General features: G+C 41.2%; 1 protein-coding gene across 1 annotated transcript; it reads right to left on the bottom strand.

Moving 5' to 3' along the window:
* Positions 1-14,792: 14,792 nt before the first annotated feature.
* On the bottom strand, positions 14,793-33,900 carry LOC119263161 (polymeric immunoglobulin receptor-like). The gene is made up of 10 exons (XM_037537427.1): positions 33,780-33,900; positions 31,175-31,492; positions 28,715-29,032; positions 27,388-27,471; positions 26,789-27,103; positions 24,703-24,786; positions 24,098-24,412; positions 21,356-21,439; positions 20,748-21,065; positions 14,793-19,730 (listed from the first exon to the last, which is right to left on the bottom strand). Exons 1-10 carry the CDS (start codon positions 33,826-33,828, stop codon positions 19,345-19,347), a joined length of 2,271 nt encoding a protein of 756 aa, XP_037393324.1. The 5' UTR covers positions 33,829-33,900; the 3' UTR covers positions 14,793-19,344.
* Positions 33,901-55,235: the final 21,335 nt, after the last annotated feature.

The following is a 55,235-nucleotide window of genomic DNA, read 5'->3' as shown; positions in this document are numbered from 1 at the left end:
TTTTTTTTTTTTTTTTTTTCATAAATTGGCAAAACATTTAAACTTTTTTCACTTTAGCATTATGGGGCATTGTGTGTAGAATTTTGAGGGAAAATTGAATTTAATCCATTTTGGAATAAGCTGTAACATAACAAAATGTGGAAAAAGTGAAGTGCTGTGAATACTTTCCAGATGCACTGTAGCTACAGTCAGTGTGCCGTGCTTACAATCAGAGACTTGTGGGGAACTTGCAGCTGAAGTGCTGGAAACGGTTTGGCTGTTGTCGACTGCGATAGGTGTTGTAGTTTTAGGTGGGCCTATGACGAGATAGAAGGGTTTCATGGTCAGTGCAGTAACAGAACATCAGTGGACAGATCACTGTAAATACACAGTAACATTAACACCTTTTATTGTAAATAATCAGAACAGCATTCAGTAAATTTTGCAAAGTTAGACTTTGTTTTTATGGACCACTGTAAATCAGGTAGATTTTCAATGCTCAGTCAGTCTTTCAGTAACATTCAAGCATTCAAGTTTATACATAGTATATATATAATCATTTTTTTCTACTGTTTACTTTTATGAACTAGGCCAAAAACAGAAATAATTTAATTAATTAAAAAAACTTTCCTGGGGAGCTAACTGGTTAACAGTGAGCATGCTATCCCTATTTAAACTACTTGGGGACAATTCAGTTCAATAGATTTCCAATCAAGAGACACTAGAGGAATTGTCATCATACAGCTGCAGTGAATTACAATGTTCAGTAGCTCTTTTTTGTTCTTAATATTTTTTGCCTGTTTTTCTTATTTTATACAGGCAGAAAAAGTAAACAGAGTAGAGCATAGACTTTTTTCATCTACCCAGACTCAAGACCTGAAATGTAAAAGTGCAGATTTAAGCAGTGTTTTACCTTCAACAGTGAGCCTGATGTCTATGTGTTCATCTGCTCTAATATCACACCTGTAATCTCCTCCATCCTCTTCAGTCAGGTGTGATATGAGTAGAGAGAGATTTCCTGGAGAGTGACCATTAACCAGCTGAACTCTGTCTCTGTACTGACCACTCTCAGGGGATATCACTTCCCATGTGTTTCTGGTTGTGTTGAGTTTCTGCCAGGTGAATGTCTCAGGTTTCTTGTGTAGGTCAGTGCAGTAACAGGACAGCAGGACTGACTCTCCTGCATGAGCTTTGATAGAGGATCCATGTTCATTTTTTACCAGAGTGCAGTCTGCAGAAACATCAGTAAGATAAGGTTACTCACATACTCTCTTTCTGTGATATTATTAAAGATCAAATAGTGAAAGATAAAATAAAGCAGTAACACATTGAGCTCAGCTGGTGTCAGTGTGCTGTGCTTACAGTCAGACACTTGTGGGGAACTTGCAGCTGAAGTGCTTGAAATGGTTTGCCTGTTGACCATTGCAGTAGGTGTTGTAGTTTTAGGTGGACCCTCTGTAGAGAGAGAGTAGTTTGACAGTTAGTGCATCTTTTAAGCTGCATATCCTTCTGGGTTGCACCCCAGCAGTCTTTGGGTGGAAGGCAGGATACACCCTGGATAGTTCACCAGTCCATTGCAGGGCAGACAGACATTCACACCCACACTCACACCTAAGCAATTTAGCGTGTCCAGTTGGTCTGTCTTGATGTCTTGCAGACATGGGAAGAACATGCAATCTCCACACAGAAAAGTCTGGTCGCCCAGCCCGGGAATCGAACCCAGGCGCTTCTTGTTGTAAGGCAACAGCACTACCCACTACCACCCACTTAATGCAACTAAGTGAAGTTAAATGTTTGTGTTTTACCTTCAACAGCGAGTCTGATGTCTATCAGTTCAATACCCTCAGCCTCACACCTGTAATCTCCTCCATCCTCTTCAGTCAGGTGTGATATGAGTAGAGAGAGATTTCCTGGAGAGTGACCATTAAACAGCTGAACTCTCTCTCTGTACTGACCACTCCCGCTGGTTATCTCTTCCCATGTGTTTCTGGAGGAGTTGTGTTTCTTCCAGGTGAATCTCTTAGGTGCGGTGTGTAGGTCAGTGCAGTAGCAGGGCAGCAGTGCTGACCCTCCTGTATGAGCTTTAATAAAAGTTTCATTTCCATTTTTTACCAAAGTGCAGTCTGCAGACACAGATATGAGTAAAAAAAGGTTAATCATATTCTCTCATTGTATGATGTTGTTAGTAATATAAAGCCAAAGTGGAAAGTTTTCCTCCTGAGCTGGTAAGATCTGTTTGCCAGGAAAGACTTGATCTAAGGAAGTAACTTGATCTAAGGAAGTGTTACAAACATGACCGATATGACCAAAACCCCATTTTGGGAGTATAAGCTCAGACAGAATGTTGTTCCTATTCAGATCCCAAAAACAGTCTGCACTGCTAAAATAGATGGTTCTTCAAAGGTACTTTAGTAGAGGGAATGGCTTTATTTATAATTATGAGTTATATGTAGAAACATTTCATGCTGGACCTCTTCAACTCCTTGAGACCACCAGTGGTTCCAAAACTTTGACTTTGTCATGTTCTTCATAACTTTCATATTTCATAAGCTACATTCAGAAGGTGGGTGTCATATGAGGCTGTAACTGTCTTCTTCTTTCCAGTCAAATAGAATTTAGAACCTTTTACCAACCGTGTGTGTGTGTGTGTGTGTGTGTGTGTATGCAGAGGAATCCCGAATCCAAGCATTAATGATTATAAGGTGCCATGAAAATGCCTACGAGACCCCTGATGTAAGCTAAACTCTCTTTAGTGAGAAACAAACAAATAAATAAATAAATAAATAAACTTTCAGCTGTTGAAAAGTCTTATTATTGCAGCGAATGCAGATTTAAGCATTTACTCCTTAATTATTAAATAAAATGACAGCACAAGAGAGAGATTTATTCTAATGTGAACATGCACCAGAAATAGATATTTGGAAGCTCAGAATTTGAATGGAAGGAAATTTGGAAGACAATAAAGAAGGAAGTAATGAATGAATGAGTGAATGAATGAATGAATGAATTTTAGGCTCCCCCCAGTAAATCAGGGCCATTGTACCCCTGCTTATAAACAAAGCACCAAAGGATGACAAGGTGGCAGGACTAAAAAATCAAACCAAATGATCTCTATCAGTAACACACTCAACATGACTGTGCAGTTACACCACAGGTGGATTTGCATGTCATTTGTAGAAAAAAGAAAGAAAAAAAAAACTGCTGTTTATAATGGAAGCAGTTTTTGACTGAATGATTTAAACATCCAAACTAAAAAGAGGAAATAAAGGACACTGGCCTTCGGTCACATTAAAGCAAAAAGGACATTCCCAGGAGTAAAACAACACACTGGAATAACTGCCCACACACAGCTACTCTACACACACCCTCACTACTGAGCTCTCACTACAACTATGACATAATCCACCACACTCTAATGACCTATTACATTACAACTAAAACATGTTTTAAATAAAACACTGTAGAGTTGATTCACCAACAAACTAAAGTACATTCTGAACTTTGCATTGGATTATGAATACAGATGAATCTATAAATAGTGTTTTACCTTGAATGGTGAGTCTGATGTCTATATGTTGTTCTCCAGACCTGTCATCACACCTGTAATCTCCTCCATCCTCTTCAGTCAGGTTTGATATGAGTAGAGAGAGATTTCCTGGAGAGTGACCATTAAACAGCTGAACTCTCTCTCTGTACTGACCACTCTCACTGGATATCACTTCCCATGTGAATGCGTTTCTGACGTATTTCCACCAGATGAAAGTCTCAGGTTTGGTGTGTAGGTCAGTGCAGTAGCAGGGCAGTAGGACTGACCCTCCTGTATGTGTTGTGATATATGATGTTGTTACAGACTTTTCCAGAATGCAGCCTGGAGAAAAACATACATGGACTCAAGTTACAACTTAGCTTAATAAATGTGTTTCTTTGAAGTAAACAGTGCCAAAGACATACATACATACATACATACATACATCTGCAACTACAACAGTTGTATACACATTGCTTTTTTGTGATAAAATGGTGGGAGTGGACCCTACTATGATGGCAATGTCTCACGCATGATGATCTCATGATGAACAAGAGAAGCTCTGGCACTCACCTTCAGAGACATGAAGCCCAGTGAAGAGAAGATAGAAAGTCAGCAACATCCTCACTAGTAAAAAAACACAGCACACTGACCGCTCCACACCCAGCACTACACTAGGCCTGTATACCACACTGAGTACACAGCACACTGACCGCTCCACACCCAGCACTACACTAGCCCTGTATACCACACTGAGTTCACAGCACACTGACCGCTCCACACCCAGCACTACACTAGCCTTGTATACAACACTGAGTACACAGTACACTGACCGCTCCACAACCAGCACTACACTAGCCCTGTATACCACACTGAGTTCACAGCACACTGACCGCTCCACACCCAGCACTGCACTAGCTCTGTATACCACACTGAATCCACAGCACACTGACCGCTCCACACCCAGCACTACACTAGCCCTGTATACCACACTGAGTACACAGCACACTGACCACTCCACACCCAGCACTACACTAGCCCTGTATACCACACTGAGTACACAGCTCTCTCAGCAGCTCTTCACTGGAGTCTAACCCACTCTAATGTCCGTGCAGCTCACAGGAGCTGTGTTTAAATCAGCTAAACTAAAAGTCGTCTGATTATATCAGCAGTTTGATCAAAACACACCCAGACATGTAGTTTCCTCTGAGTCATGATAACACGTATGGTTTCCTATTTTGTGGTACATTGGTTCCCAGGACACACTGCCCAATTTCCTGTGCTCATCATGGTTTCTTGGGTAAAGTATTCCAGAAAGTACATCTGGAATTTACTCTGGTGCTCATGAGAGCTAAAAGTCTGGTTTCAGTTCAGAGGAGCAGGGAGCTGAAAATGTTGGATCTAAAGTCAAGCTCTATGAATTAGCATGCGATGCATGTCAGCATATCAGATTTTTATCATGTGAGCTCTGTTACTACAGGTCACAGCACAGTCCTACAGGTATTCCAGGAGTGTGATACCACATACACCAGAATGGACTTGAGATCAGGACTCTGCAGCTTTACATCACAACCCCCAACGCTTGACATAGTGCATTTTGATATTAGCCTTGAGTAGCTGCTCAGCCACCTCTCCATGGATCACCACCTTATCGTGGTGGAGAGGTTTGTGTGCTTGAAGGACCCTAGGAGCTATGTTGTCTGGAGCAAAAGCTCCTGGTAGGGTCTCCCATGGCAAACTGGTCCTAGGTGACAGGCCAGACAAAGTGTGATCCATAACCACCCCTATGAGGACAACAAAGCAGGACTGACCCTGCCCGGATCAGGGTTACCGGGGCCCCACCCTGGAGCCAGGCCTGGGGGAGGGGCTCGCCAGCGAGCGTCTGGTGGCCGGGCATTCACTCATGGTGCCCGGCCGGGCCCAGCCCGAAGGAGCTACATGAGTCCCCCCTCCCATCGACCCACCACCGATGGGAGGGGCAGTAGTAGGGGTGCGGTGCATTGTGGATCGGGCAGTGTCCGAAGGCGTGGGCCTTGGCGTTCTGATCCTCGGTTGCTGAAACTGGCTTTTGGAACTTGGAACGTTACCTCACTGGCGGGGAAGGAGCCTGAGTTGGTGCGCGAGGTCGAGAGATCCATCCATCCATCCATTTTCTAAGCCGCTTCTCCGTCAGGGTCGCAGGGGGAGCTGGAGCCTATCCCAGCAGTCTTCGGGCGGAAGGCAGGATACACCCTGGACAGGTCGCCAGTCCATCGCAGGGCAGACACACAGACACAGACACACTCACACCTAGGGACAATTTAACAATTTAACGTCCAATTGGCCTGACTGCATGTCTTTGGACTGTGGGAGGAAACCGGAGAACCCGGAGGAAACCCACGCAGACACGGGGAGAACATGCAAACTCCACACAGAGAGGACTGGACTTTTTTCTTTTCTGGAGTTGCCCATGGTGAGAGGCGGCGGGCAGGTGTGGGCTTTCTCATAGCCCCTCAACTCGGCGCCTGTATGTTGGGGTTTTCCCCGGTGGACGAGAGGGTAGCTTCCCTACGCCTTCGGGTTGGGGAACGGGTCCTGACTGTTGTCTGTGCTTATGCACCAAACAGCAGTTCAGAATACCCAGCCTTCATAGAGTCCTTGGAAGGGGTGCTTGAAAGTGCTGCTCCTGGAGACTCGATTGTCCTACTGGGGGACTTCAACGCTCATGTGGGCAACGACAGTAAGACCTGGAGGGGTGTGATTGGGAGGAATGGCCTCTCTGATCTGAACCCGAGTGGTGTTCAGTTTTTGGACTTCTGTGCAAACTACAGTTTGTCCATAACGAACACCATGTTTGAACACAAGGATGTCCATAAGTACACATGGCACCAGGACACCCTAGGCCGCAGTTCAATGATTGACTTTGTAGTCGTGTCAGCGGACTTGCGGCCATGTGTACTGGACACTCGGGTAAAGAGAGGAGCTGAGCTGTCAACTGATCACCACCTGGTGGTGAGTTGGTTCAGGTGGTGGGGGAAGATGCCAGTCAGACCAGGCAAACCCAAACGTATAGTGAGGGTTTGCTGGGAACGTCTGGCAGAAGAACCTGTCTGATTGATCTTCAACTCACAGCTCCGTCAGAACTTTGACCAGATATCGAGGGAGGTGGGGGACATTGACTCAGAATGGGCCATGTTCCGCTCCTCCATTGTTGAAGCGGCTGACTGTAGCTGTGGTCGCAAGGTAGTTGGTGCCTGTCGGGGCGGTAATCCTCGAACCCGGTGGTGGACACCCCAGGTGAGAGATGCCGTCAAGCTGAAGAAGGAGTCCTACCGGACATGGTTGGCCTGTAGGACACCAGAGGCAGCTGGCAGGTATCGACAGGCCAAGCGCTCTGTGGCTTCAGTCGTTGCCAAGGCAAAAACTCGGGTGTGGGAAGAGTTCGGTGAGGCCTTGGAAAGTGACTTTAAGTCGGCTCCGAAAAGATTCTGGCAAACCGTCAGGCGACTCAGAAGGGGAAAGCAGTTTGCCACTAGCACTGTATATAGTGGAGATGGTGTGCTGCTGACTTCGACTGAAGACGTCATTGGGCGGTGGAAGGAATACTTTGAGGACCTTCTCAATCCCACCAACACGTTCTCCAGTGAGGAGGCAGAGTCTGGGGACACGGGAATAGGCTTGTCCATTACTGAGGCCGAAGTCGTTAAGGTAGTTAAAAAGCTCCTTGGCGGCAGGGCTGCAGGGGTGGATGAGATCCGTCCCGAGTTCCTCAAGGCTCTGGATGTTGTAGGGCTGTCTTGGCTGACACGCCTTTTCAACATTGCGTGGACATCGGGGGTGGTGCCACTTGATTGGCAGACTGGGATGGTGGTGCCTCTTTTTAAAAAGGGGGACCGGAGGGTGTGTTCCAACTACAGCCTCCCTGGTAAGGTCTATGCAAGGGTACTGGAGAAGAGAGTCCGGCTTATAGTCGAACCTCGGATTCAGGAGGAGCAGTGCGGGTTCCGCCCTGGTCGTGGAACACTGGACCAACTCTTTACCCTCTCCAGGATTCTCGAGGGTTCATGGGAGTTTGCCCAACCAGTCCACATGTGCTTTGTGGATTTGGAGAAGGCATTCGACTGTGTTCCCCGGGGTATTCTGTGGGAGGTGCTTCGGGAGTACGGGGTACATGGCTCTTTGCTACGAGCCATTCAGGCCCTGTACAAACAAAGCAGGAGCTTGGTTCGCATGGCCGGCAGTAAGTCAGACTTTTTCCCAGTGAGAGTTGGACTCCGTCAGGGCTGCCCTTTGTCACCGATTCTATTCATAATTTTTATGGATAGAATTTCTAGGCGCAGTCAGGGGATGGAGGGTGTCCGGATTGGTGACCTCAGGGTCACATCGCTGCTGTTTGCAGATGATGTGGTCCTATTGGGGACATCAGGCCGTGAACTTCAGCTTTCACTGGATCGGTTTGCAGCCGAGTGTGAAGCAGCCGGGATGAGGATCAGTACCTCCAAATCCGAGGCCATGGTTCTCACGCGGGAAAGGGTGGAGAGCCCTCTCTGAGTCGGGGATGAGCTCTTGCCTCAAGTGGAGGAGTTTAAGTATCTCGGGGTCTTGTTCACGAGTGATGGTACAAGGGAGCGGGAGATTGACAGGCGGATTGGTGCTGGGTCAGCAGTGATGCGGGCTCTTTACCGGTCTGTTGTGGTAAAGAAAGAGCTGAGCCATAAGGCAAGGCTCTCGATTTACTGGTCGATCTATGTTCCCACCCTCACCTATGGTCATGAGCTTTGGGTAATGACCGAAAGAACGAGATCACGAATACAAGCGGCTGAAATGAGTTTCCTCCGCAGGGTGGCTGGACTCTCCCTTAGAGATAGGGTGAGAAGTTCGGTCATCCGGGAGGGACTCGGAGTAGAGCCGCTGCTTCTTCACGTCGAGAGGAGCCAGTTGAGGTGGTTCGGGCATCTTGTTAGGATGCCTCCTGGACGCCTCCCTTGGGAGGTGTCACAGGCAAGTCCACCAGGGAGGAGACCCCGGGGAAGACCCAGGACACGCTGGCGTGACTATATCGCCCAGCTGGCCTGGGAGCGCCTCGGAATCCCTCCCAGGGAGCTAGTGGAAGTGGCTGGGGAAAGGGAGGTCTGGGCTTCATTGCTCAGAATGCTGCCCCCGCGACCCGAACCCCGGAGAAGCGGAAGATGATGGATGGATGGATGGATGGATAGCTGCTCAGCCATGCTATGGAAACCCATTTCGTGAAGCTCCTATTTTGCAGTTATTTTTCTGATGTTGCTTCCAGAGGCAACTTAGGTTTGTGAGTTTGTGTGGTTGTTACGACCCCACAGGAAAGCCTAGGGGAAAAGGGGGCCAGTAACATATGGTGTAAATGCAATGTCTGCAGTAGGAAGAAGGAGGAAACAAGACACAAATAGTTTAACATCTTTTGTCTCATTTATTATACTCCACTCAGACTGTGACTTGAGTGAGACCCCCCCCCCCCACCCCATAACAACAATCAATAATATGTACAATATTTACAGGCAAAAAGAAAATATGCTTGCTGTCAAAAAAAACGAAAAAAAAGGAGTTCTGGACCCTCTGGACCCGGATGGCACCAAAGGAAAGAAATAATCAAAACAAACAAACAAAAACTCCCCTAGCTCTTTGACTGGATTCCTCACCAGGAAGCACACCAAAAAAAAAAAAAAAAAAACACTACACTAGTCTTCCTATCGCATGACATATATACACGGGTTGGCGCCCAGCCCTTACCTAAGGTGTCTATACTTTGGGCTGCTACGTGATGTGAAATGTATGAGCGTGCCCTTCTACACTGTCCTGAACCCCAAGAAATCACAGCGGCGAGAGAGAGAGAGAGAGAGAGAGAGAGAGAGAGACACACACATAGCGAGAGAGAGAGACAGACAGACACAGAGAGAGAGAGAGACACAGAGAGAGAGAGAGAGAGACACAGAGAGAGAGAGAGAGAGAGAGAGAGAGACAGAGAGAGAGAGAGAGAGAGAGAGAGAGAGAGAGAGAGAGAGCACAGGGGTAACGCCAGCCTCCTCACAAGCTTTGCCGATCTTCTTTTAAAGTTCAAGTCCCTCCTCCAGGGCTGGAACTCTGCTTGGTGATTGGCCATTGTGTGGTGCGTGTCCTCTAATGACAACCGACACCGCAACCAACCTGTAGTGAAGATAGGGAGCGAACGAGGGAGGAGACATACGGGAGCAAGCCAGCAAGAAAGTGAGAGAGAGAGAAAGAAATAGAGAGAGAAAAAAACACCAACCAGAAAGCCCCCTTTTCCAGGCCAGACACGTAACAGTGGTCTGACGCTTTTTGACTCTTGTTCATCCTAGCTGCTTCCATTTCACAATAATAGCACTTACAGTTGACATGGGCAGATCTAGCAGAACAAAAAATTTACAAATCGACTTGAGTTCATCAGTAAAACCCATTCTACGGCCAGTGTTTGTCTATTGAGACTGGCCATTGGCTTAATTTTATCCACCTGTTAGCAATGGGTGTGTGTTTCAACCTGAATTTTGTCCATAAAGTGTACGCTCCACTTGCAGTCCATCTGCTGTCTTCCAGTCCTCTATTCTGTATTCTCTATTGTAGCTGTAGTCTATAATCTAATCTCTTAAAGCACGTCTCTGCATCTTATGTTAAATTTTAAACTATGAGCTCTGCTTTCTGTGGTTTTGCTAGTTGTTCTCTGTGGTCCTTTCATGGTAATGAGATATAATCTCATGACTGTAAAACATCTATTGGGTCTACGTCTCCGTTCTGTGGTAGCTACAGTAGCATTAAGCAGGGCTGTGGATAGGGAGAGAGGCTGAGCCATGTTGACTAGAAACCTGACGAGGTCTCTGAGACACAAACACCAGTGTGAAGGAGCCAAAGTGCTTGAATTACACCTACATGACATAACTAGCAAATGTACATTCAAAGACTTGGTTACTTCAGTGTCACATGCCATCCTTTAGCCATTTTTGTCATGATAGGTTCATTTTATTTTAAAAGTAAGACAAGCAAATACACAGGACACAGCAGAACATAGACAATGACAAAAAATACTTTCAGGAAGGCACAACGAGGAGAAGAAAGACTACACAGAACGTGGGGGCTCAGTTTTTAAAGTACTTAAAGGCGGCAGTTATAGCAATTGCTAAGCAGCCCGAGTTCGACATGTCCCAATGCCACCAAGCGGGAGACAGCAAATCCCCTGTCGCTGAGGGAACATGAGCGTCTCGTTGGTCCCGCAAGAAGGTAAAGGACCTTCCCGCCTTGTGTCTGGACGACGAGAGCTCAGGTAAGTGCCTTGCGTCTGCCCGTCTAGAGCAACACTGCAGGGAGGAGTCCCCTGCAGCGCAAGACGAAGTGAGACGGATGGAACATTCAGATAACCCGTACTGTGGTACTTGGCTCGTTTGCAAGCGCCACTGCGAGCTGCCTATCGCTCGAGTGAGCCTTGGGAACGATTGAGTGGGTCCCGTGTCTGTTTGTTCCTCCAGGTTGGAGCAGCGGTTCCCAGCCCGAGTTTCTGATCCCGTGGCCGCACCCTGCGGCATTCCTGATCCTGTGGCCGCACCCCACGGTGGTCTGTTCTTGTTTTCCTCGTCCTGTTGTTCCTCCAGTCATCTCTCGTTTGGCGTCATTTTGTGTTGTGCCTCCTCATTTTTCGTCCTCGTTCTGTGTCCTCTTCTGTTTCTGTGCCCTTGTCTTCTGTTCCTTGTTCCCACGCTTCTGTTTCTGTCCCCTTGGTTCCTGTTCCATGTTCTCCTGCTCCTGTTCCAGCTTCTGTGTCTGTGCCTGTCCCGTATCCTGTCCTGGCCCCTGTCCCTGTGTAGTTTGGTTCTCTGTTTTTGGTCCCTTGTGTCCATTTTTTTGGCACGCTTCGGAGCCGTGTGCCTTGATGGGGGGAACGGTCACAATCGGCTCCTCCCACTCCATATGCTTTTTGTTTTGGTTTAGTCCAGCTCCCTCGTTTCATGACTCCACCCCTGATTGTCTCCAGCTGTGTTTCCACCTGTCCCTCCTTTACCCTGTGTATTTAAGCCCTGTGTTTGCCCCTTGTGTTTGCTGGTCTTTGTCTGAATTGTTATCTGCTGTGTTGGATGTACTGGTTTATGTACTGTTGTTTGTTCTAGTTTGCCTGTCCCCAGATCAGTCCGTGTTGGCTCTATGACCCTGGACTGTCTCAACACTGATTTTGAATTTGCCCATAATAAATCTCGCTTATCTCTGCATATGCTTCTGCCTCCTCACTCCCCGTTACATGTACATAGTTCTAAGCTTTTTGAAAATGGTTCTATATAGCACCTAAAAGGGTTCTTCTGTGGGCACAAGCTTGACATTGTACTATAGTAGAGCCCTTTTTGATATTAAGAACCCTTTTCAAAAAGCTTCCATATAAAAACCTTATACATGCAGAGAACCGTTTAAACATGAAATGACTCTGTATAGAACTTATGGTTCTAAATAGGAACCTAAATTCATTATTTCATTAATTACATTACAATCACAATACATGTACTGTTTCACCTTCAAATTTTCTTTAAACCTTATGTTGATAGGTGGTCTACTCAAAGAAATAAATATTTATTGATGATTTATGTGTTTGTTGCTGAAAATATGAATTAATGAGCTCAGTGTAAAACATCTACTATTATTTATCATTTTAGTTCATGTGACTTGAATATTAGGCACCATATTTACCTGAACATTTCTGAGAGTAGATCTCATAATGAAAGACGTACTTTAGTATTTCTAATACAGTCATGGTTGTATGGAGGCCTGTATGTTATGTCACAAGTTCATGTTAGTTTCAATAAAAGTTTACTCTTGTTTTTCTGTGGTGGCATGAGTTTAAATCTTAGAGACAATGTATCTATGTCTCAGCAAATTAACAGATTCTGGTGTTTTAAAACATTCAAAAACCCAGATTTTCTTCTATTTTGCAGACTGTTGTAAATAAATGCTCTGGGGTGAAGCCTAGCCAGGAAAACTGTGAAGGCTCCATATATTTATGCTACTTTCAAACACATGAGAAGTGAAAAAGAAAGCTTAGTATAGGTAAAACTGAGCATAGTGCTTTCTATGTAAAAGATTAATAATGATAAGAAAAGATGCTCTTTATGAACAACATACTGAAAACACCTGGGAGAGTTACACCACAGCTGTAATTGTGTATAATTTGTGGAAAAGAGTACACTGGCCTTCAGTCACATGAATGCAAAAAGGATAAAACAACACCCTGGAGTAACTTTCTACACACACCCTAACTACAGAGCTCTCACCACAACTATGATATAACCCAACACATTCTAATGACCTTAGATTATTACATTGTAATGAAAGCACATCTGAAATAAAGCATCGTAGAGCTGGTTCACTAACAAACTAAAGTAAATTCTACAATTTGCATTGGATTGAATACAGAGGAATCTATAAATCATGTTTTACCTTGAAAGGTGAGTTTATATGTTGTGCTCCAGAATCATCACACCTGAAATCTCCTCCATCCTCTACAGTCAGGTGTGATATGAGTAGAGAGAGATTTCCTGGAGAGTGACCATTAACCAGCTGAACTCTCTCTCTGTACTGACCACTCCCACTGGATATCACTTACCCTGTGTTTGTATTTGTGTTGTATTTTCTCCAGATAAATATTTCAGGTGTGGTGTGCAGTAGCAGGGAAGCAGTACAGACCCTTTAGTATGAGCTGTGCGCACGCACAGGAACACACACCTACATACACATATATGCACACACACACATACACATACCTATGTAAAAAACCTACCTACATTTGCTGCTGCTTCTTTAGTGATGCATCATTTATCAATGCCTCAAAGACCCTTTAATCCAGCTGCTCTACATGTTACACATCCATGTTTTTCTGCTCATGCTTAACATTTGATTGTGATTACAGAACTCAAATATTCAGTTTAAACTGGATCTGAAAACGGTGCTATTTCTCAGTTAAGTGGGCAAGTCCAGACACCCTGCAGAGGAAACTCATTTCGGCCACTTGTATTCGCAATCTTATTCTTTCGGTCATTACCCAAAGCTCATGACCACAGGTGAGGGTGGGAACGTAGATCGACCAGTAAATTGAGAGCCTTGCCTTATAGCTCAGCTCTTTCTTTACCACAACAGACCGGTAAAGAGCCCGCATCACTGCTGACCCAGCACCAATCCGCCTGTCAATCTCCCGCTCCCTTGTACCGTCAGTCATGAACAAGACCCCGAGATACTTAAACTCCTCCACTTGAGGCAAGAGCTTATCCCCGACCCAGAGAGGGCTCTCCACCCTTTTCCACCTGAGGACCATGGCCTCAGATTTAGAGGTACTGATTCTCATCCTGTAAGTAGAGGAGGCAATTGATAGGGCAAGATGGAGGCAGATGATCCGCTGTGGCGACCCCTAAAGGGAGCAGCCAAAAGAAGAAGAAGAAGAAGAAGAAGAAGAAGAAGATATACAAGTGCAGCTTATAATTCAGTGCTCATTTGAACAGAATACTATTAATGTCCAGTTTCTGAACTAAACTTTCCTCGATGTCTTGCCAGGGTTAGTTTGATCTACTTGTCCAATGTCTAATGTAAAGCAATTGATGTGATAGAAAGGAGTGGTAGAAATTTGGGGCTCCAAGTCCTTCAAGATATTTCGGTTTCTTGAGGGTAGCTAACTTAATTCGAGGCTTTTGGTGCTTCCAATAGAACTTCGTAACTGCAGTGTCAAGAGAAGAGAACCAGCCTGATGGTGGGGTAACAAGGGTCATAGAGAACAGATAACTGATTTGGGGAAGTATATTAATTTTAACTGCTGATATTCAGCCTATTAAAGTTAATGGTAGTTTATTCCACCTTTCTAGATTATCCTTTATTTCTTGCATTAAAGGTATGTAGTTAAGTTTACACAAATTGTTTATGTTAGAAGAAATATGAATACCAAGATATGTAATAGACTGTGTGATATGTTCAGACGATATATCATAGACCTCATCATCCCAGTTGAATTTACTTAGAGGCAGAAACTCACATTTGGACCAATTAATGGAAAAGCCAGATGCCCTACTATACAATTTATCAGATCATGAAATGATGGAAGGGACAGTGAGGGGTTAGTAATATATAGTAAAACATCATCTGCATAAAGACTGATTTTATGGTGGTGTCGTGGCTCGACACTTGTTTGACCACCAAGCCTAAGTACTATTAATGGTTTGTAAAATAAAACGAATTAAATTGTTTGTTGAAAGAAAATAAAAAGAATTGAACGAACTAAAAAATGCGAGAAGACTCTTGAGAATTCAGAAGTGCAGGTTCTTTATTCCTTTTGAGCATGGAGAATGTATTCCAAAGGCCTTCGGATGACACCCACAAATATACAGAGTTTGTACACATGTTTTATACCCTCGGTGAAGGTGGGCTGACATCGCCCCACCTCTTTTTGTCATCTCCTGATTTCATAAAACCACTATTATATCCAAATTGACCTTCATACGTCTATCATATAGGGTCTTGTGTGAACCATTATCTCCAAGTCTAGTCTGAATCCTTTTTTTAAAAAAACATTATGCCAGGCGCATGCTGGTACTTTTCCATCTCTGCTTTTGACCTTGAATGATTCACAAGTTCACTCACTCCCTAAAAAGTGTCTGTCTTCTCTCTTACGCCCTACTGAGGAAACTTGTTTTAGGGCACTTGCTCCAATGTGCTAGGCCTTTATTTATGATCTATCCTGCATAATTCAAGGCATTTTAATTTTAGGTATCTTTAATTTACATCATTCCCCCCTTTCGCGACAAATAGTCGCGAACCATACATCTTCTTTGTTTCTATATGCTTATAGTAGCTATCAACTGATTAATGGATAAATGTTTCTGTTGATAAAGGTTTCTGTTGATAAAGGTTTCTGTTTCTAAATACTGTTTACTACATCTTACATCATTCCTGCCAAATACATCTACCTTCCCAAGTCAGCAAAAAAGGGAAAGAAATCTATATATTGTATGATATTACAGGAAGCTAGTAGTAATTTGTCAGTACACAATCCAAATAGGATGGCAATGATAAATTTGGAATAGCTGGTAATGGACATCCTGTCCTGGGTGACTTAAAGAGTCAGTCAGGAGGGTGGCTGGCACAGCATGTGCTTTAGCCAAACACTCGTCCCACGCTAGTCCTCACAAGGATAGCGTACACAGAACTCAATCCCCATTCTCAGGGGCAGATGGCATGCTTCAGCCGAATTGTCAGTCACCCGAGCCCACACGCTCATGTCAAACTGCTCAGGCCTGTAGCCTTTTCTTCACACCCGAAACCAGTCTTTTAGTGTTAAACAACAATATGCCAATTAAACCAAAATAGAGCTTCCTATCATCTATCATACGACACAGATCTCTATGAGTATATATGTATATGGTGTAAATATTGCAGCAAAGCTTAACAACCCTTGTTTCTAAAAAACAAACATGGTACTTTTACATACATCATTACATACATGGATGAAAATGAGTAGATTTGGATAACATATTGAAAAAATGAAAATGAATACATGCGGATAACATATGAATAACATGAGAGTAAGATAAGGTTGTGATTAAATGATTGTCCATAAATGATTGTCCAGGCGTTGTCTTCTTCTGCCCATTGTGATATTACACCACATAGAAGGGCACATTGCTGGCACAAGGGAGAGGTTACCAGCACATCACCTTGGTCAGTTAAGATGGGCTGCTATGGATAGGTCGAACGCGACAGGTCAAACGAACAGTCTCAGGTAGTTCAAGAGGCAGTTTGGCACGGATCATAGTGTATTGTCCAGTAAGGTTGGAAAAGATTTTTTCCACCATGCTGCGAATGAATGGTACCACACAACAACCCTACACATACAAAATCACAAGGAAAATCAACAATACCATCCCTAGCCTAATTAAAATAGCTTTCCATTGACCTGAAAATATCCAATTAAATCATCCCTCCCCAGGGGCCTCTCCTTTTGTGTTGGATACATGCTCATCTCTTAAATCTTTTAGTTGTCTCATAATTTTTGTGAAATTACCCTCTTCTGCTGTATGCATTGGAATGTATCGGCAACACTCATCACCAAACGAAACACACACACCATCATCTGGGGCTCTCATGGAATCAATAGCAAACCTGTTTTGCATTGCCATTCTGGACGTAGCATCTAGTTGTTGTCCCAATACTTCCATGGCAGCAATCGTGTAATTCATAAATCTTTGTTGGTTGTACCAAATGTAGTTGATCCACTGAGCATTCTTATAATTTTGAAACCATGGAAGGAATGCAACCCAATTTTCAATACTGCTATGAGACATTGCCAAATGTTCAAGTGGAATATCGGTTGGAACACCGGAATATGTAAGAGCAGGTTTTTCTAAAACTGTGTGCTTGTCCTTGAGCCAATTTGAGGATCATCCCTTTTACCTCGAGCTAAAGGAATGTCCATGGGCACAAGTAAACTTTGCCAGAAAGTGTGATTGGAACACAACATCCCTTCCATGTAGGAGCTAGAAATTGTGACAGTTGTTTACCATCTGCACAAACCCAAAACATGTCAGCTATTGGAACTGTTCCTGCAGTGAGATCTATGTCTAACATGTGTTTGTCATTATTTAATTCCCATCCTGTGGCATTTATCTTACGTGTACATCAATTGGCAATCCCTACATGTGTGTAATCATAATGGTGACAGAAACAATATGGATAATGCAAACCATCATCTTGAACCATCGGGGGAGGAGAAGTAATAGGCTTGTATAACATGGAACAATTATGGGAGCACTTAGAATTAAAATGAACCTCCATGCTCCACAGTAGACAATGCAATGGACATGAAACATTTGTGTTAACGCAATCTGTTAGTCCTCCCAATGGAATGACGGATGGAACTCCTTTCTTTGCATAACATGCTATGCAATCTGTGGCAATGCTTGTTTGAGCAGTGAATTGTAAGTATTGATATAACATGTTTTGAGTAGCATACACAGTAACTACCTCGCTTTTGGCCTCATGATCAATATTGGGTGTCGATGTGTTAGTCATACCCAAGTCATAGAGTTCTCGAGCTTCCCATTTGTGAATGACAGCCCTACGTGAATGATTAAGGTGAATTTTCTCATAACACATGAGTGAGTCACAGTATGTTCTAACTGTAAGTATCATTGGGCCATTGCACTGTGAGTTTTTAGGGAGTCCGGTGGAGTGGAACTTCCCTCTTGTGTCTGTGATGGAAACATCGTTTCCCAAAATTCTGAATCTGACATGATAGTCTTGTGTAGTTTCGGAGCTTCCAAAATGATGTATGTGATGTATGAGTACTACAGCCATAGCACATTCATAGTGAGTCTCTCCTGCAGGTGCTACTAAGGCGGGATTGATACAATTTGGTTCTTGTGTGCAATTGGAAAATCCTGGATAGGCCACAGAATTTTTAGACCGATGAAAGCTTTTAGCGTCATTCCTGGTCAATGTCCACTCATGACGCACCATATATTGACCCTCTGTAAGTGGTAAGCGTATCGACTCACCCCAATGTTGGCTATTTATTGGGCAGTATCACTCACACTCTATGTCATCAGTCAGATTCCAAGTTTGACGAACTAAGGAATAATCTAAAGTCGTGATTGCTCGTTTCTGTCTTTTGTACACTAAGAATTTTGGGTTGGAGACTCGGTCTGTGTTGCATTCGGATGTGTCTTGTGTCATGGGCGTGTCGGTGCAGTTTATTATCTCTTTTGGATTGTCAGTGTATGAAACGGTTGCAGACAAAATTATTGTCACAATGATGACAGACAATAACATTAACACACATGTGGTACCTCTCAGTCCACAGAGTCCTGGATGTCGGAATGGGTGCCAAGCCGACATTTTGTCAGTTTGGTCGGTGTTAGGTCAAAGTCACTTGTTAAATCTGTGATTGTATTCAATAGTGTCAATTCCTGCTCTGTAGAGGCGGCGCTAGGCTCACACCTCAATTGTGAGACAGGAAAATAGTCAGTCTGGAGGGCTGTTTACCAACCGTAGGCCAGACTCTCAACTTACGTTACTCAGAGTCATCATCATCTGGTGGTGTTGCTCTGCTGATTGCTCCTTGTGATGGGCCGAAAACACCACTCGGCCCTGCTACGGCCTGGTCCCCTGCTCCTGAGTCTTCAGTGATGTGTGGCTGCTGCTGATCTGGTCCCGCTGATGTCACAGGTCTCAGCAGATCTGGAGGTCTGGAACAGTGGTTAAGATGTATCCAAACCTTACGACCTTTTACCTTGACAGCTGTGGGCGTAGCTAGGATCACCTCAAATGGTCCTTCACGTCTTGGTTCACTCCAGCCTCTCTTAAAGGTCTTGGTGTACACGCAGTCGCCAGGAAGCACTTCCTTCAGATGTTCGTCATCGTTGGTGGAGGTTCTCCCCTCGGTGGCACCTTTCACCTGGGTGAATATTTCTTTGTGGATTTTTGTCAGACATTTGATATACTCCTGCAGTAACCTCCTTAGGGTTAATGGTAGTGCATCTAGCCAATTGATTTTCTGGCCGCTGTCAACCATGATTTTTGCAATTTTTGCACGTATGATCCCATGACAAAATTTATTTTATTTCCCTCACGATTTTAGTTTATGACTTGGCTGTACCATGACTGCTCTATGGGTGTGAATGTGTTTCTATGATCAGTGTAGCCTGTGTGTGTGTGAGAGCTCACTCCCTATAAAGTGTCTGTCTTCTCTCTTATGCCCTACTGAGGAAGCTTGTTTTAGGGCACTTGCTCCAATGTGCTAGGCCTTTATTTATGATCTATCCTGCATAATACATGGCATTTTAATTTTGAGAATCTTTAATTTACATCAAAGTCCTGAGCTCAAATTCTGAAATGTGGAGTCCTCCCAAGCAGTTTGATTCTACTACACCTTGAATGGTGAGTATAATGTTAATATATTGTGCTCGAGAATTATCACACACATAATGTCCTCCATCCTCTTCAGTCAGGTGTGATATGAGTAGAGAGAGATTTCCTGGAGAGTGACCATTAACCAGCTTAACTCTGTCTCTGTACTGACCACTGTCACTGGATATCACGTCCCATGTGAATGTGTTTCTGTTGTATTTTTTCCAGGTAAATCTCTCAGGTTTGGTCTGTAGGTCAGTGCAGTAGCAGGGCAGCAGGACTGACCCTCCTCTATGTTCTTGCAAACGCACTGGAGGTAATCCGTTCACCAGAGTGCAGCCTGCAGAAACACAAATCAGTAAGAAAAGATTAATTACACACTGTGTTAATCTGACATATATACATGGACTCTGATAAATACATAAACTCGATTTACATCTTACCTTAACAAATGTGTTTCTTTGAAGTAAAAAGTGCTAAAGACATACATACATCTGTATAACAGCTGTATACACATGCTGCTTTTATGGTAAAATGGTTAAAGAGGACCTTACTCTGATGACAATGTATGACACATATACACTCACTGGCCACTTTATTAGGTACACCTGTTCAGTTGCTTGTTAACGCAAATAGCTAATCAGCCAATCACATGGCCGCAACTCAATGCATTTAGGCATGTAGAGGTGATCAAGAAAACTTGCTGAAGTGGAACTACTCTTAGGTTATAAATATTCTTAGGTGTAATAAAAATGGCTTGTTAAGAGGTTACTGTCACTGGCATGATACCCTTAAGGCTAAATCTTCAGGACCTTACAGAACATAACTGTGCTGGATGACACTGAATTGATCTTGATTACCTAGCTTTTGAGATATTTCTAGTCTTATATTATCCGCTCCTTATTGTTTTATGTGCATTAGTGTTGTTGCATTGCACTATTTCTCGACCTGGCAGGATGTTTTGCCTTCCTATGTTCAGCATTTTCTTCACCAGTTTGGCAGGTCTGTTTTTCTGTGTAATCTATTAAAATCTGTAGTTTTTAATCCAGCTGTACGAATTGATCTTTGGAATTGCTTATTCCACCCTTAAATATTGTATTCCAGAATTATCACACCTGTAATCTCCTCCATCCTCCTCAGTCAGGTGTGATATGAGTAGAGAGAGATTTCCTGGAGAGTGACCATTAACCAGCCAAACTGTTTCTGTACTGACCACTCTCACTGGATTTCTCTTCCCACATGCATGTGTTTGTGTTGTATTTCCTCAGGATGAATGTCTCAGTTGGTTCAATAACAAACTAAAGTAAATTCTGAAATGTGCATTAGATTATGAATACAGATGCAAATAGTATTTTACCTGGAAATGTGAGTCTGATGTTTATATATTGTTTTCCAGAATCATCACACCTGTAATCTCCTCCATCCTCTTCAGTGAGGTCTGATATGAGTATAGAGAGATTTCCTGGAGAGTGACCATTAACCAGCTGAACTCTGTCTCTGTACTGACCACTCTCACTGGATATCTCTTCCCATGTGAATGTGTTTCTGTTGTATTTTTTCCAGGTGAATCTCTCAGGTTTGGTCTGGAGGTCAGTGCAGTAGCAGGGCAGCAGTACTAACCCTCCTCTTTTTGCTGTCAAATGCAATAGTTGTGATCTTTTCACCAGAGTGCAATCTGCAGAAATACAGATCAGCAAGACAAGATGAATCACACACTGTGTTTAACTGACATACATACATGAGCTGTGATAAATACATGAACTCAAGTTACATCTTAGCATAAAAAATGTGTTAGTTTGAAGTAAAAAGTGCCAAAAACATTGATAAATCTGTAAGCATAACAGCTGTATACACATGCTGCTTTCATTTTTTTTCTTTTCAAATACATGGATACAAACAAGAAATATCCCACACAAATCAAATGAAGCAGAAACATCTCAGCTGCAGTCAGTGTGCTGTGCTTACAATCAGACGGTTGTGGGTAACTTGCAGTTGAAGTGCTGGAAGTGGTTTGGACTGTAGGTGTTGTAGTTTTAGGTGGGTCTAAAACTAGAGATGAAAGAGTTTCATAGTCAATGCAGTAACAGAACATCAGTGGGCAGATCACTGTATATACACAGTAACATTAACACCTTTTATTGTAAATCATCAGAACAGCATTCAGTAAATTTTGCAGTTAGGCTTTGTTTTTATGGACCACTGTAAATCAGGTAGCTTTTCAATGCTCAGTCAGTCTTTCAATAACATGCAAGCATTCAGGTTTACTAAATACAACAAGTGAAGTGTGATAGATTCTCTTAATGAGAAATTAAACCTAACCCTAACATTGACTTCAACACTAAACAACACCTACTCCTAAACCTAAGCTTAACTACAACAGTAAACCTACACCTATGCCTAAACCTAACCCTAATGTTAAATTTAACACTAAACCTACACCTACTCCTAAACCTAACCCTAATGTTAAATTTAACACTAAACCTACACCTACTCCTAAACCTAACCCTAACCTTAACTTCAACACTAAACCCACACCTACTCCTAAACCAAGCCCTAACTTTAACTTCAACAAAGTTAGTGAATGGTAAAATATCTGAAAAAATCTTTCACTTTCTCTTTTGTGTTATTTGGTATTAAAATACTGCTCCTTCTTCATGAAGAACAAGGCTATGGAAACTCTGAATAGTAAGATGAAAAACATGGATCTACGTTCTTCTTAAGTTCCACATATGTTTTTCAGTGTTTAACAACAACCAGTAAAATCATATCTAGCATCACTTGTACATTTCAGCCGTCAGGAACTACCACAGAAAAAAAATAAAGATATAAAAATAAAAATCCTCCCACGTTTAGCTAACTGGCTAAACATTAGCATGCCATCGCAGATTCATAGTCCAGTTCTAAGGACTTCCAATAAAGAGACAACTAGAGAGCTGCTCATCATACAGTTACAGTGAACTAAAATGTTTTATTCTCTTTACTCTATTAATAAATGCTGACTATAACATCTCTGTAAAAAAAAATTCTTAATATTTTCTGAGCTTATATGCTTTTTTTATCTTGCCTGTCAGGGCTTCCATACAAACCAATCTTAATTTTTTGTGGGCACATTGTTTCATAGGACACACTGCCCAATATACTGTCATGATCATGTGATGATCAGTGGAGCAGCATCCAAAACACAACAGCTGTTTTTTTCTATCAGGGATGATCTTCCCAATCTAAAGCCATATGTCTTAAGCTTTCTATTTTATGTCTTAACTTGCTTTTTTGCTCACTTTTTCTTCATACTTACCAGTCCTGCAGGTATTCCAGGAGAGTGATACCATAAATGTTCTACTGGCAGTTCCTCTGCTCTCTTCTAGTCCTCCATTCTGCCTGGCAAACTACACTCACCCACCACTTTATTAGGTACATCTTGCTAGTAAAAGGTTGGACCCCTTTTTGCCTTCAGAACTGCTTTAATTCTTTGTGGCACACTTTCAACAAGGTGCTGGAAATGTTCCTCAGAGATTCTGGTTGGTTATTTGAGTTCCTGTTGCCTTTCTATCATCTGGAACCAGTCTGCCCATTCTCCTCTGACCTCTCACACCAACAAGGCATTTTCATCCACACAACTGACCGCTCACTGGATATTTCCTCTTTTTCGGACCGTTCTCTGTAAACCCTAGAGATGGTTGTGCGTGAAAATCCCAGTAGATCAGCAGTTTCTGAAATACTCAGACCAGCCCGTCTGGCACCAACAACCACGCCACGTTCAAAGTCCCTTAAATCCCCTTTCTTCCCCATTCTGATGCTCGGTCTGCACTTCAGCAAGTTGTCTTGACCACCTCTACATGCCTAAATGCATTGACTTGCGGCCGTGTGATTGGTTGATTAGATATTTGTGTTAACAAGCAACTGAACCTGTACCTAATAAAGTGGTCGGTGAGAGTATAATGCAGATTGAGCAATAAGCTTCACATCTCATCTGGTTTAAGTGTGTGTATCTGTAGGAGTGTAGTAGGGTAGTGATGGTGTAAACACACACACACACACACACACACACACACACACACACACACACACACACACACACACACACAACGCCCTATGTACAACATTCCAGCTTTGTTTAAAGACTTCAGTGCAAATTAAAGGAACTACTCTTAGGTTATAAATATTCTTAGGTGTAATAAAAATGGCTTGTTAAGAGGTTACTGTCACTGGCATGATACCCTTAAGGCTAAATCTTCAGTACCTTACAGAACATAACTGTGCCATATTACATTGAATTGATCTTGATTACCTAACTCTTGAGATTTTTCTAGTCTTATATTATCCACACCTTATTGTATTATGTGGATTAGTGTTTTTGCATTGCACTACTTCTCAACCTGGCAGGATGTTATGCCTTCCTGTACGAGCTGCTCTTTGGAATTACTTATTCCACCCTTAAATATTGTTTTTCAGAATCATCACACCTGTAATCTCCTCCATCCTCTTCAGTCAGGTGTGATATGAGTAGAGAGAGATTTCCTGGAGAGTTACAATTAACCAGCTAAACTCTGTTTCTGTACTGACCACTCTCACTGGATATCTCTTCCCACATTCATGTGTTTGTGATGTATTTCCTCCAGATGAATGTCTCAGTTGGTTCACTAACACACTAAACTACATTCTGATCTGTGCATTAGATTATGAATACAGATGCAAATAGTGCTTTACCTTCAAATGTGAGTCTGATGTTTATATGTTCTCTTGAAGCATCACACCAGTAATCTCCTCCATCCTCTTCAGTGAGGTGTGATATGAGTAGAGAGAGATTTCCTGGAGAGTGACCATTAAAAAGTTGAACTCTGTATCTGTACTGAAAGCTCTCACTGGATACCTCTTCCCATGTGAATGTGTTTCTGTTGTATTTTTTCCAGGTGAATCTCTCAGGTTTGGTCTGGAGGTCAGTGCAGTAGCAGGGCAGCAGTACTGACCCTCCTCTTTTTGCTGTCAAATACAATAGTTGTGATCTTTTCACCAGAGTGCAATCTGCAGAAATACAGATCAGCAAGACAAGATTAATCACACACTGTGTTTAACTGACATACATACATGAGCTGTGATAAATACATGAACTCAAGTTACATCTTAGCATAAAAAATGTGTTAGTTTGAAGTAAAAAGTGCCAAAAACATTGATAAATCTGTAAGCATAACAGCTGTATACACATGCTGCTTTCATTTTTTTTCTTTTCAAATACATGGATACAAACAAGAAATATCCCACACAAATCAAATGAAGCAGAAACATCTCAGCTGCAGTCAGTGTGCTGTGCTTACAATCAGACGGTTGTGGGTAACTTGCAGTTGAAGTGCTGGAAGTGGTTTGGACTGTAGGTGTTGTAGTTTTAGGTGGGTCTAAAACTAGAGATGAAAGAGTTTCATAGTCAGTGCAGTAACACAACATCAGTGGGCAGATCACTGTACATACACAGTAACATTAGCACCTTTTATTGTAAATGATCAGAACAGCATTCAGTAAATTTTGCAGTTAGGCTTTGTTTTTATGGACCACTGTAAATCAGGTAGATTTTCAATGCTCAGTCAGTCTTTCAATAACATGCAAGCATTCAGGTTTACTAAGTACAACAAGTGAAGTGTGATAGATTCTCTTAATGTGAAATTAAACCTAACCTTAACATTGACTTCAACACTAAACAACACCTACTCCTAAACCTAAGCTTAACTACAACAGTAAACCTACACCTACTCCTTAACCTAGAGCTTATATGCTTTTTTTATCTTGCCTGTCAGGGCTTCCATACAAACCAATCTTAATTTTTTGTGGGCACATTGTTTCATAGGACACACTGCCCAATATACTGTCATGATCATGTGATGATCAGTGGAGCAGCATCCAAAACACAACAGCTGTTTTTTTCTATCAGGGATGATCTTCCCAATCTAAAGCCATATGTCTTAAGCTTTCTATTTTATGTCTTAACTTGCTTTTTTGCTCACTTTTTCTTCATACTTACCAGTCCTGCAGGTATTCCAGGAGAGTGATACCATAAATGTTCTACTGGCAGTTCCTCTGCTCTCTTCTAGTCCTCCATTCTGCCTGGCAAAGTACACTCACCCACCACTTTATTAGGTACATCTTGCTAGTAAAAGGTTGGACCCCTTTTTGCCTTCAGAACTGCTTTAATTCTTTGTGGCACACTTTCAACAAGGTGCTGGAAACGTTCCTCAGAGATTTTGGTTGGTTATTTGAGTTCCTGTTGCCTTTCTATCATCTGGAACCAGTCTGCCCATTCTCCTCTGACCTCTCACACCAACAAGGCATTTTCATCCACACAACTGACCGCTCACTGGATATTTCCTCTTTTTCGGACCGTTCTCTGTAAACCCTAGAGATGGTTGTGCGTGAAAATCCCAGTAGATCAGCAGTTTCTGAAATACTCAGACCAGCCCGTCTGGCACCAACAACCACGCCACGTTCAAAGTCCCTTAAATCCCCTTTCTTCCCCATTCTGATGCTCGGTCTGCACTTCAGCAAGTTGTCTTGACCACCTCTACATGCCTAAATGCATTGACTTGCGGCCGTGTGATTGGTTGATTAGATATTTGTGTTAACAAGCAACTGAACCTGTACCTAATAAAGTGGTCGGTGAGAGTATAATGCAGATTGAGCAATAAGCTTCACATCTCATCTGGTTTAAGAGTGTGTATCTGTAGGAGTGTAGTAGGGTAGTGATGGTGTAAACACACACACACACACACACACACACACACACACACACAACGCCCTATGTACAACATTCCAGCTTTGTTTAAAGACTTCAGTGCAAATTAAAGGAACTACTCTTAGGTTATAAATATTCTTAGGTGTAATAAAAATGGCTTGTTAAGAGGTTACTGTCACTGGCATGATACCCTTAAGGCTAAATCTTCAGTACCTTACAGAACATAACTGTGCCATATTACATTGAATTGATCTTGATTACCTAACTCTTGAGATTTTTCTAGTCTTATATTATCCACACCTTATTGTATTATGTGGATTAGTGTTTTTGCATTGCACTACTTCTCAACCTGGCAGGATGTTATGCCTTCCTGTACGAGCTGCTCTTTGGAATTACTTACTCCACCCTTAAATATTGTTTTTCAGAATCATCACACCTGTAATCTCCTCCATCCTCTTCAGTCAGGTGTGATATGAGTAGAGAGAGATTTCCTGGAGAGTGACCATTAACCAGCTAAACTCTGTTTCTGTACTGACCACTCTCACTGGATATCTCTTCCCATATTCATGTGTTTGTGATGTATTTCCTCCAGATGAATGTCTCAGTTGGTTCACTAACACAATAAACTACATTCTGAACTGTGCATTAGATTATGAATACAGATGCAAATAGTGCTTTACCTTCAAATGTGAGTCTGATGTTTATATGTTCTCCTGAAGCATCACACCAGTAATCTCCTCCATCCTCTTCAGTGAGGTGTGATATGAGTAGAGAGAGATTTCCTGGAGAGTGACCATTAAAAAGTTGAACTCTGTATCTGTACTGAAAGCTCTCACTGGATATCTCTTCCCATGTGAATGTGTTTCTGTTGTATTTTTTCCAGGTGAATCTCTCAGGTTTGGTCTGGAGGTCAGTGCAGTAGCAGGGCAGCAGTACTGACCCTCCTCTTTTTGCTGTCAAATGCAATAGTTGTGATCTTTTCACCAGAGTGCAATCTGCAGAAATACAGATCAGCAAGACAAGATGAATCACACACTGTGTTTAACTGACATACATACATGAGCTGTGATAAATACATGAACTCAAGTTACATCTTAGCATAAAAAATGTGTTAGTTAAAAAGTGCCAAAAACATTGATAAATCTGTAAGCATAACAGCTGTATACACATGCTGCTTTCATTTTTTTTCTTTTCAAATACATGGATACAAACAAGAAATATCCCACACAAATCAAATGAAGCAGAAACATCTCAGCTGCAGTCAGTGTGCTGTGCTTACAATCAGACGGTTGTGGGTAACTTGCAGTTGAAGTGCTGGAAGTGGTTTGGACTGTAGGTGTTGTAGTTTTAGGTGGGTCTAAAACTAGAGATGAAAGAGTTTCATAGTCAGTGCAGTAACACAACATCAGTGGGCAGATCACTGTACATACACAGTAACATTAGCACCTTTTATTGTAAATGATCAGAACAGCATTCAGTAAATTTTGCAGTCAGACTTTGTTTTTATGGACCACTGTAAATCAGGTAGATTTTCAATGCTCAGTCAGTCTTTCAATAACATGCAAGCATTCAGGTTTACTAAGTACAACAAGTGAAGTGTGATAGATTCTCTTAATGTGAAATTAAACCTAACCTTAACATTGACTTCAACACTAAACAACACCTACTCCTAAACCTAAGCTTAACTACAACAGTAAACCTACACCTACTCCTAAACCAAACCCTAACCTTAACTTCAACACTAAACCTACACCTACTCCTAAACCTAACCCTAACCTTAACTTCAACACTAAACCTACACCTACTCCTAAACCAAGCCCTAACTTTAACTTCAACAAAGTTAGTGAATGGTAAAATATCTGAAAAATCTTTCACTTTCTCTTTTGTGTTATTTGGTATTAAAATACTGCTCCTTCTTCATGAAGAACAAGGCTATGGAAACTCTGAATAGTAAGATGAAAAACATGGATCTGCGTTCTTCTTAAGTTCCACATATGTTTTTCAGCGTTTAACAACAACCAGTAAAATCATATCTAGCATCACTTGTACATTTCAGCCATCAGGAACTCCCACAGAAAAAAATAAAGATATAAAAATAAAAATCCTCTGATTACTTTTTTCCACTAACGTATGACAAAATATGGGCTAACACTGGGCAGCTATACAGCAAAAATTAGCATGCTACACCACATTCATTGGTCCAGTTCAAGCATAATATTGTTTTCCTGTTTAAGTTTTAGAAACCAGGCCAAAAAAATGATAATGATAATTACTGGTGAGCTAACTGGCTAAACATTAGCATGCCATCGCAGCTTCACAGACCAGTTCTAAGGACTTCCAATAAAGAGACAACTAGAGAGCTGCTCATCATACAGTTACAGTGAACTAAAATGTTTTATTCTCTTTATTCTATTTATAAATGCTGACTATAACATCTCTGTAATAAAAAAATAAATTCTTAATATTTTCTGAGCTTATATTCTTTTTTTATCTTACCTGTCAGGGCTTCCATACAAACCAATCTTACCACAAGAATTGAACAAGTTAAGCAACAAACTAAAGACTCAAGATCTCAAATGTAAAAATGCAGATTCAAAGTGTTTTACCTTCAACAGTGAGTGTGATGTCTATGTGTTCACCTGCTCCAACATCACACCTGTAATAACCTCCATCCTCCACAGTGAGTTGTGATATGAGCAGAGAGAGATTTCCTGGAGAGTGACCATTAACCAGCTGAATTCTGCCTCTGTACTGACCGCTCTCACTGGATATCTCTTCCCACATTTTTGTCACTGTGTTGAGTTTCTTCCAGATGAATGTCTCAGGTTTCCTGTGTAGGTCAGTGCAGTAGCAGGGCAGCAGGACTGACCCTCCTGCATGAGCTTTGATAGAGGATCCATTTTCATTTTTTACCAAAGTGCAGACTGCAGAAAAAAACAATAAGATAAATTTACCTTCATTGTCTCCTTGTATGATTTTGTTACACTGTGCTCAAATATGCGGATTGAAAGCTAAACCTATACCTACTTGAAAACCTATCCCTATCCTTAACTTCAACACTAAACCCAGACCTACTGATGAACCTAACCCTAACATTAACTTCAACACTAAACCCACACCTAGTCCTAAACCTAGTCTTCACATGAACTTAAAAACAAGACTTGCACATTATTCTAAACCTAACTTTGACATTTAACCTACACCAACTCCTAAACCTTACCCTAACCTTAACTTCAACACTTAACGTACACCTACTCCCAAAACAAACCCTAACTTTTATTTCAATACTACACCCAGACCTACTCTTAAACAAAACCCTAACCTCAACTTCAACACTAAACCCACACCTAGTCCTAAACCTAACCCCAACCTTAACTTCAATATTAAAATTACACCTGCTCTCAAACCTAACCCTGACCTTTTCTTCGACGTTAACCCTACAACTACTCCTAAACTTAACCCTAACCTTAACTTCAACATTAAACATACACCTACTCTTAAACCTAACCCTAACTTTATTTCAAGACTACACCCAGACCTAGTCTTAAACTAAACCCTAACCTTGCCTTCAACACTAAACCCACACCTGGTCCTAAATGTAACCCTTACCTTAAATTCAACATTAAACCTACACCTGCTCCGAAACCTAACCCTTACCTTGACTTCAATGCTAAATCTACACCTACTCCTAAACCTAACCCATACCTTGACTTCAACGCTACACCTTCACCTACTTCTAAACCTAACCCTAACCTCATCTTCAACGATGAACTTACATCTACTCCTAAACAAAACCTTAACCTCAACTTCAACACTAAACCCACAACTACTTCTAAACCTAACCCTAACCTTAACTCCAACACTACACCTACACCTATATCTAAACCAAACCTTAAACTTAACTTCAACACTAAACCTACACCTTCTTCTAAACCAAACCCTAACCTTACACTTAAACACTAGACCCACAACTACTCCTAAACCTAACTCGAACCTTAATTTCAACACTAAACCTACACCTACTCTTAAACCTAATTCAAGCTTTTACTTCAAAACTAAACTCATGCCTAGTCCTAAACCAAATGCTAACCTTAACTTCATCACATTACCTACACCTACTCACAAAACTAACCCTAACCTTAACTTCAACACCAAATCTACACCTACTCTTAAACCTAACCCTAAACTTAACTTCAAGACCAAACCTACACCTACTCCTAAACCAAGCCCTAACATTAACTTCAACACTAAACCTACACCTACTCCTAAACCAAGCCCTAACATTAACTTCAACAAAGTTAGTGAATGGTACAATATCTGAAAAATCTTTCACTTTCTCTTTTGTGTTATTTGGTATTAAAATACTGCTCCTTCTTCATGAAGAACAAGGCTATGGAAACTCTGAATAGTAAGATGAAAAACATGGATCTGCGTTCTTCTTAAGTTCCACATATGTTTTTCAGCGTTTAACAACAACCAGTAAAATCATATCTAGCATCACTTGTACATTTCAGCCATCAGGAACTCCCACAGAAAAAAAATAAAGATATAAAAATAAAAATCCTCTGATTACTTTTTTCCACTAACGTATGACAAAATATGGGCTAACACTGGGCAGCTATACAGCAAAAATTAGCATGCTACACCACATTCATTGGTCCAGTTCAAGCATAATATTGTTTTCCTGTTTAAGTTTTAGAAACCAGGCCAAAAAAAATGATAATAATAATTACTGGTGAGCTAACTGGCTAAACATTAGCATGCCATCGCAGCTTCACAGACCAGTTCTAAGGACTTCCAATAAAGAGACAACTAGAGAGCTGCTCATCATACAGTTACAGTGAACTAAAATGTTTTATTCTCTTTATTCTATTTATAAATGCTGACTATAACATCTCTGTAATAAAAAAATAAATTCTTAATATTTTCTGAGCTTATATTCTTTTTTTATCTTACCTGTCATGTTTTCCATACAAACCAATCTTACCACAAGAATTGAACAAGTTAAGCAACAAACTAAAGACTCAAGATCTCAAATGTAAAAATGCAGATTCAAAGTGTTTTACCTTCAACAGTGAGTGTGATGTCTATGTGTTCACCTGCTCCAACATCACACCTGTAATAACCTCCATCCTCCACAGTGAGGTGTGATATGAGCAGAGAGAGATTTGCTGGAGAGTGACCATTAACCAGCTGAACTCTGCCTCTGTACTGACCACTCTCACTGGATATCTCTTTCCACATTTTTGTCACTGTGTTGAGTTTCTTCCAGATGAATGTCTCAGGTTTCCTGTGTAGGTCAGTGCAGTAGCAGGGCAGCAGGACTGACCCTCCTGCATGAGCTTTGATAGAGGATCCATTTTCATTTTTTACCAAAGTGCAGACTGCAGAAAAAAACAATAAGATAAATTTACCTTCATTGTCTCCTTGTATGATTTTGTTACACTGTGCTCAAATATGCGGATTGAAAGCTAAACCTATACCTACTTGAAAACCTATCCCTATCCTTAACTTCAACACTAAACCCAGACCTACTGATGAACCTAACCCTAACATTAACTTCAACACTAAACCCACACCTAGTCCTAAACCTAGTCTTCACATGAACTTAAAAACAAGACTTGCTCATTATTCTAAACCTAACTTTGACATTTAACCTACACCAACTCCTAAACCTTACCCTAACCTTAACTTCAACACTTAACGTACACCTACTCCCAAAACAAACCCTAACTTTTATTTCAATACTACACCCAGACCTACTCTTAAACAAAACCCTAACCTCAACTTCAACACTAAACCCACACCTAGTCCTAAACCTAACCCCAACCTTAACTTCAATATTAAAATTACACCTGCTCTCAAACCTAACCCTTACCTTTTCTTCGACGTTAACCCTACAACTACTCCTAAACTTAACCCTACCCTTAACTTCAACATTAAACATACACCTACTCTTAAACCTAACCCTAACTTTATTTCAAGACTACACCCAGACCTAGTCTTAAACAAAACCCTAACCTCAACTTCAACACTAAACCCACACCTAGTCCTAAACCTAACCCCAACCTTAACTTCAACATTAAAACTACACCTACTCTTAAACCTAACCCTAACTTTTATTTCAACACTACACCCAGACCAACTCTTAAACTAAACCCTTACCTTGCCTTCAACACTAAACCCACACCTAGTCCTAAATGTACCCCTTACCTTAAATTCAACATTAAACCTACACCTGCTCCGAAACCTAACCCTTACCTTGACTTCAACGCTACACCTTCACCTACTTCTAAACCTAACCCTAACCTCATCTTCAACGATAAACTTACATCTACTCCTAAACAAAACCTTAACCTCAACTTCAACATTAAACCCACACCTACTTCTAAACCTAACCCTAACCTTAACTTCAACACTACACCTACACCTATATCTAAACCAAACCTTAACCCTAACTTCAACATTAAACCTACACCTTCTTCTAAACCAAACCCTAACCTTACACTTAAACACTAGACCCACAACTACTCCTAAACCTAACTCGAAGCTTAATTTCAACACTAAACCTACACCTACTCTTAAGCCTAATTCAAGCTTTTACTTCAAAACTAAACTCATGCCTAGTCCTAAACCAAACGCTAACCTTAACTTCATCACATTACCTACACCTACTCACAAAACTAACCCTAACCTTAACTTCAACACCAAATCTACACCTACTCTTAAACCTAACCCTAACCTTAACTTCAAGACTAAACCTACACCTACTCCTAAACCAAGCCCTAACATTAACTTCAACAAAGTTAGTGAATGGTAAAATATTTGAAAAAATCTTTCACTTTCTCTTTTGTGTTATTTGGTATTAAAATACTGCTCCTTCTTCATGAAGAACAAGGCTATGGAAACTCTGAATAGTAAGATGAAAAACATGGATCTGCGTTCTTCTTAAGTTCCACATATGTTTTTCAGCGTTTAACAACAACCAGTAAAATCATATCTAGCATCACTTGTACATTTCAGCCATCAGGAACTCCCACAGAAAAAAGATAAATGTTTAAAAATAAAAATCCTCTGATTATTTTTTCCATAAATGTATGACAAAATATTGGCTAACACTGGGCAGCTATACGGCAAAAATTAGCATGCTACACCACATTCATTGGTCCAGTGCAAGCATATTTTTTTCCTGTTTAAGTTTTAGAAAGCAGGCCAAAAACAATGATAATGATAATTACTGGTGAGCTAACTGGCTAAACATTAGCATGCCATCGCAGCTTCACAGACCAGTTCTAAGGACTTCCAATAAAGAGACAACTAGAGAGCTGCTCATCATACAGTTACAGTGAATTACAATGTTTTATTCTCTTTATTCTATTTATAAATGCTGACCATAACATCTCTGTAATAGAAAAAATAAATTCTTAATTTCTTAATATTCTTTTCTCTTGAGTTTCTTCCAGCTGAATGTCTCAGGGCAGCAGTACTGACCCTCCTTTGTGTTTTGTGGTATATGATGTTTTTGAGTTTTCGAAAATGCAGCCTGGAGAAAAACATACAAACTGTAGTTACACCTTAGCTTAACATATGTTTCTTTGAAGTAAAGAGTGCCAAAGACATACATACATACATCTGCAACTCATGATGTACAAGTGAAGATCTGGCACTCACCTTCAGAGACATGAAGCCCAATGAAGAGAAGATAGAAAGTCAGCAACATCCTCACTCGTAAAACTCCACAGCACACTGACCGCTCCACACCCAGCACTACACTAGCCCTGTATACCACACTGAGTTCACAGCACACTGACCGCTCCACACCCAGCACTACACTAGCCCTGTATACCACACTGAGTCCACAGCACACTGACCGCTCCACACCCAGCACTACACTAGCCCTGTATACCACACTGAGTTCACAGCACACTGACCGCTCCACACCCAGCACTACACTAGCCCTGTATACCACACTGAGTCCACAGCTCTCTCAGCAGCTCTTCACTGGAGTCTAACCCACTCTAATGTCCATTAGACCGGGACTCTTCTGATTTTATCAGCAGTTTGATCAAAACACACCCAGTAGTGAGTAGGTCTGTTTTCAGTCCTGTTTTAGGTTTTCAAAACAATTTCAGGACATTTTGAACAAGAAACAGCATTAATGGACAAAATTAGCTTCTGTAGTCGCTGCACTTACAGCCATACAAAAGCATTAAGAAGATCTTCTGTATGTAAACAGAATGAGTGATTTTTATTCTGGAAGCTTAGTTTGGGTTAGATTAGTAGTAAAGTTACAGTCTGTAAATCATCAATTATGGAACAAGAGAGAGTGGAACTTTTTAGAAGCAATTATATTAATATATGAAGCAGAAACATTTGTAATATCAATGCAGTTCATATATTTCATGGTAATGGCTTCATTAGCAGTACAACTCATATATTAGTATAACAGTATAATAAATAACGAACAGTTTTGAAAGAAGAAAAGTACTGAAAGTACAAGCATCATTCCATGTTCCAGTCCATGTCTTCTGCTCACTGTTCGTTCTGGTTCAATCTTCCAGTCCATTTATTCACGCTGCATGAGTTTCCTTTTTCCTGCTTCGACTTTCCTGCTTTGCTTGAATAATTTTTGACTGTTTGATCTTCTGACTCTGCTTTGTTATTTATTTAGTCTAGAATGCAACTGTTTGGGTTTCAGGTTTTTGTCCTTTGTTTTATTACTTTGTTTACGGTGATGTTAATTGGTGCACGTTTTGTTTGTTGTTTTGACCTTGGCCAAACGTGAGGTCTAACTAGCATTTACACTGGAGTTTTAATACACACTTCTATAACCTAAGAATAGCTCAATGAGTTTTCATTAAAGTCCCTGTAGTTACAGAATAAGTAATATGTAATAAGCTCAAAATCTTAAGAGGTCATAACACACCTGTATTATCTCACAGCATTAAGTCTTGAAATATCCATTATGTGCACATATACCATAAAAATATGGTTGATGATTTATTTCAGTATTCAACACAATCATGCCACAGCAGCTTATTGGAAAGTTCAGCGTGCTGGACCTGAAGTGAGCCCTCTGCAACTGGATTCTGGACTTCCTGGTTGGAAGAACTCTGCCTGTTAGGATCGGCAAGACCATCTCCAGCACCAGCACACTGAACACCTATCAGCAACAATGATGGGTCAGCAGACAGGGAGGAGGCAGAGCGACTGGCAGACTGATGCAAAGGCAACAATATATTTTAATATCTTTAAATGTTAATAAGATAAAAAAAATTGTCAGCAGGTTTTTTGAGGAAAACAAATTTCAGGGTTTCTAATTTTTAAAGCTGTTCTGTTTTGTAATATTTAATCATCTCAAAGATTTCAAACATAAAATCGTGCAAACATTCCAATTTTTTTATTGGACTAAATTGCACTGTGTGAAGATTTGCTGCATGAAGTGAGAACACTTTGTTTTCTCATGATAGCATCATTCAAAAACAGCTTAAAGAGACTTTAAAACATAATAAGCTGTATGCTAATCTGAAGCAACATTACACATCAGTAAACCTATTCATAGAATATATTGTTAGAGCATACATGATCCCCCTCCTCTAACATAGAGAGACAGGGAGAGAGAGAGAGAGAGAGAGAGAGAGAGAGAGACAGAGAGAGAGAGAGAGAGAGAGAGAGAAATAGTGATAATAAACAGATGAGCTAAGCAATTTCAGGAGAATCTTTATATTTTTTCCATTTTATTTGCAAATTTGCAAGCAAATTCTTCAAATTATTTTATTTTCATTTAAAGTTAAAGGTTACATGTGCTGAAAAAAATTCACAGAAAATGAAATGCATTTTTCCATTTGCCTTGGGTGGGATGGATAATTGATTTTGACGGTAGCATATTCAGTGTTATCGCCAGTGTCAGTCAGGGTGTAGTGGTCATGTTACTGTGGACTACAGTTGAGTACATCACTTGGTCCTGCAGAGAGAACAAATAACACTTAGCCACTTCAGAGTTTGAATAAAACCACTAGAAGTAACCTACTCCCATATATACTATATGGACAAAAGTATTGAGACACCTGCACATCACACCTACAGGAGCTTTTATACAATCCCATTCTAAATCCATAGGCATTCATATGGAGCCAGTCCCCTTTGTAGCTATAACAGCTTCCACTCTTCTGAGATGCTTTCTACAATATTCTGGAGATTGTCTGTGGGAATTTTTGCCCATTCATTCCGAAGAGCATTGGTGAGGTCACTGCATGGCTAGGTGCTTGATTTATACACCTGTGGCAATGGGACTGAATTAAACACATGAATGCAATGATTAAGAGATGTGTACCCATGCTTTTGTCCACATAGTGTAGCCGAAGGACATGAGTATTTACCCCAAGATGTTTCAGCCTGGGTATTATTAGATTTAGCTTCTAATTGCTACACAAAATGATCATTATAGCAAGTCTAGGGGTCACAAAGTCAAGTTAGTATGTAGTAAAAAAATTAGGCATTAGGCAAGATTTTTAGCATTAGTCAGTGTTCAGCTGGGTGTTGGCATGGGCAAAGCAAGTGATTTTAAAGTTTTTATTTTAGTCGCAACCAGTTCTACCCACTAGTTCAGGGTTATTTAATTAAAATTCAGTAAGGTCCAATTAGAGATAATTTTCTCAAGCAAAGGTCCGGAACATCATAATGTTTAAGTTGCATTATGATTCAGTGCCATATACTGTTTACTGAAGTAGCCTAGTAGGAATATCAACTTCTTGTACAGTTGACAACTGGATGTCAAATCAAATAAAGTACAATTCAGTCATATTTCAACAACATTTATTGTTAATTTTCTCTTTTTAGAGCATGTCATGTGAAATATTTTTCTCTGGCTCACTTTTTTCTCCGACTGCTGTGTCTTGCCTTGTCCCTCCCCTGTGTGTGTATCACTCACTTCGGATTGTAGTGCTCATTGTAATGCACAGATCATGTGATATTTACCACACATATGTTTGGTCTGCCTGCCCTGCGATGGACTGGCGACCTGTCCAGGGTGTATCCTGCCTTCCGCCCGAAGACTGCTGGGATAGGCTCCAGCATCCCCCCGCGACCCTGACGGAGAAGCGGCTTAGAAAATGGATGCATGGATGGATGGATGTTTGGTCTGCCTGCCCTGCTATGGACTGGCGACCTGTCCAGGGTGTATCCTGCCTTCTGCCCGAAGACTGCTGGGATAGGCTCCAGCACCCCCCGCGACCCTGACAGAGAAGAGGCTTAGAAAATGGATGGATGGATGGATGTTTGGTCTGCAATTGTCCTGGGCTGCTAAAGCTGTACCGTAATGAGCAAAAATGTTATGCCAATTAAAATGGAACCACTCCCTTGAAATTAAATAATTCTCCATATCAGTTATAGGTCCAGGTCCACATAGGACCTGTCATCTGCACAGATTGTGGTTGTCCCTGTCCTTGAGCAGTGATCATAATCTTAATAAAACGCTGATCTTCACTCCTCCAGATGGCAAGATTCTCTTTTACCGGTAAGAAAACAGCTTCCTCTGCTTTGGCCATCATTTTTCCTATATTCTTCTGCTCATATCCCTCAGACACCAACAAAGTCACATGTGGCACACTCTTCTCAATGTCAAAACTCTTTATGCAAATAATCATCTCTGTTTATCTTCATAGCTGCTCCTTGTAGTTCCAAAATCATGCAACATGAACAAAGTTGAACTTGCTTTGGTTGACGACACAACCATTTCTCTGAGTTTGATTGGGCAGCATTCTTAAAGTACTTGAGCGTACAGTGTAATGGATACTCTGGAAACTTTACGTCAGGCATGTTTGCTACAGTAAACTTCTCCCATAATTTAACTGGCTTCAAAAAATCTGCACTAAGATTCCCAATCCAAAATACTGTAGACGCTTTAGTCTCCATTGCCATCAGTAACTGATGAACAATATCATTTGGCACTTCCACCAGACAGCCATCCAGTGAACATTTTATTGTACAGTTCAGTCTACACAAAGTATCTCTTCCCAAAAGTGCCACAGGCATATGCTCTGATACCAATATAGCTATTGTGGTCTTCATATTTTTATAGCAGAGCTCAATTGGTTCCGTAAGAGGAATCAGCTGTTTGACTCCCTCAAACCCGATTGTCCGAATCCATGGTCCAGACATTGGGAGATGTATAGCATCTTCAGGTTGAATACAGGTGAAAGCTGCTCCGCTATCCGCCATCACTTTCAATGGTCAATTATTTACTTTCACCTCTATTGTTGTACTCTCTCCGGCCCTGATGCTACCAGCTGACACCCCCCTCTCGGGTCCTCTGGACACCTCTAGAATCCAGGTTCCGGGCCCCTGTAAGGGTTCACCGGTCCCCTAAATGGCATTGGTTGGCCCCTGAATCCTGCTCTGAAGTTTCCTACTGGCCTATTGCGCTCACGGGCAAAGTGACCAAGCTGTCCACAATTATAACACACTTCTAAAGACTGCTGAAAATATGGAGTAAACCTTCCTCCTCTTCCTAAATTTCCTTGACCTCTTCCTCTCCAGCTCTAAACTTGACCAAAAACTGGCTGGGGGCAAGAAACAGCTGGAAGTATTGATGATGGCTGAGATGACTGGAGGTGAACCTGACACGGCTGTGGTTGTGGTAGAGGCTAAACTAGCAGAGACTGACTCTGTATAACCAAAGCCTGCTTCTTCTCCTTCTTCTTGTTATCCACCAGTTGTCTCTGAGGGTCCCGTTCTTTCTGATCTTGTTCCTTTTTCCTGTATAGCTCCACCTGGTGGGCTATATGATCCATATAAATATGATCCATATGATCCTTTTGCCATACTTCCAAGGCCAACTACCTCTGCCAGTTTGCTCCTCACTGGTAGGGGCAAACCCTTTTGTACTTTGGCTCGCAAAATTGACTGTTCCATTTGACTCAAATCCGGATCATTTCCTGTAACATTTCTCCACACTTGATGGGCTCATGACACATAAGCCCTCGGGTTTTCTTCCTGTCCCAGTGGCTCAATCAGAATATTATCAGGATGCACATTTGTCCAAAATGTATCTTTCAACGCTCTCCAAATTCGACCTCTATTTGTGGAAAACAGCTCTGGATCATTCACAGCAGTACCCACATATTGATTTAGTCCAGCTTTCTGTAGAATCTCTTCCATAGCTTGAACCCCTAAGTCTCTTGATATCTCCTATGGCAGGCTGTGTCCCCACCATAATCTCTTCCAGCTTTGAAATCCAAGGATGTGCTCCATCCTGAAGGGTGGGTAACTTCTCAAGTATATCTGACATATATTTATTCTACCAAGATTTGTACTCCAAACTCTGACCACTGGACACATCTTCTCAAGTTTCTTCTCTTTTCTTGAGTGCAGCACATATTTCATATCAAATTTTTGGAACCTTCTTTCCGCAACTTTTCCTTCTGTATCTGCAGTTCTTCTAATTGGTTCTCCAATGTTTTTTGGCTTTCAAAACCAGATTTGTCCACATATGAAAGGCATTGATCTATACTTCTTTCGACCTCTCTTAAAGCTCTCTGTCTATCCTCTTCTATTCTGGTACTGGATGTCGCAGAAAAAAATGCTCTTGAAGACAAAAAACCCTCACTCAACGAATCGTCTCCATTTTCACTTTCATCAGAGCTATCATCTCCTGAATCCTCTTTCCTCCGTGTTTTATCTCTTTTTTCTGCTCAAGCCAGTATCCACCTGACTGCAGGGTCATATCCACCTCTGATCTCACAATCACTCTGATCACCCTCATCTCCAGATTCCATCCTCCTAATTCTCAATTCACCCTTCGTTTTCAGACGTGCTGGTTTCTTCTTACTTTTGGAACTTGGATACATCTTTATAGTTGTTTCCGCTCGTCTCGTTTCTATTATTCGATCGTCCTCACCTCTAATGTGATAGTTGCCCTCCTGACTGATCACTGGAAGCTGGGGATAGATGTCCTCAAACTTCACTTCCTTCTCATAAGGTGGAGGCTTCTTTACTGAGTCCATATGGGAAAAAGGTGTATTGACTTCTGCCATTAGTTTCTCTGTCTCCTTTGCATTTTTCCCTATTATGTCTTCACCACCATCCCTCTTCTCCTGTGCAGCTTTTATCCATTTTTGTCCTTCATTTTCAAACAGCTGGATAATGCCAAGCTCTGTCTCTTTTCTTTACGTTTTTCACGCTTTTTACCCTCCTTTTTTCCCAAGTCTTTTTATTGCCTTTTGTAGAATCTCAGACATATTGCAAGTGAACTTCTGCATCAACCCCTTATTCTTAAACCATAACCCACCCATCCCCTTAGAACACCTTCCACTAAAGCTGCACCTGGGGATCAGCTTTACAAAGATAAACAGAATATCTACCAGAACAAGAGTGGTCTAAATCAGAGTATAAATAATACTAAATATAAATTGTAAATTACAATATGTACAAATATCAATAACATTAGAAAGGGAGATTAAATAAAAATAAAAGAAATAAATAAAATAGTAACAATAATGATAAAAATAAGAAACAAGATAGAAAAGGGCAACATGTATACCTCTCAATTCATATATTTAGGCATAGCTATCTTTGAGTAAAACATAATTGTTGATAAACGCAAACATAGGATCCCAGGTCCTGTGAAAGAATCTCAAGGAACCCTTCAGGGAGAATCTTAGCTTTTCAAGCTTGATGCATAATAAGACATCCCGGATCCAACTACCGTGTGAGGGTGTAGAGGCCTGTTTCCATTTAAGAAGAATGGCATGTCTGGCCAGCAAGGTTGTGAAAGCAATAACAGACTGTGAAGTTGCAGGGAGGTCCAAATCAGGGGTGATGTCAAATAGGGCTGTTAAAGGATTAGGGCTTAAATTACAATTGAGGACTTGATTGAGAGTGTCAAATATATTAGACCAGAAACTAGTAAGTTGAGGGCACGTCCAGAGCATATGTACATGGTTAGCTGGAGATTGCTTACATCTCTGACAAGCATCACTTCGGTTTGGAAATATCTTTGTCAGCCTAGCATTGGTAAAGTGAGCTCTGTGGAGCACCTTGCACTGCAGTAGGCCATGTCTGGCAAATATGGATGAAGAATGAACCCGGTCCAGGATGCGAGCCCAGTGGTCGTCTGAAATAGTAATACCCAAGTTCTCCCAGGATTGAAATAAATTATATATAACAGATATGAGTCGCTTTTTGGAATAATCAAGAGTAAGAAATTGATCGATATAGGTTTAAGGAGGACGATTAGGGAAGTGGGGGAATAGTTTTTGAACAAAATGTCGGGCCTGAAAAAATCGACAGAGGTGATTATTGGGTAAGTTAAATCTAGTACATAAGTCTGAGAAGGATGAAAAGACCCCATCCTTATAAAACTCGAAAACTGTAGTAAGCCCCTTACTTGACCAGAAGCGAAAAGCCGAGTCAGAGCAGGATGGAGGAAACAAGTTATTTTTTAAGATAGGCATATGGATTGAGGCACTGTGAAAACCAAAATGTTACACTGATAACAACTGGATTCATAGAAGCTTTGTTAACAGATATGGGGAGCTGGGGACAAAGTACAGTAAATAGGGAGCTATGAGAAGACGAGATCTCAATATGAGTCCAAGGTGGAAGGCCATTTGGTGTTTTCCAATATGCCCAGTAAAGTAATTTATGAATATTACAAGCCTAATAGTAGTAACGAAAGTTAAGGAGCGCCAAGCCTCCTTCAGACCTTGAGAGCTGGAGAACTGACCTTTTGAGACGTGCAAGTTTGTTGTCCCATAAAAATGCATTCAGAGTGGATGATCAAAGTTGACAAAGAAGGATTTACTAAGAACCACAGAGATATGTTGAAAAGTATATAAGAATCTAGGAAGTGTGACCATTTTAATCAAGCTAACATGGCCTGCAAGGGACAATGGAAGGGAGGCCCACCTGGTTATGTCTGATTTAAATTTATCAAGGAGAGGCTGAACATTTTTGGAGAAAAGGTCATTAAATGAGTTGGTAATGGATACCCCCAAATAGTTAAATCCCCTTGCTGCTATTTTAAAGGTAAATATCGACTGCAGAAGGGACTTTGCTGAAGAGTTAACAAAAAATAGCTCGTTTTTTTACAAGTTCAATTTATAACCAGAGACTTAAACCAGGGCTTAGAAATGAAAAGAAGAAGATCATCTGCGTAAAGGGAAAGTTTATGTACTATATTGTAACGTGTAATGCCCTCAAATATATCCTGGCTACGGAGCCAGATTGCTAAAGGCTCTATTAAAGGCTCTATCCAGGTTGAAAAGCAAGGGGGATAGCGTGCATCCCTGGTGTGTCCCACAGTAAAAAGGAAAAGGTGATGAGTTCATACGTTAGTATGGATGGAAGCAGTTGGGGCAGTGTATAACAGACGGATCCGACGAATAAAGTTGGAGTCAAAACCAAATTTGTCTAAAATGAAGAACAGGTAACCCCATTCCACCCTATCAAAAGCTTTTTCAGTGTCAAGGGACACTACAATTTCAGGAGAATATAAAATATTAAGTAATCTCCTGGTGTTGAAGAATGAGTGTCTGCCCTGTATAAAACCTGTTTGGTCAGGGGCAATAGGGTCTGGCATAATCTGCTGAAGCTGACAGGACAGAACTTTAGCCAGAATTTTAAAATCTACGTTTAAAAGCGTTTATTGGTCTGTAACTGCTGCAAAGGGTCGAGTCCTTGTCCTTTTTGAGTAACAAAGAGATAGTCGCTGAAGATAAGGTTGGAGAAAGTCTGCCTTTGTCAAATAAGTCATTGTAAACCTTGTCAAGATTGGGAGAATTTGTGTAGAAAACGCTTTGTAGAATTCTATGGTAAAACCATCAGGTCCGGGGGATTTTCCATTTTGGAGTAACCCTATTGCCTCTTGTATCTCCAGGGTGGAAATGGGCCTACCCATATCCATGGCCAGAGTCTTGTTAACTTTGGGGTAATTTAGTGCATCAAGAAAGCAATGTAACTCTAAGGGGTTGAACGGCTGTTCTGACTTGTAGAGGTTGGAATAATAATCAAAAAAGACTCTGTTAATTTCAGATGGGTCTGAGGTTATATTGCACGAAGGTAACTTAATCTTAGAAATCAACCTGGAGGTGTAGGTCTCATGGGCTTGTTGTGCAAACAACTTCCCCGCTTTTTCTCCCTGTTCAAAGAATAATTGTTTAGATTGCTGCAGTTGTATCACTATTTTGTGCGTCATCAAAAGGTCATTTTCTGAGTGTAAATGAAGGCGTTGCTTGTAAAGAGTGGGAGAGGGTATGGAAGCATAGACTGTGTCTAGTTTGAAAAGTTCGTCTGTTATCTCTAAGGACCTAGCTCTCTCTGCCCTTCTCACCTGAGAAGAATAAGAAATTACTTGCCCACAAATAAAAGCCTTGAAGGCCTCCCATAAAATGTCATTACCAACCTTGGGGGTATCGTTAACTGCAAAATAGAAGCTAATCTGAGCGTCAATAAAGTTCCTGAACTCATTATTGGAGAGCATAAATGAACTGAATCTCCATTGTTTAACAAAATTTGGGGCAGAAGGAAAACTGATATAAACTGTTGTGGGGGCGTGATTCGAAATGACAATGGTGTGATAATCACATGAGTTTACATGTTGGAGTAATCTGTTATCTAGCAAGAAAAAATCTATCCTTGAGAAAGAGTGATGCACATGATAGAAAAAAGAGAAGACTTTGCCCTGTAGATTTTTAAATTTCCAGGGGTCTGAAAAACCTAATTGGGATTGATGATTTAACACAGCACTGGCCGATTTCGACAAGGCGGCCTGTTTAAGTCACGACCTATCAAGACTCGCATCCTGGACGAGGTTAAAGTCATTGCCTATGACTATGTAGTGACTATCTGCATTTGGGAGATTGGAGAAGAACTTGTTAAAAAATTCCTCATCATCCCAAGTAGGAGCATACAAACAGGCCAGGATGACTGGCACATTATAAAGCAGGCCTGAAACGATGACATAGCACACATTAGAGTCTAGAATGGAATTTGTTGGTTCAAACATGATGTTTTTATGAATGGCGATAGCAGCCCCCCTTGCCCTGACAGAAAATTTTGAATGAAATAAATCCAACTTTTCTTAATACAAGAGATTTCTGTGTTTCGAAGGTGTGTTTCTTGCAAAAATATGATGTCACCTCGGAGATGTTGTAACTGTGTAAGTACCTTGCTGGTTTTGATGGGATTATTCATCCCTCAGTATTTTAGGAAATTAGGCGCACTCCCCTACCACCATCAACCGTGTCGATGCTGGCCATTTAAGGGATATTCTTAATTGGATTGCCCAAATAAAGGTACAAATATCACTTTTGGCATATTAATACTGTGATAAGCAGCAGTATATACCTATTTACATTTACACACAATGCAAAGGAGATGATCTTTATGTTTTGGCCCCTAATTGTCCTCTTGTTTAGAGGCCTCAGCCTCACATAAAACAGTGTGAAAGCCTTCGTCATCCAACATCTGGAGCTTCAAAGTGGCATTAAGAATCTTTCTAACTGATCGGATCAGTCGCTCCCAGGCTCCACCGTGATGAGAACTAGCAGGGGGGTTGAACATCCACTGAATTCCCTTTTGACGTGTAGTATCCTCGATCCTGGAAATGTTCCACTCTTCAATAGCTCTCTTCAGCTCATGCTCAGCTCCAACAAAATTTGTCCCGTTGTCAGAGCGAAGAATCTTTACTTGGCCTCTTCTTGCAAAGAAACGGCGAAGGGTGTTGATAAAGGAGTCTGTGTCTAATGATGATGCCATTTCAATGTGGACTGCCCGCACGGCCAAACAGGAGAAGATGACTCCGTACCTCTTTACAATGCTTCTACCCCTTCTAACTTTGAATGGGCCAAAGTAATCAACCCCAGTGTTGGTGAATGGGGGATCATCTGGAATAATCCTGTCACAAGGTAGGTCAGACATCTGCTGTTGTCCAGTGACACCATGTACGCATCGACAGGTGACGCACTTGGAAATAACTTTCCTTATGGCGGCCTTAGCACCAGGAATCCACAATTTAAGTTGCAGCTTAGACAGCATATGGTTCCGACCACTATGACCTAAGCTCTGGTGGATCTCTCTGAGGATAAGATCCGTCACATGCGAGTTCTTGTGCAAGATAGCTGGGTGTTTAACTTCTTCAGGCATAGTTGATTTGTGGAGTCGTCCGCCTACTCTAAGGATACCATCCTGAAGAATAGGATTGAGCTTATAAATATGACTACCTTTCTTCAACCTGTCACCTTTACGCAGTGCTGAAATCTCTTCTGAGAACTTTTGCTGCTGACTGAAATGAATTATCTCAAGCTCTGCCACCTTTAAGTCTTCCACTGTAAGATTGTTTCCTCTAGATTCATTCTTTAAACTCTGTATCATTCTACAAATTTCTGATTGAGGAAGAGAATCCTCTAGTTCTTTCTTTTTCGACATAAGTGTATTAAAATGTTCTTAACCTTTAAGATCCAGGCCACAGCCTTTCTTAGGCGGAACCAAGAGGAGTAGTTTTCCAGAAACTGCTGAACTGTATCCACCTGCTCCTCAGCTGCAGTAGCACTGACTATAACATCTCTGACTTCTGGATCCTCAGTGGCAAGATTCTCAGGGTGGTCTGGATTTTGTGGCCATTCATCCTCGGGCTTGGTGAGAAAGTCTGGCCCCTGTATCCATGTCTCATTTTGCAGTTTTAGAATAGTCTCCACACGATTGGCGACAAAGGTGCGGAATCTGCTGGTTCTGTTTCCTATGAACTTGAGCACGGTGGTGCTGTCTGACCAAAACACTGATTCTTTGAGCTGAAGCTGAAGCTCTGACCTCAATGTTTTGTCCATGCATGCTGCCAAGGTCGCTGCTGCTAATTCCATGCGTGGAACAGTAATAGGCTTGAGTGGAGCTACTCTGGCCTTAGCCAAGACTAAGGTGCAGTGAAATCTGTTGTTTTTGTTGTTTTGTAGCAGGTAACTCACTGTTCCATAGCCTGTTTCACTAGCATCTGCAAAATGATGCAGTTGGCTGAAAGTTGCCTCACCAAAGCCTATAGGCTTAAAGCACCGAGCCACTTCAAAGTCTTCCAATAGGTGGAGGTCTTTCATCCAGTTGTACCACTGTTGATCTAGATGCTCAGGAATTAACTCATCCCAACCTATTTTCAATCTACAGAGTTCTTGTAGAATTGTCTTTGCTGGCAGAACTACAGGAGCTAGAATGCTAACGACAGAAAGAATGTTCCTTCTTGTGGGTGGCTTGTCTTTTAGGCATAGCTTAAACGTGAAGTTATCAGACTGAATACACCAGTGAACTCCCAAGGCTCTTTCAGCTGGAAGCGTGTCCAAGTCCAGATCCAGGTCTTTGAATTCTGTGGCTCTTTCTTCTGCAGGAATAGCAGATAACACAGCCCTGCTGCTACTTACCCACTTCTTTAGCTGGAATCCGCCTGTTTCATACGCCTTTCAAGTCATGGTATAAACGCACAGCTTCGTCTTCTGAGCTGACTGACTTCAAACAGTCATCAACATAGAAATTGTGAAGCACTGTGTTGATTCCCAAAGCTCCAAAACGGTCTCTATTATCTTCTGCGCACTTTCGAAGTGCGAAATTAGCACAGCTGGGAGATGAAGTCGCGCCAAACAGATGCACAGTCATTCTGTACTCCTTCAAATCTTGACTAATGTCACCAGCGGGCCACCACAGAAACCTAAGAAGATCAGCATCCTCATCTGCTACCTTGACCTGATGAAACATGGCTTCCACATCCGCCATGACAGCCACCTCTTCTTGCCTGAATCTAATGATGACACCAAGCAGTATGCTGGTTATATCCGGCCCTCATAGAAGCTGACCATTCAGAGTAGTATCCTGATACGATGCTCGACAATCAAATACCACTCTAATCTTCAGCTTCTTTGGGTGGTACACCCCATGGTGTGGCAAATACCATATCTTCCCGTCATCGCGACTCAGCTCTCCACTGGGAATCTCCACTGCATAGCCCTTGGCAATGACATCATTTAGAAATGAAGTGTAATCAGCTTGAAACTGAGAATGCTTTACGAACTGTCGTTTTAGGTTAAGAGCCCGCTGTTCAGCTACTCTTCGATTGTTAGGCATTTTGACAGCTCTGTTTCTCAGTGGTAGATTGATACAGTAATGTCCTCCTACAAGGTTGGCAGACTTTGAAACTATTTCCATGAACTAGATTTCATCTCTGGACATTTCCAATTGGTCGACTTGACATTCTGGGAAGTCATTTTTAAACTGCTGATTCCACAGCTCATCCAGCGTTGCCACTGAGATACGGTTGGATAACACTTGTACAGGTTCACCTGTTGTGTCATAACAATCTTCCACTCTGAGAGGTCCATTAATGATCCGGCCCAATCTAGTTTTTACAGCATATGGTCCATTATCTATGCTGGGAACTACCTGCCACGGTTCCAGGGCTCTGGGTACGTTGCTTCCGATGAGAAGATCTATTCCTGCTTGTATTCTTGGAAGGTGTACTTGACTAAGATGTGGCCACTTATCCACATCCTCTTGTCTAGGGATGTTCTTTTCTCTTGCTGGTATAGCCGCCTGAGAGAAAACATTTGGCAGTTCGAAGAAGTCATTGTTCTCAAGGCTACTGACCTCCAAACCAGACACCAAGTGACTAGTAATGATCCTCTTGCCTCTCATGGTCTTCAGCAAAATACTTGTGTTCCTGCCAGTGAGGTGAGTGTTGCCATCAACTTTTCCGTGCAGAATGTAGCCGTGCTACTGGGGTCAAGGAAGGCATACGTCATCACCACCTTGTTGCCCTTCTTAACTTTAACCTTTCCCGGAACAATGGCTAGGATGCTGTCGACGTTATCCCGTGCAGTGGCTCCACAGGTGCTTGTCTTTGCTCCAATGCATCCACTGATTACTGACTGACCTTTGCCATTATCTGATGGCACACCTTTGTGCTTGATTTCAGTGGGAACTACTTTTGCTTTCATATGCAGAACTGTGGGGTGCGACATTTGACAGTATTGGCAGCTTAGCTTCACAGGCTTTGCTCATGTGCCCCGATTTTAGGCAGCTGAAGCACAAACCTTTGTTCCTGAGGAAGTCAATCTTCTCCTTGTGAAGAGACCTTATCATTTTCTTGCAGTGCTCCATGATGTGCTGTTCTCCTTGACAGAAAAGACAGGGTTTGGAAAATGCACAAACTAGACTCATCTTAGCTGGTTTCTCTTCCACTAGATTCTTTACTGCTGTAGTAGCAGTGGTGCAAACTCTCCCTAAGCTGCCCTTTCTGAGGGAAGTTTCCCTTGTGTAAACTTTTGCTTGGCTCTTGGGTCCATCCGTTATACTGCCAAACACCGGGTGTGAAGCTTCTCTGGCTTGTCTGTTAACGAAACCCACAAGGTCGCTGAACTTGACTCTACGCTGCTGCTTGTCAAAAATACCACAAGCTATGGCTCTCCACCTTTCCCTCAGCTTGTAGGGAAGCTTGCTGATGATGGAGCGCATGTTGACAGCGCTGTCAAGTTCGAAAGGTAGAAAGTCCAAAACAACACAGGAGTGAGACCACTACACATCTATTCCATTCCCACTCCTAACCGGAGGTTCTCCTTTTTACCCTTCTTTTGATCTGCTCTATATATAGACACAAGAACCTGCATTGTTTTGATGACATCTGGGTTTAGTGTCCCCTCCACTGGCCAAGGTTGGTCAATGTCAGGCCAATGCTTATGCCATTTCTCCGATACCTTTGTGATGCCTTTAATTAAAGCATTATTATTCTTCTGTACTACATCAACTGGAGTAATCACTTTTGACATTTTGGTGTCCTTTTTTGACATTGCAATGATTCGCTTGTATTCCCTTTAAATTAGATCTAATTATTAAGACTAAAATCACTGAAAGCTATTTAAATTTCTTCTCTCGTATCCTTAATTTTTTATTTATTTTCTAAGCTGCCCTTTACCACAGTTAATAAAAATAAAATAAATTTGCCAACTTCAAAGGAATCAAAACTCACATGCTCCGACCAAGGCCCAACTATCCCCAAATTTATTCCTGTGTGCAGCAAACAAACATCTATTTATCACCTAATGGTGACATCTATATACCTCACTCATCAATCTCAATATTAAATATAAACTATATGCATATACTTAGAATACAAGTGGAGAGAATTTGTGGATAGGCCGCACTGGCCTTAAAGGAGAGCAGACGCTGCACACACTGACGTCAGCAGCCTCACTCCGTGTGTCGCTCTGGTCAGCTGATTTTCCTCTATCGTCTGCACCTCCTCCAGAGGTCACTCCCAACGTAACAAAGAAAGGAAAGAAATAAAGACAAGAGTTTAATAACCTATGAGTCCCCAAAATCCTTTCACCAGCACCAGATAATTTGCACACATCATCACTCAGGTGTTTTTTTTTTCATCCACACATCAACAACATTAAACTTTTTGTATATTTTATTCTAATAACTTCTTAAACCTATCAAAGCATGGCATTACCCACAGACTGTTTTATTTAGTAATCTTATTCTTGTATTATTATTATTATTAATATCTTCTTCTTCGTCTCTATTATTTCTTAATAGATTTTTCCTTACCATTAACACACACGCATAGACACCTGAATCTCCACACTTTTCCCTTAAACTAGAAAGTCCTCCTTGGGGCTCATGAAAACTCATACAATGACAAAGTCCTTTGCGGGGCTCATAATGAGTTTAACCCAAATACGTCCCCAGGGGCAACAAAAGACTGGGAAACTTGAGGAATGCTCAAAAAACACCTGTTTGGAACATTCCACAGGTGAACAGGTTAATTGGAAACAGGTGAGTGTTGTGATTGGGTATAAAGGGAGCATCCCTGAAAGGCTCAATCATTCACAAGCAAGGACGGGGCGAGGTTCACCACTTTGTTAACAACTGCGTGAGCAAATAGTCCAACAGCTTAAGAACAACGTTTCTCCACATGTGCTTGCAAGGAATTTAGGGATTTCATCATCTACAGTCCATAACATCATCAAAAGATTTAGAGAATCTGGAGAAATTTCTGCAAGTAAGCGGCAAGGCAGAAAACCAACATTGAATGCCTGTGACCTTCGACCACTTATTAAATCATCTTCGACCACTGCATTAAAAACCGACATCATTCTGTAATGGATATTCCCACATGGGCTCAGGAACACTTCAGAAAACCACTGTCAGTGAACTCAGTTCGTCGCTCCATCTACAAGTGCAAGTTAAAACTCTGCCATGCAAAGCGAAAGCCACATATCAACACCACCCAGAAACGCCGCCGGCTTCCCTGGGCCTGAGCTCATCTGAGATGGACTGATGCAAAGTGGAAAAGTGTCCTGTGGTCTGACGAGTCCACATTTCAAATTGGTTCTGGAAATCCGGGCCAAAGAGGAAAAGGACTGTCCGGATTGTTATCAGCGCAAAGTTCAAAAGCCAGCCTCTCTGATGGTGTGGGGGTCTGTTAGTGCCCATGGCATCTGTAACTTGCACATTTGTGAAGGCACCATTAATACTGAAAGGTACATACAGGTTTTGGAGCAACATCTGCTGCCATTCAAGCAACGTCTTTTTCAGGGACGTCCTACTTATGTCAGCAAGACAATGCCAAGCCACATTCTGCACATGTTACAACAGCGTGGCTTCATAGTAAAAGAGTGTGGGTACTAGACTGGCCTGCCTGCAGTCCAGACCTGTCTCCCATTGAAAATGTGTGGCGCATTATGAAGCGCAAAATACGACAACGGAGACCCCGGAGTGTTGAGCAACTGAAGTTGTACATCAAGCAACAGCAGGAAAGAATTCCCCCTACAAAGCTTCAACAATTAGTGTCCTCAGTTCCCAAACACTTACTGAATGTTGTTAAAAGGAAAGGTGATGTAACACAGTGGTAAACACGCCCCTGTCCCAACTTCTTTGGAATGTGTTGCAGGCATCAAATTCAAAATGAGTGAATATTTGCAAAAAACAATAAAATGTATCCGTTTGAACATTAAATATCTTGTCTTTGTAGTGTATTCAATTGAATATAGGTTGAAAAGGATTTGCAAATCATCGTATTCAGTTTTTATTAATGTTTTACACAACATCCCAACTTCATTGGAATTGGGGTTGTACATACATTAAAAATAACCCTCCCTCCCCCTCAGTGTTTTACCTTGTAAAGAGAGTCTGATGTTTACATGTGAATCTTTAACAGCACAGATATAATCTCCTTCATCCTCTACATCCTTTCTGTAGAGAGACCATTAACCACCTGAACTCTGTTTCTGGACTGACCACTCTCAGGATATCACTTGCCACGTGTTTCTAGTTTTCTTGAGTTTCTTCCAGATGAAACTGTCAGGTTTGGTTTGTAGGTCAGTGCAGTAGCAGGGCAGCAGTACTGACCCTCCTGTATGAGCTTTGATAAAGGATTCATGTGCATTTTTTTTTACCAAAGTGCAGTCTGCAGACACATCAGTAAGATAAGGTTACTTACATTCTTACATACTTATAAAAGTTTTGTTCCAAATATGTGGATATAAACAAAAATATCCCACAAAAATAGAAATAAAGCAGTAACATCTAAAGCTGTAAAATGTACAGTTACACTTTATTTCCATGGGCCACTGTAAATTGTGTAGGTTCTAAATGCTCAGTCAGTCTTTAAACAACTGTTTATCAAGAAACCATTTTTTGCCAGCAGAAATCAACATAAGTGTCTGTAAATCACTTCTGTGTGATCACCACAGTGATGTGACCACATTTAAATGTTAATATTCAGACATCAATTTAATGTGACTTCAGAACTCAGAACTTCAGACTTCAAGTTAAAAGCAGCAATGATGCTTGTCATGAATTTGTAGCGCCCTCTAGGGGTGGTTACACTAATAGTTTCTTTTAAAAAAAAGGAACTAGAGAAAATTGTGGACCAGATAGGTTCGAGAAGGAGCAGTAAAATTGAGAGACACAAGACCAAGTGTAATAAAGAATTCTGTTGTATTAACAAATTTAACTCTGATTCCACAGTAGAAAATAATAAAAGGAATAATGTAGACAAAAATGCAAAATATCCAAGCAAAAGGTTTTCCCCCAAAATAACAGTAAATAAAACAACTAAAACAACCAGCAAAATACACAAAAAAACAGTGACAGGTAAGTATCTTTTGGGTTCTCTGTTCTTTAGTATCCCTTATTCGGTATTAGTAGTTATTATTTTATGTTTGATCTATTTTTTTTCAGTCCTCAGATAAGTATCTTTATTTAGTATGTATCTATTTTAATAACTATCTTTTTCAGGTTTCATCAGGATTTAAGTGAGTATTTAGGTAAGTATAACAATAATAATAATATTGATAATATTAATAGGTGGATATTACTAGGGGTTGGAGAGTTCAAGTATTACTTAGTTTATCTTACCCGGACAATATTACCCTTCAGAATATAAATAACTACTAACAGTAAACAGAATAACCCAGTATGTCAGTTGTACCGAAATACAAGAGTGTAGAATAAGCCCAAAACAAAATTAGCAAATCAATTAATATTAAATACAGTAGAAACGAGTGAAACCAACCATTAAACAACTTTTCAGTAACTCAAATGAAGAATTTAAAGATTAAAGGAGTATTTAGAGTGTCTCTGAGTTCAAATAACTGTTGCTGTAACAGGTACAGTTCTTGCGAGTTCTTGGGAGTGCAGTGGAATTCCCTTGCGGTAAAAGAAACAGTCCACGCGAATAAAATGAGGAATACTCAAGGTTTAAGGCTCATGAAGAGTTCCGTTGGACCATGGCTCGCCATCCCATCTTTGGCGCGACTGGGGTTCTGGTAACCACGCGGCAGATCTCTATCAGAATTTTTCATCCCCTCAAAAACTGGCCAACTCCAATCTGGGTGTTCAACACTCGCCAATCTGGCAACCGCGGCAGCAACTCGGCTATCGTGTGCGGCAGTCACGAAAGTTCCTCCTGCGATCCTCCCTTTGGGTGGTTTAGTGGCTAAACTAGCGTATTTAAAACTTTTAAGCTTTAATAAAGCTATAAGCAGCGCCTTGCTAGTGATACTCACTCGCAAACTCTCAAATTTATAGTGTTTAGCTCCGTTTCTCAGCGCCTAGCTGGAGAGATATCCTGCACGTTCAGCCACCAACCGGAGAATGAGATCCCCTAGCATAGGAAAGCTTAGAGCTCCGCCTATCTTGACTGCTAATTTGTTAAGATTTGGTGCAGTGGCTGGTCCCAGGGAATCCTATGAGGTAAGCTGTTAATTGGTTAATATTTTACGCAGTGGGCGGTCTTAGTACCCGCACTCAGTTTAAATACTATTAATGTTATATATTAATATTGAAACGCTAAACCTTATACATGTTCCCATTTTTCTTTTATTATTAATAATTTATTAATTTATAATCTATAATTAAATGAATTTATAGACATGTAATTTCTGTTAATTTCTTACTAACACTGCTTCTATGTATTATTTAATAATACATTCTAATTAATAAGCTATTCTGAAACCTGGGTTACAAATACCTTAAAAAACATGGCTAGTTTTGTCAGATTAAATTTAGTTTTGATATAACAGTATTAACTCACTAATAACATTTGATGTTCAAAAGTGAGTCTGATGTCAGTGTGGTCACTTTCTGTAAGATCATTCTGTAATCTCTTGCCAAGTTACTGTCAGGATGAGATTCATAACAATGGTTTGGAGTCAAGTGCAAGTTTCATTAAATAAACAGATAACCTTATACAGGCAGTCCATTTAAAATACTCACATATACACATTATTTCCAAAAGTATTCACTCACCCATCCCAATTATTTAATTCAGGTGTTCCCAATACTTCCATGGCCACGGGTGTATAAAGCCGAGCCCCTAGGCCTGCAGACTGCTTCTACAGACATTAGTGAAAGAATGGGTCGCTCTCAGGAGCTCAGTGAATTCCAGCGTGGTACCGTGATCGGACGCCACCTGTGCAGCAAGTCCAGTCGTGAAATTTCCTCACTACTAAATATTCCACAGTCAACTGTCTGTGGTATTATCATCACAAAGTGGAAGTGACTGGGAATGACAGCAACTTAGCTATGAAGTGGTAGACCATGCAAAACAACAGAGCAGTCACTACTGAAACACTTCACAAGTACTGCACTGTAATTAAAGAAAAAAAAGATTTTATGTCCAGCTGTTCAAAATGTCTCTCTTTTTGATGTTGTTAAACTCAAATACATGAGTACAAACAAAAGCGAAGGAGGCATTTGCTCATTCCAAGTGTGATGCCTGCAAAATGTTCCAAAAAATTTGGTAGAGTGGAATGTTAACATCCCCGTTACTTTTAACAGCACTTAGTACATTTTTTGCTGAAGACACCAGCTTTGAAAGCAAAATATAAACATATTGGGCCTTCATTGTCATATGCAGCATATACTTTCTTTATGCAGGAACCCTGCAGTGGTGAGGGTGTCTTTACTCATTACAGAAAAGAGCAGAGGGAAGTCATGAGCGAAACACTGATTGCAGTTTCCTGTGATTTTCATTCCTCATTAGCTGATAAGATCCTATTCCTATTTCCTTTTCCTGTTCTTACCATACTTCCCCCTGTTGCGGTGTATTACAATGCAACAAAACCCACAACCAACACAGCATGGCACGCCCACACAAAAGAGTTCTGTAGCGGTGCGACCAGACAGCAAACACAACAGCCTCAACGAATGAACCAGCACTCACACACATGAGAAAACTCACCTGTCTGCAGCAAAAGGAATGAAAGTAGAAGCGTCAGTATCAAGCCTCCATGAAACAGCTTAGAGAAACGTGCCAAATGGTATTATAATAATATTATAATAATTATAAAAATACCTAATTATACCTAATACCTATTTTGGTCAGATTAAATTTAGTTTTGATATAACAGTATTCATTTACTAATAACATTTAATGTTCAGAAGTGAGTCTGATGTCAGTGTGGTCACTTTCTGTAAGCTCATTCCGTAATCTCTTGCCAAGTTACTGTCAGGATGAGATTCATAATAAGGGTTTGGAGTGACAACAACTTAGCTATGAAGTGGTAGACCATGCAAAACAACAGAGCAGGGTCAGCAGATGCTGAGACACATAGTGCGCAGACATCGCCAACTTTCTGCAGAGTCAAT

The sequence above is a fragment of the Pygocentrus nattereri genome, chromosome 4 (assembly GCF_015220715.1).
Source record: "Pygocentrus nattereri isolate fPygNat1 chromosome 4, fPygNat1.pri, whole genome shotgun sequence".
Classification (NCBI taxonomy): Eukaryota; Metazoa; Chordata; class Actinopteri; order Characiformes; family Serrasalmidae; genus Pygocentrus; species Pygocentrus nattereri.
Note: the sequence above shows the minus strand (reverse complement) of the source record. Positions and strands in the feature narration are given on the sequence as shown.

Excerpts from the sequence above, each read along its gene's own strand:
- LOC119263161 (XM_037537427.1), bottom strand. The coding sequence starts at position 33,828 with ATGTTGCTGACTTTCTATCTTCTCTTCATTGGGCTTCATGTCTCTGAA. Across the intron at positions 27,472-28,714 it reads CATCACACTCACTGTTGAAG|TTTTAGACCCACCTAAAACT; the intron begins GTAAAACACTTT and ends TTTCATCTCTAG. Across the intron at positions 24,787-26,788 it reads CATCAGACTCACATTTGAAG|TTTTAGACCCACCTAAAACT; the intron begins GTAAAGCACTAT and ends TTTCATCTCTAG.